The sequence below is a fragment of the Suncus etruscus genome, chromosome 5 (assembly GCF_024139225.1).
Source record: "Suncus etruscus isolate mSunEtr1 chromosome 5, mSunEtr1.pri.cur, whole genome shotgun sequence".
Classification (NCBI taxonomy): Eukaryota; Metazoa; Chordata; class Mammalia; order Eulipotyphla; family Soricidae; genus Suncus; species Suncus etruscus.
In genome coordinates this window covers 75423271-75495359 of record NC_064852.1, presented here as the reverse complement: position 1 = coordinate 75495359, position 72089 = coordinate 75423271, and the positions used below count along the sequence as shown (strand labels likewise).

Sequence of the window (72089 nt, the reverse complement as noted above, 5' to 3'; positions counted from 1 at the left end):
GCAAATTGCATGATTGCATCATTCCTTACAACTATGTAATATTCCATTGTATATATGTACCACCTCTTCATAATACACTTGTCTATTGTTGTCCATTTAGGTTGATTCAAAGTCTTGGCTATTGTACTGAGTGCTGAAATGAATAGCTCTGTGCATACATCCATTTGGACGAATGTTTTCCTGTCCTGGGGATAGATCCTCAAAAGAGGGATTGCTTGGTCATATGGTGAAGCCTCATCCCCCCACCCCCCAATTCTTCCTAGGTAACTTGATCTTACCTGCAAGACCCCGCCCACTTCCTGGGAGGGGTCTTGGAAAGGGTAGATAAGGCTTCGACCAGAGAGGATTAGGGCTTTTGCCCCTTTTGCCAGCATGAAGAAGTAGCAGGAGGAAAGATGGCTGAGAGACAGGTACACTGCAGGGCTGAATGCTTAAATAGGTTTATGATATAGGCCACACACGTGGGCCAGGGCAATAAAGATGTTATCTCTCTGGAAGCCTGCGTGTGAGTAAGACTTCTTCCCGCTGCTCTCATGAACCTTGGACCCGGCAGAAATGGGGTCATGGAGCCACGTGGCTGAGGCTGAAGGGCAAAGGAATCCACCAACATTCAAGCCCATCATAAGTAAGGGTTAATGCAACAATATGGCAGCTCAATTTTGATTTTACTGAGAACTGTGCATACTGTTCCCATAAGGGTTGGACTAGTCAGCATTCCCACCAGCAGTGGATTAGAATTCTTTCTCACCACATTCCCACCAACAGATATTGTTTCGAGTATTTTTGATATGTATCATACTCACTGGTATAAGATATCTCATTATCGTCTTGATTTGGATTTCTCTAATGATAAGTGATAATGAGCACTTTTCATGTGTATGTTGCTCTTCCTCAGAAAAGTGTCTATTGCCTTCCCCCATTTTTTGATGGGGTTTTTAGGTTTTGTGGAGTTAACCTTTGTGAGTACTTTGTTGATACCCTAGTTATCAACCTTTATCTGATGTGTTGAGTACAAAAATAATTCTCTCATCCAGTTAGCTGTTTTTTAATTTTGGCTCACGTTTCTTCTGCCATACAGAAACTTTTTAGTTTGATGTAGTCCCATGTGTCCAGATTTGATGATATAACACTTCTCTTTTCTATTTTCTATTTTCTCTTTTCTATTTTCATAGGCCTCTGATAATAATGTAGCACAATAGGTTAAATCTTGGACAAAGATGAAGCAGGAAGGGCAGAGATATAATAAAGGGGCTAAAGAACTTGCTTAGCATATAGCCAAACTGGGTTCAATCCCTGGTAGTGCATATGGTCTCTCAAATACCCCGAGAGTGATTTCTACACATAGATCCAGGAGCAAACCTTGGGCAGTGTTAGGTATGACCCCAGAAGAAATAAACAAACCAAAAAAGATGAGGAAGAAAGAAAAGTGATCATAACTCTTTTCCAACCTTACTGTATATCTCTGTACAGTTAGGAAAGTTACATTCCCAGATTTTTAACTAAAAGCACCATTTTTGAAACTTCTATCTAATGTAAAATAATTATTTAATTTTTTCCTAAAATTTCTCTGAGACTCTGAATTACCAATTGAATTCTCCACCTTATTATGTAGTTTTTCCTTAATTAAAAAGATTCTGTTTTTCTAATCTTAAAGGAAACTCATACGAAGGATATGGGAACAGTGGTGCAGGGTTACTGGCTTTCAGTATTGCTGAAGCAACATTGTAAAGCATAAAGTAGTATTGTGAGAAGTGTTGAAGTCATGCTATCTTAATATAAGTAGGAATAAAAGATTTCTACTGCTAGAATTTTTATTCTGGAGCTAAAATATATTTATTCTTTTCCATTAGTATACACAGACATTGATTTATAATAGTGAATACATGAAATGTACATAATGTTGTAATGAACTGTTTTCATAAAAATATTTTAAAATAAAAATATAGTATAGCAGTACTATCAATCCTAGTTGGGTTTGCAAAGACCTAAGTCAATTTGGGTCTAAGGACCTGTGGGATGTCCACTCATAAGCAGAGAGTTCATGGAAAATGTGTGTGGCCACTATTTAGTACAGTGTCTTCAACCTTTCATACCTTCACATCAGTACATATCCTGCATATGGGTCCTGGATGGGTAGCTATAGCCAAGGCAGGAAACTAGTGGTTTTGCTTGATTTGGAAAGCTCTTACAGAACATCTTTGCTATTACTTCACATTGGCTGGTAATGAGTGAGCTCAGCATTGCAGAGATCATCCTTGTTGAATGACAGCCCTGGATGGTGATGGGCTGGAAGGTGAGGCCTTTCTCTTCCAGCTCAAACCACATGTCTCCAACTCCCTTCAGCCGACAGGTCTGCCTGTTCAGGATAGTGGTGGGAAGAAAACCCACAGGCCATCAAGCTTCAGGAGACATCAGCTTTATTGAAGGCCCTAGCCACCATGTGTGACCTATCATAACCTTTTACGCTGGATCCTTATTCAGCCCTGACAATCAACCTCTTTCAGTCATCTCCTCTTTCTTCCTGAATCTCTCCCAATCTCTTCATCAATACCCCCTGCCCTCAGGTGATCTTCCTCATTTTTTTTAGCATGCTACAGTTTATTGAAGAAAGGGTGAAGAAGATTGAAACATATTTGCACATGCTTCCTTATATTGAACAACAACAACAAAGAATAAATCATGATGTTTTGGGTCCATGTGACTCAATGTATCTTGAATGCATAAGGCTGTAAGTTTGATTTCTAGTACTTATCTACGGTTTTCTCTCCTAAACTTGGCAACTCAGGCAGCTTGATGCTCATTGCTGGGCACATTTTCCATTTGCACCTTCCATTTTTCTTTCCAGGTTCTTATTTATACATTCTACTTCCTTTTATTTCTATCATTTTTCAAATTTCCACACTGTCTTTTGAACAAAAGTTGGCAAATCTGACTGAACCTGAATGGTTCTTTCCTGGGAAGGAATCTGATAAGCACCGAAGCAGTCCCTCCACAAATTTTTCTCCTCTAATTTGTCTCAGTTCCTTGCATCAAAATTACATTCATATCCTCCCCTTTTGGAGATTTTTGAGATTTAGCTTCAGCATGTATTTCTTTTGGGATAACAGAGATGCTCTTCGTTTTGGATTAAGAGATCCCCAGAGAAGTTGCTCCACTTCACAAGCTATAAAACCATGAGGAATCTTAAGATGTCTAAGCCTTATTTTTCTCAGAAAATGAGATAATGGTATCTACCATCTCTCATGATTCTTGTCATTTCATGAACTATTGTTTGCAAAATCACATTTAAAACTCTATCTGGGAGTGGTAAGTGGCCATTCAAGGGAACCCTGAGCTCCTGAAACAGGCCAGAGTGGGTGCAGGAGGTCGCCGACTAGGGTGGGTGAAAAGCGGCCATTCAAGGGAACAGAGACAGGCCAGAGAGTGAACCTGCACTGCCTGGCTTGAAGGGAGTGGTGATTGGTCAGGCTGGACTGAGGACGAGGGAAGGTCCAAAACTCAGCAACATCACCCAACATACTCACGTAGAGCCACATCCTGAGAAGAGACCCAGCCCCACACCACAGATGGTAAAAGCGGGCTAAAACCTGAAGGCACTGCACTCCAAGCCAAGCCAATAAATGCAAAGAAAGATAAGTAAACCAAGGAAAACATTAACAACAGGGGAGATGGAGAGAAATCAGAACAAGTTCCCAAGTCCACCAAAACGTGCAGACCCAAGAGAGGAAGACCTAAAAGCAGCCATGAGAATAGAATTCCAAGCCATGCTAGAAGAAATGAAAGACACACTGGCCAGAGATTACAATAAATCAATAGATGAACAAATGAACCAATTTAAACAAGAACTCCTACAAAAAATACGTAAAACCATAGAACGCCAGAAGAGCAGAATTGCACAGCTCAAGAATCACATAGAACAACTCAAAGATAAACTGCAATCAAAAGACAACAAAGAAGCCAACAAAGAAATAGAAGGAAAAGCACTGGAAGTAAAAGTCCAGTATTTAATGAACAAAGACAAAAGAAACAACCTAAGAATTGTAGGTATACCATAAGGGGAGAAAACAGGGAAAGGGGAAGAACAATTAGTCAGGGAGATAATAGCGGAAAAATTTCCCACCCTCTGGAAAGACACATCTGAGCAAATCCTGGAGGTTAAAAGAGTCCCCAACAAAATAGACCCTGACAAACCAACTCCAAGAAACATAGTAATTCAAATGATAAGAAACAAAGAGAAAGGCAATCTACTTAAAGCAATAAGGGAGAAAAAAACCCTCACATACAAAGGAAGGAACATTAGAATCAAACCAGATCTCCCATATGAAATACTTCAAGCAAGAAGACAGTGGAATGACATATTTAAACAACTGAATGAAAGAAATTTTTAACCTAGAGTCCACTATTCAGCAAAACTCTCATTCATATGGGAGGGAAGACTAAAATCATTCTTAAACAAAAATGAACTTGTACTATTTGTGCAAACAAAACTGACCCTAAATGACCTACTCAGAAATGAATTATACAATCCAAACCCCCGATTGTAACAACCATCCTAAATAACACAACTGCACAACAGTCCTCTCTGTCAATAATCTCATTAAATGTTAATGGACTAAACTCTCCCATTAAAAGACACATAATAGGGCCGGGCGGTGGCGCTGGAGGTAAGGTGCCTGCCTTACCTGCGCTAGCCTAGGAGACGGACCGCGGTTCGATCCCCCGGCGTCCCATATGGTCCCCCAAGCCAGGAGCGACTTCTGAGCGCATAGCCAGGAGTAACCCCTGAGCGTCATCGGGTGTGGCCCAAAAACCAAAAAAAAAAAAAAAAAAAAAAAAAAGACACATAATAAGGGCTGGCGAGGTGGCGCTAGAGGTAAGGTGTCTGCCTTGCAAGCGCTAGCCAAGGAAGGACCTCGGTTCGATAACCAGGCATCCCATATGGTCCTCCCAAGCCAGGGGCGATTTCTGAGCGCTTAGCCAGGAGTAACCTCTGAGCATCAAATGAGTGTGGCCTGAAAAACAAACAAAAGATACATAATAGAGAACTGGATTAGAAAACATAAACCAGATTTTTGCTGCCTACAAAAAACACACCTACAAGTACAAGATAGGCACAGGCTTAGTATAAAAGGATGGAAATCAATTATCCAGGCCTATAGAATTTAAAAAAAAGCAGGGACGGCCATTCTTATATCAGACCAAATTGCATTCAACCTCAAAAAAGTGATCAGAGACAAAGAGGGTCACTATTTACTGATCAGGGGAAGACTAGACCAAGAAGTGCTAATGCTGGTTAACATCTATGCACCTAATGCAGAGCCAGCAAAATATGTACAGCAACTGCTTGCAAAACTGGTGAAACACATGAAGGAAAATGTGATAGTAATAGGAGACCTTAATACTCCACTATCACCACTGGACAGATCCACCAGACAGAAAACTAACAAAGAAATAAGAACCCTAAATGAAAAATTAGAAGAACTAGGGCTCATAGACTTATATAGGGTCTTCCACCCCCAGAAAGCAGAATACACATTCTTCTCAAGTCCACATGGAACCTTCTCCAGAATAGACCATGCCTTAGAATACAAATCTAACCTGCATAAAATCACAAAGGTAAGGATCATTAGAAGCACCCTGTCAGATCACTATGCAATAGAAGTCAAAATTGACTGTAAGAAGAAACAATGGAGAAAATCCAACACCTGGAGATTAAACAACATGCTGCTCAAAAACAGCTGGATCAAAGAGATACTCAAGGAAGAAATAAAAAGATTCCTTGAGACAAACGACAATGAAGAAACAAATTGTCAAGACTTGTGGGACACAGCAAAAGCAGTAATCAGGGGGAAACTCATAGCAACACAATCCTATGTCAGGAAAGAGGAAAACGACAAAATTAGCAGCTTAAAGGACCATCTTAAGGAGCTGGAACAACAGCAACAAAGAAACCCAAACACAACCAGAAGACACGAAATAATAAAAACCAGAGCAGAAATAAACAACATAGAAACTAGAAAAACAATACAGAAAATCAATGAGACCAGGAGTTGGTTTTTTGAAAGAATAAACAAGATAGACAAACCACTGGCAAGACTCACCAAAAAAAAAAAAAAAAAAAAAAAAAAAAAAAAGAGGGAAAACACCCAAATAAGCAGGATCACAAATGAAAGGGGAGAGATTACAACAGAATCCCAAGAAATCCAACACATCATGAGGACATATTATGAACAACTATACTCAGTTAGGCTAGAGAACCCAGAAGAAAGTGATAGATTCTTGGAAAAATACCAGCTTCCAAGACTAGAAAAGGAGGATTTAGAAAGCCTAAACAGGCCAATCACGTCAGAGGAAATTGAAACAGTAATTAAAAAACTCCCCAAGAACAAAAGTCCAGGCCAGATGGTTTTACAGGTGAATTCTATCAAACATTCCAAGAATAATTACTTCCACTGATACACAGGCTCTTCCAAACTGTTGAAAAGACAGGAATCCTCCCCAATTCCTTTTATGAGGCCAATATCACTCTGATTTCCAAAGAGGGCAAAGATACCACCAAGAAAGAAAACTACACACCAATCTCACTAATGAACATAGACGCAAAAATACTCAACAAAATCTTAGGGAACCGAATCCAACACTACATCAGAAAGATTATACACCATGACCAAGTGGGTTTCATCCCAGGAATGCAAGGCTGGTTCAACATACGCAAATCAATCAACATCATACACCACATCAATAATAAAAAAGACAAAAACCACATGATCATATCAATCGATGTAGAGAAGGCATTTGACAAAATTCAACACCCATTCATGTTGAAAACACTAAGCAAAATAGGTCTGGAAGGAACCTTTCTCAAGATAGTTACAGATATCTATGAAAAGCCCACAGCTAACATTATCCTTAATGGTGAAAAACTGAAAGCATTCCCACTAAGGTCAGGAACTAGGGAAGGATGTCCATTTTCCTCACTGTTATTCATCATACTCTTAGAAGTCCTAGCAATAGCAATCAGACAAGAGAAGGGAGTCAAAGGAATTCAAATAGGAAAAGAGAAATTAAAACTATTTCTTTTTGCAGATGACATGATGATATACATCGAAAACCCTAAAGAATCCACAGTAAAACTCCTAGAAACAATAAACCAATACAGCAAAGTGGCTGGTTACAAAGTCAATACACAAAAGACAGTAGCATTTCTCTATACAAATAACGAACTAGTAGAGAGAGATTAAGAATACAACTCCGGGGGCCCGAGAGATAGTATAAAGGTAAGGCATTTGCCTTTCATGCAGAATGTCTGTGGTTCGAATCCCGGCATACCATATGGTCTCCTGAGCCTGCCAGAAGTGATTTCTAAGCATAGAGCCAGGAGTAACCCCTGAGCACGGCCGGGTGTGACCCAAAAACCAAACAAAAACAAAAACAAAACACAAAAGAATACAACTCCATTTAAAATAGACTAAAAAACCATCAAGTACCTAGGAGTCAACCTTACCAGGGAAGTGAAGGACTTATACCTGGCAAACTTCAAAACACTTCAGAAAAAAATTGAAGAGGATCTTGGGAAATGGAAGAACACCCCATACTCATGGGTAGGTAGAATCAACATAGTCAAAATGACCATCCTACCCAAACTCCTGTATAGATTTAATGCAATCTCCATTCAAAATCAGACATCATTCTTTAAAGACTTAGAACAATCAATTATAAAATTTATCTGGAACCACAAAAGACCCAGGATAGCCAAACACATACTAAAAAACAGGAAGCTGGGTGGCATCTCCTTACCTAACCTGAAGCTATACTATAAAGCCATAGTGATCAAAACAGCATGGTACTGGTACAAAGACAGAGCTTTAGACCAGTGGGTTAGAACAGAATTTGCAGGCATAAGCCCCCAGATATACAGTCAACTGATATTTGACAAAAGAGCCAAGAACTTGAAATGGGACAAAGAAAGTCTGTAACTGCCTTTGCTCCTGTCCTTTACTGGGAGAGAATTCCGGCCAGCAGCTTTCTCTCAACCAGGACAGAAGGCAGAAGACAACTACAAATAATTCGCGAGTGTTAAGCTCTTTTGTGAACACCTAAAAAATTAAGCTGCAGAAGTTAGTAAAATGCTCAGGGTGACGTATGCCAGTCAAGAGGTTTATTGAGGGGAGAACAGGGTTTTTATTCCCTGCTTCAGTGGGAGGAGTAGTAACATAGGATTGAAACATAAACCAATCAGATTTGTACAAGTACAACAATTTTAACCAATGGGAGCATAAACACATTTTGATGACGGGAAGGATAAGAAGGAACCTGGCAGGATGAGGGGAGGGGAAGCAAATTCTTAAACAAATAGCTAATTGATATTTACGCAAATACAGTTATTTGTTTAGCCTATTTTCCATTTAGATCTATCTTTTGTGCAAGCAATAAGGATCATAATTTAAACTTTACAAAAACATATCTATAACTATATGCTTGAGAGCAGATACAAAAACAGGTTCCATGGAAAGGTTAAGGAATCTGGTTAAGCCAGATTCTTTGTGCTGAGCTAAATTTATTTGCAGAGTTTTCTGTTGGTTCGGGGCTATGCAAACTTTATGGCTTGAATCAGGCAGGCGGTGGAAAATTCATTCAGAGTTCCTTTGATATGTGGGGTGCTCGGTCTCCCACAAAAGTCTTTTCAACATATGGTGTTGGTACAACTGAAAAACCACATGCAAGAAATTCAAAATTGACCCATACCTCACTCCTTATACAAAAATCAACTCAAAATGGATCAAAGACCTCGAAATTAGACCCGAATCTATAAAGTTTATAGAGAAGAAACTAGGTAGAACACTTGAAGACCTACATATCAAAAAGGTCTTCAAGGATGGAGCACCAATGGCAAGAACTTTAGCATCAAACATAAACAAATGGGACTACATCAAACTAAAAAGCTTCTGCATGGCAAAAGAAACCCTACTTAACACAAGAAGACAGTTAACTGACTGGGAAAAATCTTTTCACCCATCATATCAGATAAAGGGCTGATATCCAGAATATACAAAACACTCAGAAAGCTGAGTCCCCCCAAACCAAATAAAGCCATAAAAAATGGGAAGATGAAACGAATAGACACTTTTCTGAGGAAGACCGAAAGATGGCCAACAAACACACGAAAACATGCTCACCTTCACTCATCATTAGGGAAATCCAAATCAAGACAACAATGAGGTACCACCTTACACCAGTGAGGATGGCTCACATCAAAAATAATAGGAACAATCTATGTTGACGGGGATGCGGCATGAAAGGCACTCTCATCCACTACTGGTGGGAATGCCTCCTAGTCCAACACCTATGGAGAACAGTCTGGAGAGTGCTCAAAGAACTCAGACTCGAGCTACCATTTGACCCAGCAATTGCTCTCCTAGGTATCTACCCCCAAGTTGGAAGGACATTCATTCCAAAGTATGTGTGCACCCCACTATTTATCGCAGCACTCAGTATAATAGCCAAATCTTGGAACCAACCTCGATGTCCAACAACAGATGAATGGATCATTAAAATGTGGTATCTATACACAATGGAATACTATATGGCAGTCAGAAATGATACAGTCACAGACTTTGCAGCAACGTGGATGGACCTAGAACATATGTTAAATGAAGTAAGCCAGAAGATGAAAGATAAACAGAATGATGGCACTATTCTGAAGCACCTAGAACATACACCTTATATACAACTAATACTCAACAATCAAATAACAGGGTTTAACAGGGTAGAAACCCCAAACACTGTAACAGTCAACATATACCAGAGAGCAGTGCCCAAAACACATAAAAGAGGAACAACACAAACTCTTGACTACACACTATACCACAAAAAAAACAGGAACAGCAGAAACAGCAGCATAGAAAGACCAGGTAAAGTAATCAGCCTTCTATTACAAAGGCCCATAATCAGCCTTTAGGGATCTTATACAGGATTACAGGTAAAGGATACCATGGGAAACAAATGACTCCAACAGAAACATGCCATAAAAATATGTTTTAATGACTTAATCTTTCTTTTTTTTTTTTGCCTTAATCTTTCTATACTTAAAATAACCTCTCAGCTTTTCTGTCTACAGGCGTTCTTGGATACAAAGGGTGGACAAACTAAGATTGCATCTCGGGGCTCCATCACACGAGATACCATACCCAGCTTGCACTACGAGAATGTCCTGATAAAACTCTTTAACATTCCCTTTATCCCTTGGTAATACCTTCATTTAGGTATTAAATGAAGCATGTAACTACCCAAACCATTGAAGCACCAACTGTGACCTATACTACAGGCCCTACTCATCGAACACACTCAAACAAACTAGCATTTCCTCGCTCTTTTCTCTACTTTTCTCACTACTGTTTTTTTCTTTTTCTTTTTTTCTTTTTCTCTCCTTTTCTTTTTAATTTATTTTCTCTTTTCTTTCCTGCCCCTTCCATATACTTTTCCCTTTCACCCCTTTGAAAATTCGACTATCCCTTCACCCTGCAATTCCATCCAGATCCCCCACATTAAAACTCTTCACCCTCAGTTCCTATTCCATTAGGCATCAAGAATGACTTCCTATCCCAGCGAACCAGTACCCAGCAACCAAGTGAAGGGACAACCAGTCAAACCAACACCTCTCCCCCTATAAGAAAAGGCAACCAACTCCCCTGCTGACTCATGCTGCGTGGTCCTCCTTACCAACCCTTCCTAACGTGGACTGTTACTTGAAACCGGACTTAGCTCTACAAGTATCCCCCAATGCATGAACTCTTCCCAAGTCCTCCCTACCGCAAATCTTTTGCCAATCTCAAGAAGGTCAGGTTGGGAGATGAAAAGGCGCCCAGGAACCCACACACCACAAGAAAATCTCAAAAGACAATGGGGAAATCTATACTACCATCATAAGTATAAGACCTGTATTACACTACCTCTTTACCTGCTTTTCCCCAAATGCAAGATACTTTCTTGCATCACCTTGCTCCTTTAATTAATTTTTTACTTCATTTCTTAAAAATCTTTTTTCTTGTCATATTTATACGTGAGCACATATTTTTTTATTTCTATTTTTATCTTCTTTGGGTGTGTGACATGTTTTTGTTTTCTTCTCTCTCCACCCTCAAATGCACCGGCAATATAATGTAGCACCATCTCTCCCTGCAAAGGCACACTAAAAAAAGGGGAAATCTTACGTATAAAAATGAGCTCTTATTTATTAGGGATAAGAACTCATACTTGTTTACAATACAGGGGTATCTCCCACCTTGAAAATATGTCACGTGGACCCAACTTAGACCCCAGGTGATTAGACCTCAACCATCCAGCTTTGAACCCTGGACCACAGACATAGAAACGACACACTTCTTCACAACAGCCACAGGAAACAAATCCCAACCGGGACATCCTTAACAGTGCTTGGACACCAACAAGTGCCAGCCCTAATATGATACCCTGACAATGAGGAAAATGGGAACAACTTGACCTAAGAGCAAGTTATTCTACCTCACCAGCTAACAATAAGACAAAATCAGAAGACTTGTCTCCCTTTGGTCTGTCCAAATGCCAAGATTGCAATTTACAGATGACTGGCTGACAGAACCATGGCCAGACTGTATGTATCTTGGGACCAATAAAAAGCCCTAGTCTAGGGTGTGAGCTACGACCTGCATAACAACTATGATCCCTAGTTCCAGAGGTCTGTCTGAGACTATTGCAACGGAAGGAGACTTCTGGAAACATAATGGAAGACGCTATCCCAGGCCCATCCTAGGATCAGCTCAAAGACCACAGAAGACGGATTAAAATGACACTGAGGGAACAGAACTTCTAGACCCACAAAGAAAGACATAATCATAAGCTCAACTCTTTGACTTATGCAGATACCAATACCTCTAGATACAGAGGTCTGATGTTATCACCCAGGACGAAGCAGAAGTCTTCCATACACCACAAAAGCACCAAGAGGAGAGTAAATGAACCTGAAAGGAGTCTATAGTTAATCCCATGACAATATACTTCAAGGGTGGAGAAACCCTGTATCTCTTAGGCAAAGGAAATTCCTTTTCGAATGACCCCAATATTTACTGTGCATCTGCAGGAGGGAAAAAAAAAGCACAAAACAATTTTTTATTATTATTTACTTATCTTTTTTTTGTTGATTTCATTGGTGTGGTTTGGCTATTGAAGTGGATGTCTCCATTTATATTTATTTATTTATTTATTTTCTTCTTTTTTTATGTGCTCTGCCACATTTTTTTTATCTCAATACCATGGCTTTTATATGGTGCTTACCTTTTTGTTTTGTTTTGTTTTGTTTATTTGTTTGTTTTGGAATGTTCACTGGATATTTTATTTGACAGTTCTTTATGTACTGTTGTGGTGTTTCACCTTCTTTTTCCCTTTCATCTCTCAAACCAAGGATGAAAGCCTTTAGAAGGACTTCGCCCATTTCCGGAGTATCTGAGTCTTTTTTTCTTTTTTTTCTCCAGGTTATTACTTTTCTCTTCTTCAAACAAAACTTCATAACTTGAACTATCTAGTCCCGCCTCCCAATTGGGGGGGGGGAATAAGGGAGGTACCAATACCAAAAAGGTGTAAGACCACTAAGTAGTAACTAGGCACAGAGGGGACCACTTATTCTAGCAGCCCTGGGGGTAAGGGAAGAGGTTATGGGAAGAAGGACGGGAACGGAGGTGAAGGGAGGACAATTCGGTGATGAGAATTCCCCTGATTTTATGTTAATATGTACCTAAAATATTATTGTCAATGATATGTAAGCCACTATGATTAAAATAAAAATTATATTTAATAAAAAACTATCTGTATTATATATTTTAGTTGAAGCTCAGCTTCTCAACTTGCCCTGAATTTTCAGTCTTTGAACATTCCTTTTCTTTTCTTTTCTTTCTTTCTTTTTTTTTTTTGAGGGGGGACATATACTTGGAAGTACTCAGGGTTAATTCCTGGCTCTGCTTGGGGACTATATCAAGAACTGAACCTAGATTAGTCAGTCCTTTGTAAGGAAAGCACCCTGCCCACTACACTATCTCTTTGGACCCTCACCATTCCTTTTGGAAGTTCTGTTCTTTATCTTTTTGGATTTGGGGCCACACCTGGCAGTGCTCAAGAGTTACTCTTGACTTTGCACTCAAGTCTCACTCCTGATAGTGCTCAGGACATGACATAGGATGTGGATGATCGAACCTGAGGTGACTACATGCAAGGCAAGATCCAACCCATTGTGCTGTATTGCTTCAGCCCCAATCCTCTTCTTTTACTTTGGTGCCTCATTTTTCCTGGCTCAGATTCTCTACCACTTTAATTAATTAGGCAAGCATGGATCTCTTCCCCCTACTGAACAAGAAGGTTGATATCCTGAAAATTGATGTTTAACAGCCTTTGGAAGAGGGGTGATTATTTTGGGGCTAGGTAACTTCTAAGGGTATGGTTTTCCTGGAATAAAAAGAAAATAAATGATAATGCTGGCTTGAAACTAAACAAAAATTAGAAGAAGAAAGAAAAAGAAAAGTGTGAAAGAAGAAAGGAACAAGTATCCAGCAAGATTATGTGTGGATCAGGGTGATTGCTAGGAAGCCTAAGTAGTAAACAAAATCTTTAGTAGGGGAGTGGGAAGTGGTAAAGGAAGACCTAACAGTAAATCAAGGGATGTAATGTTTGATAAAGGTAATCATCTTGTAGAATAGATATTTTTTTCTTTTGGGTCACAATTGTTAGTACTTAGGAGATTATGAGTTGCTTGGGTCAAACCTAGATCACCTGCATGCAAAACATGTGAGCCATTTCCCCTACCCTGGAATGGGCTTTTGAGAAAATTAGAAAATGGCTAAATTTCAAGTCCAGCTCAGTGTGATGGGGCTCAGGCAGACTACTATAGATAAAGACATTATAAATGAAAGATAACTATGACAATGTCACTCTGTTGGAGATTCCCAGACATCCTGGTTGAGGATGTAAGCTCTGTGATGTATGTGAAGAGGATAGTGTCTCCAGATGACATAAAAGTACTTTTTAAAAGAATAATGTAAATTAAAGACCAGATTTCTTCTCCTTGGACCTGTTTTCCAGTGGAAAAAAATTCACAGAAATATTCGGATGATTATTTGTTGAATAAATCTATTTTCATTTGTTTTCTCCCATCAATTTATTTCCCTTAGTTTCTTTATAACCATATTTTGCCCTCTGAGTGACCTTAGAACTTGCTTTGTTTGCTGTGCTTGGGGGTTGTTCCCAGAGCTGAGGTGGTGTGTGTGTTTGTGTGTGTGTGTGGGGGGGGGGGCAATGTGGTGCCAAGTATTGAATCTGAGTCTTTCACATGAAAAGCTCTTCATTGAATAATTTATCCAGTCCAGAGTAGCTAATTTTAAATAATTTTCTCAGCAATAACCAATTTTCTCTAGTGTATTTTTGGTGCCTCTTGTTTTATCTCCAGTAACTTTATGTTTTCCTTTTGATTTATCTAAAAGCAACTTCATTTTCTTTTTTTTTATTTTTAATTACTTTATTTAAACACCATGGTAACAAGGTTGCTCATGTTACAATTTGGTTTTCCTTTCAATGTTACAAAGTTGTTACAAACTCATAATTTAGTTTCAGTCACCAGTGCACATTTCCCCAACAGTGCTCCCAGTTTCCTTCCTACCCTCCCTGCTGCTTTCTTCCCTGCCTGTCTCTGGGGCATTGTGAAGTACCTACTTTTTAAAAAGTACATTTTTGGGTGGGGGAGAGTAATAGCACAGTAGATAGGACATTTATCTTGCACATTGTCAACCCAGGTTTGATCCCCTGCATCTCATATGGTCCCGTGAGCCTACCAGGAGTAAGCTTTCTAGCTCAGAGCCAGGAGTAACCCCTGAGTGCCCCCACCCCAAAAAGAGAGAGATAATGGTCTTTTTAAGAATAGTGTTTGATTCTCTCAGGAAAAAAAGAGCAGAAAATGCAGAGCTTCCATGTGATCCCTGCACTTACATGTATACAGCTCTCCTATTATGCACATTACACAGACTGGAAACTTACATTGCAATTCATGAGTTCACACTGACATAGTTACTGCCCAAAGCCATTGGTCGACATTCAATTTAACTCTTGGCAGCCATACACTACATGGATTTTGATAAATTATTTTTTTTTAGGTTATGGGTCACACCCGACAGCACTCAGGGGTTACTCCTGGCTCTGCACTCATAAATCGCTCATGGCAATCATGGGGGACCATATGAGATACTGAGATTCGAACCGTCATACCTTTTGAATCTGTGACCTGCAAGGTAAACACCCTACCACAGTGATACCTCTCCAGACCAGATTTTTGACAGATTTTTTTGGGGGGGTCACATTCGGCAGTGCTCAGGAGTTACTCCTGGCTCTACACTCAGAAATCGATCCCAGCAGGCTCAGGGGACCACATCTTTAGTCAAGTTGACTCCAAGATATTTGAGTTTGTGTGGCACTAATGTGAATGGCATTGTTTTCTTAATGTCCATTTCTTCCCTATTATTATTAGTGTATAGAAAGGCCATTGATTTTTGTGTGTCAATTTTGTAGCCTGCCACCTTGCTATATGAGTCTATTGTTTCTAGAAGCTTTTTCGTAGAGACTTTAGGGTTTTCTAGGTAGAGTATCATGTCATCTACAAACAGTGAGAGCTTGACGTCTTTCTTTCCTATCTGAATTCCCTTGATATTTTTTTCTTGCCTAATCGCTATAGCGAGTACTTCCAGTGCTATGTTGAATAGGATTGGTGAGAGAGGACAGCCTTGTCTTGTGCCAGAATTTAGAGGAAAGGCTTTTATTTTTTCTCCATTGAGGACAATATTTGCCTCTGGCTTGTGGTAGATGGCCTTAAATATATTGAGAAAGGTTCCTTCCATTCCCATCTTGCTGAGAGTTTTGATCAAGAATGGGTGTTGGACCTTATCAAATGCTTTCTCTGCATCTATTGATATGATCATGTGATTTCTAATTTTTTTGTTGATGTTGTGTATTATGTTGATAGATTTATGGATATTAAACCATCCTTGCATTCCTGGGATGAAACCTACTTGATCATAGTGGATAATCTTCTTAATGAGGCACTGAATCCTATTTGCCAGGATTTTGTTGAGGATCTTGCATCTGCATTCATCAGCGATATTGGTCTGTAATTTTCTTTTTTCGTAGCATCTCTGTCTGGTTTAGGTATCAAGGTGATGTTGGCTTCATAAAAGCCATTTGGAAGTGTTTCTGTTTGTTCAATTTCATGAAAGAGTCTTGCCAGGATTGGTAGTAGTTCCTCTTGAAAGGTTTGAAAGAATTCATTAGTGAATCCATCTGGGCCTGGGCTTTTGTTTTTGGGCAGACATTTGATTACGGTTTTAGTTTCATCAATAGTGATGGGGGTGTTTAGATATGCTACATCCTCTTCCTACAACTGTGGAAGATTATGAGTCCAAGAATTTATCCATTTCTTCCAGGTTCTCATTTTTAGTGCCGTAGAATTTCTCAAAGTAGTTTCTGATTACCCTTTGAATCTCTGTCATATCAGTAGTGATCTCTCCTTTTTTATTCCTAATACGAGTTATCAAGTTTCTCTCTCTCTCTCTCTCTCTCTCTCTCTCTCTCTCTCTCTCTCTCTTTCTTTGTTAGGTTTGCCAGTGGTCTATCAATCTTGTTTATTTTTTCAAAGAACCAACTTCTGCTTTCGTTGATCTTTTGGATTGTTTTTTGGATTTCCACTTCATTGATTTCTGCTCTCAGCTTTATTATTTCTTTCTGTCTCCCTATTTTTGGGTCCTTTTGTTAAGCACTTTCTAGTTCTATGAGCTGCATCATTAAGCTACTCAGGTAAGCCCCTTCTTCCTTCCTGATGTGTGCTTGCAAAGCTATAAATTTTCCTCTCAGTACTGCTTTTGCTGTGTCCCATAAGTTCTGATAGTTTGTGTCTTTATTATCATTTGTTTCCAGGAACCTTTTGATTTCCTCCTTGATTTTATCTCAGACCCACTGGTTATTCAGCATGAGGCTGTTTTAACTTCCAGGTGTTAAAGTTTTTCTTCTGTGTCCCTTTGGAATTCACAAATAATTTCAGAGCCTTGTGGTCAGCAAAGGTAGCCTGCAAAATTTCTATCTTCTTGATATTATAGAGGTATGTTTTATGTGCCAGCATGTAGTCTATCCTGGAGAATGTCCCATGTACATTGGAGAAGAATGTGTATCTAGGTTTCTGGGGATGGAGTGTCCTATATATATCCATTAGGCTTCTTTCTTCCATTTCTCTCCTCAGGTCTAGTATATTCTTGTTGGGTTTCAGGCTGGTTGGCCTATTCAGTGTTGACAAAGCCATGTTGAGGTCCCCTGCAAGTATTGTGTTGTTATTGATATTATTTTTCAGATTTGTCAACAATTGTATTAAATATTTTGCTGGACCCTCATTCGCTGCATATATATGTTTAGGAGAGTGATTTCTTCCTGCTCTACATACCCCTTAATTAATATAAAATGTCCATCTTTGTCCCTTACAACCTTCCTGAGTATAGTTTGCATTATCTGATATTAGTATGGCCACTCCAGCTTTTTTATGAGTATTGTTTGCTTGGATAATTTTTCTCCAGCCTTTTATTTCGAGTCTATGTTTATTCTGACTATTCAGGTGCATTTCTTGTAGGCAGCAGAATGTTTGATTGAGTTTTTTGATCCATTTAGCCACTTTGTGTCTCTTAACTGGTGCATTTAGACCATTGACATTGAGAGAAAGAATTGTCCTGGGATTTAATGCCATCTTTATATTAAAATTTGGTGTGTCTTTTGGTTAAATTAGGTCTTTCAGTTTTTCTCTTAAGACTGGTTTTGAGTCTGTAAAGTTTCTGAGCTGTTTGTTTTTTTTTTTTTTTTTTTTTTGTCTGTGAAACCATGTATTCTTCCGTCAAACCGGAAAGTGAGTTTTGCTGGGTACAGTATTCTAGGTGAAGCATTCATTTCATTCAGTCTTGTCACAATATCCCACCACTGCTTTCTGGCCTTGAGTGTTTCTGGTGACAGGTCTGCTGTAAATCTCAAGGATGCTCCCTTGAATGTAATATCCATTTTTGATCTTGCTGTTTTCAGAATTCTGTCTCTATCTGTGGGATTTGTCATTGTGACTAGGATGTGTCTTGGGGTATTTTTTCTGGGGTCTCTTTTGGTTGGTACTCTTCGAGCATGCAGGATTTGATCACATATATTCTTTAGCTCTGGAAGTTTCTCTTTAATGATGTTCTTGACCATTGATTCTTCCTGGAGATTTTCTTCCTGGGTCTCTGGGACTCCAATGATTTTTAAGTTGTTTCTGTTGAGCTTATCATAGACTTCTATTTTCATCTGTTCCCATTCTTTGACTAATTTTTCCATTGTTCATTTGCTTTAACTTTTTTTCCAATCTCTCCCTCTGTATGAAATTATTTATCTCATCTTCCACAGCACCAATTCTATTCTCAGCTTGTGTTACCCTGTCCCAGAGCTTATCCATTTTGTCATTCACTTCATTTCCTGAGTTTTTCAGACATGTTATTTCAGGTTGGAGTTTTGTGGTTTCTGTCTTCATATTTTCTTGGTTCTTGTTAGTGTTCTGTTCAACTTGATCCATGGTTTCTTTGAGTTCTTTGAGCATCTTCCATATTGCTTGTCTAAAGTCCTTATCTGAGAGGTTGATTAGTTGGTTGGTCATTATCTGGTCATCAGAATTGTCATCTTCATTCTCTATGTCTGATGCTGGCCTGCGTTGTTTCCCCATTGTCACACTTGTATTGTGGGTTTTTCTACGTGTTGTGGTGGTATTCATTGGCTAAATGATGTACGCAGCCACACTCCTCTGGCTCCACCCTTTCTGGGTAGGTCGACTTGCCTCCAAGGGAGGGGAGTCCTCTGTGGATGAAGCCTCTCACAGGATCAAATCTTAGGCCTGAGCATGCAGCAGAGAAGACAGTCCGGAGAGAAATGCTGGGCTTCAATGATCCAGCACAGTTCTTAGTGTGATTTTTTTCTTCTTGTTGCGATGGTGTTCTTTCCTTAGAAAGAGCACATGGCTGCGTAGTGAAGCAGAGTGGTCGTTCTCTTCTGGAGCCTCTTTTCCACCCACTCCCAAGATTTTCCCGTGACAGGACAGGAGACAGACACACACAGGCAGCACTCACAATTTTTCGCAATCGGGCCCCACTGGGCATGTGTAGTTTCATAGATTTTCCCAGCCTGACATCACAAGCAGGGGACCTGGCTTCTGCAAAGTACCCTTATAACTGGTTTTCACGTTATGAAGCAGTTCCTTGGCATTCCCGACCTAGAATGAGCTTCTGGGAGAGCAAGATTTCTGGAGCCTCTTTTGGCCCACTCCCAAGAGTTTCACGCGACAGGACAGGAGACAGACACACACAGGCAGAACTCACAATTTTTCACAGTCGGGCCCCCAGCAACTTTATTTTCTCCTTGTTTCTAATATCTCCCTCAGTATTATTTTTCAAATTTCACAGCAGTGATTTATGTGGTTCTCTCTCTCTCTGTGTCTCTCTCTCTGTCTGTCTCTGTCTCTGTCTCTGTCTCTGTCTGTCTGTCTGTCTGTCTCTCTCTCTCTCTCTCTCTCTCTCTCTCTCTCTCTCTCTCTCTCTCTCTCTCTCTCTCTCCCGCTCTCCCCTTTCTGTCAGAGAGAAAGAGTAGTGTTTTTCTGGCTATGTGGCTAGTCTAGCAATGCTGGTTCTCCCTTTTCTTTTCTTTTTTTGTTTTTCGGGTCACACCCTTTTGATGCTCAGGGGTTACTCCTGGCTGAGAGCTCAGAAATTGCCCCTGGCTTGGGGGAACCATATGGGACACCGGGGTCTCAAACCACAGTCCTTCCTTGGTAGCGCTTGCAAGGCAGACACCTTACCTCTAGCGCTACCTCGCCGGCCCCTGGCTCTTCCTTTTATGGTAAAAGATTCTTCGATGGTTTACATAAATACACCATTTTGCTCCATAATATTCATAAAACTCATTCTACATAAAGGACCAGAGAGATACATACATAGAGAGGGAGAGAGAAATATCCGAAATAGTTCTAGGTCAGGGGTCTCAAACTCAATTTACCTGGGGGCCGCAGGAGGCAAAGTTGGGGTGAGGCAGGGCTGCATAAGGGATTTCACAAAAAAAAAGTCCTCAAACGTCATTAGCAACAGTTTTAATTATTTCTTCTGAACATGAATAAACATTGAGTGAAGATCATGAACAGTTCTTCTGAACATGGCATCTTTTGCCTATTTCTTGCTGCCAGAGACTTGACAGTGCTTCTCACAAATCTGAACCACATTTGGCTTTAGAGAGGAAGCAGTTGAGACCCTCAGTATGGCTTGAAGATGATCATCATTAAGTCTAGACCTGTACTTTGACTTATTGAAGTTCAATGTGGAGAATAACTTTTCACACAAATATGTGCTCCCAAAAAGGCACATGGTGCGCTTGAATATTTGGGAAAGCTCAGGGAAGCTGGGGGGGGCAATTCTCTCAAAAATTGCTTATGCATGTCTGCTTTTCCACTAATCTCCCTAAACATGGCTTTGAGATCAGAGTTGCATTGCAGATCAATGAGCTCCATTTGAAGCACAGGAGGGGCATCTTGCACATCAAAGGAAAAGGGGTTCACAAAAATTTGGAAAGAGGCTCTATGCTTTTTGAAGTCTGCAAATCTATGATAAAATTCCTTCTCTAGCTTAAAAATAGCATCAACATATTTCTCACCACTGAATGGTATGCCTGCATCCACAAGTTCCTTGCATGCTGGGAAATGGCAAAGGTTTGTCTGAGAGAGCTGGGATTTCCATAACATAAGTTTTGTGAACAATGCTCCCACATTGTCATAGGCAGCACTGATAAGCTGCCTGGGCCTTGTAACATCTTGTTTAGTACATTCAGCTTATGTGTGATGTCAACAAGAAAAGCTAAGTTCACGAGCCATTTCTGATCACTCAACTCAGAAATAGCATTTTTATCCTTCTCCATGAAGGCTTTCACTTCTTCTCTCAACTCAAAAACTCTTTTCAGGACATTTCCCCTGCTGAACCAATGTACCTCGGTGAAATAGAGCACATCTCCATATTCTGACTCCATTTCATCTAAAAAAAAGCATGGAACCTCCTGTGCTTTAAGCCCCTGGATCTGATTTGGTTGATGCATTTCACAACAGACATCACATTGTCACACGGCAGGCATTTACTGCAAAGTGCCTGCTGAGGGATAATGCAGTGAAGAGCATTGCCTTCTCTACACCCTCCTCTTCAAGTGTTTTTTGAACAAGTGCCACCAGTCAATTTTCCTCCCTGTCACCGATGGCACTCCATTGGTTATTATTCCAACAAACCTCTTCCATGGCAAACCTGCATTATCAATGGCATCACACAGATGCCAAAATATCTCATTAGCGGTGGTCTGGTCATGCATTGGAATTATTGTGAGCAGCTCCTCTGTCAATTCAAAATTGCAATCAACACCACGGACATAAATTGTGAGCTGCGCAGTGTCTGTTACATCTGTGCCTTCGTCAAGAGCAACTGAGTATGCATCATAACATTTGGCTTTCTCACACAGTTGATGATAAAAGTCACTTGACATGTCAGAAGTGTGCTCTGCCACAGTGTTGGCAGAAAGGCTGATTTTACTAAACTGACCTTTCTTTTCCGGACAGATAATACTTGCAGCCTATAACATGCATTTTTTTTGAACAAACTCTCCTGTGAATGGTTTCCCTGCCTTAGCAATCACCTCACTAACCATGTAACTAGCTTCGACTGATGCAACATTCTCTTTGGTTACTTTCTTGAGAAATCTTGTTGCCTCATGAGACATACTTTAAGACTGGCAACCCGCTTGGCTCTCTCATTTCCTTGATATTTTGCACATTCCTCAGCATGTTTAGTTGAATAATGGCATTTCAAGTTGTATTCCTTGTGCACTGCAACTTTCTCTGAGAAAATAAGACATGTGGGGATGCCCCTGTGCTCAACAAAGAAATACAGTGTCTCCCACTTTTCCTGAAATTGTCTGTGCTCGTCATCAATCTTTCTCTTCATTGCAGGCTTTGATGAAGTCATGGTGAAGGTATGACAAAATCTAATTTTGTAATAAACTTCTCTCCCTTAGGCCTCTGATAATGCAAGGGACAGTGGGCAGGAGCAGCAGAAACGACGTCTGTGCTAGGTGCAAAGTATTCGCGATTATTCGCTTACCGAATATTCGCAATAAAAAATCGCATTAGTAAGAAAAAATCGCAAAAACTCGCATTAAACATGTGCATACCCCAAATGGAACTGCTGGGGGTATGCACATGTTTAATGCGATTTTTCTTACTAATGCGATTTTTATTGTGATTATTCATTAAGTGAATAATCGTGAAAACTGTGATATGTGAAGGCTGGCCGCGGGCCACAAATGTTGTACGGAGGGCCTCAAATGGCCCGTGGGCCGCGAGTTTGACACCCTTGTTCTAGGTGAAGTCATATGACATTGGGAATTTGTGCTAAGATATTGGGGGTTGGCAGTTGTAGATGAAACCAACTTTTCTACACTGCTGGACCTCTGTGCTGGGGAGGTAGAAGTTCACTGTAAGACTCACAAGACCAGAGTAGATAGTATAGCAGGTAAGGCATGCAGGTAAAGACTTGCATACAGCTATCCCAGGATTATAACCCTGGTATCCATATGTTCCTCCAAAGATAGTAATGGATGATTTGTGAATGCAGAGAAAGAAATAACTTCTAAGCACAGCTGGGTTTGGCCCACTAAAAAGACTCACTTGACTTTTGTGTATATTTGAAACTATAAGAAAAAGTTTATTCAAAATCTATTTATTAAAGATTTGCATGTGGATAAGTTATCCCCACTGTAAGCGCATTCTTTCAGCGCTACCTCCACTGAAGCAAGTCATTTCTAAACTTTCTCTTGACACTCATTTGTTAGCAGGCCTGTTCCTTCCAGATCTGAGAGCAGGGAGGAGCCTTACTCATCTTTGTACTCCAGGGTTTCATGTAGTATTGACTAAACTGAGCTGCAGGAAATAAAAGCTATTCTTCAGTCTTAGCCACATACCTCAAACACACTTATTTTAGTTTTGAATAGCTTGTAAGTCCTTCTTAGAGGGCATCTAACTGAGGAAGCCATACAGAGCTAAGCAGGGCTTATACATTGAGAGCAAGACTAAATACCCCTTTGATTTTCTACCTATATAGCTCAAATTTCATAAACATCTCCTATTGGTCTGGCCCTGTCCCTCTGATAGGTTTTTTTTTTTTATTTTAATCATATTGGCTTACATATCTTTCACAGTAGTATTTTAGGTACATATTAACATTGAATCAGGGGAATACCCATCACCAAGGATCAAACCTTGGTCTGTCCTAGGCTAGCATGCACAAGGTGCCTTATGGCTTGTGCTATCATTCCGGCTCCCAACAATAAGATTTTTTTAACTTTCTCTCTCCTGCCTTATTTCTGGCATATTGTATAACAGTTGTCCAGCCTTGCTCTTATAATTTATCATTGATGTTTTGAGACCACACCCTCAAAGTTAAGTAAATTATATGCTTACTTCTGGCTCTGCACTCAGAGATCACTCCTGGTGGAGCTAGAGAGACCATATGGGGTACCAGGAATTGAACAATGTGCAAGGCAAATAGCCTCCTTGCTGTACCATCACTTTGGTCCACCTCTAAATTACCTAATGAATCTCAGTGTTCATATCACCTCTTTCTGGCATGCAGAGGAAAGAGTGGGTATTAGGTGGTATGGTGGCCATCTAACAAAAGATTAGAAAAGTTGACGGAGAAGCCAGATTGATAGCACAATGATAGAGCATTTGCCTTGAGTGCAACTGACCAAGGATAGAGTCTGGGTTCTATCCCTGGTGGCCCATATGGTCCCCTGATCCAGGAGCAATTTCTGAGCACATAGCCAGGAGTAACCTCCTGAGTGTCACCAGGTGTTGCCTCCCCCCCCCCCAAAAAAAAAAAAAAAGAAAAGTTGAATGATTTGACTACTGTTTAAGAAATAGTGGGCTGGGAATGTCTCAGTGGTAGAGTGCTTGTGTTGTATGTGTGAGGCCCTAGGTTTAATCCCCAGCCTGCAACAAAAACTATGAAGAATCCCAATCTCCTCATTTTGTTTATTATTCCAGATAGCACACAGCATCTGGATTACACTTTGTTATTGTCCTTTGGGGCAGGGGTGTCCAGCTGTGAATTCTACTTTTATTCATTTCACAACACTGGCCTTGGAATCTTTCTGACAAGAGTCTTAAAGGACTAAGCCAAAGTGGGGGTGATAAGAACTGACTTGCTGATTATGATGGCATTGACTGAAGGTTCAGCACTGTCTTCAGCAATTTTCTTACTCCTGAAAGAGCAAATCAATGCAGGGGAGAGGCAGGGTGCATCATGTCCACTGAATATGAACTATTTTTAGGTTTCCAGGAACGCAGAGATAGCAAGTCATGTTTACCTATAATGTGCTGAGACCTTCCTTGATGAGGAATTTTGATGGTTGGGCAGCACTACAAATCAGAGAAGTAGAATGGAAAAACAGCAAGAACTTACTTTTTGGTAAAAAGAAAAAACTGGTGGAAAAAGAAAATACTCATCATTTCCCATTATAGAATATGCCTTTGTCTATTCTTTTTTTAAAATAATTTTTATTATGACCAAAGTGAATTAAGGATCTTTAACAGTAATATTTAAGGTACATAGTGACATTGAATCAGGGGGTATTTCCACCACCAGTGTTGTCCTTCCTCCAACCCTGTTCCCAGCATCCCCCTCCTTTGCCCCTTGGACTGCTAGTGTAACTGGTTTTCTCTGCATATAGCTTGTTGTAGATTGAGTATCGATTCTGTTGTCATTGACTTTGGATTTGGTGTTTAAGTCTGATCATTTTTTATTTCTACTCAATGTTCATACAACTGTTTGGTCCTGATACCATCCATTCCCCTCCCCTCAATTTATGAGGCAGAACAATATGATTCAAGTTATGTGGTTCTGTTTGAAAAAAATAAAAGAAAAAAGAAATAAACCAAAACCAAAACCAAACAACAAAAAAACAAAATGGGAGGAGTCTGTCTGAGGTTATAAATATCATTTAAAAGAAGAAAGAGAAAAAAGAAGAGAAATATAACAAAACAAAAATAAACAACAAAAATACAAAATAAAAAGAAACAAAAATCAGACAAAAAGCCAAAACCAACAACTACAAAAAAAGCACCACAGCAACAAATACAACAACCAAACAATAACCATGAGAATGAAAAAAAAAAAAAAGAAAAAAGAAAGGAGGGCTGGTGTGGCAAGGTTTTGTGCTTCTTTTCTTCTTCTTCTTCTTCTTCTTCTTCTTCTTCTTCTTCTTCTTCTTCTTCTTCTTCTTCTTCTTCTTCTTCTTCTTCTTCTTCTTCTTCTCTTCTTCTCTTCTTCTTCTTCTTCCTTCCTCCTCTTCTTCTTCTTCTTCTTCTTCTTCTTCTTCTTCTCTTCTTCTTCCTTCCTCCTCCTCTTCTTCTTCTTCTTCTTCTTCTTCTTCTTCTTCTTCTTCTTCTTCTTCTTCTTCTTCTTCTTCTTCTTCTTCTTCTCTTCTTCTTCTTCCTTCCTCCTCCTCTTCTTCTTCTTCTTCTTCTTTCTTTTTCTTCTTCTTCTTCTTCTTCTTCTTCTTCTTCTTCTTCTTCTTTTCTTCTTCTTCTTTTTCTTCTTCTTTTTCTTCTTCTTCTTCTTCTTCTTCTTCTTCTTTTCTTCTTCTTCTTTTTCTTTTTCTTCTTCTTCTTCTTCTTCTTCTTCTTCTTCTTCTTCTTCTTCTTCTTCTTCTTCTTCTTCTTCTTCTTCTTCTTCTTCTTCTTCTTCTTTCTCCTCCTCCTCCTCCATAGGCACAGTAAATAGTGGGGAAATTAGAAAGGGAATTCCCTTGGTGTAAGAGATACAGGATTTCTCTGCCCTTGAAGCGTACTGTCATGGGAATAACTACAAACTCTGAACATGCTCATTTTCACTCCCCAAGGTCTTTTTATGATGCCAGGAAACTTTCCACTCAGTTTATAAAATTGGGTCTCTGTAACTAGAGATCTTGGTATTTGCACAGGTCAGAGGATGAAGCCTAGGATAGTACCTTTCTTTATGATTTTAGAAGTTCTGTTCCGGGGGCCGGGTGGTGGCGCCAAAGGTAAGGTGCCTGCCTTGCCTGTGCTAGCCTTGGATGGACCGCGGTTTGATCCCCCGGTGTCCCATATGGTCCCCCAAGCCAGGAGCAACTTCTGAGCACATAGCCAGGAGTAACCCCTGAGCGTTACTGGGTGTGGCCCAAAAACCAAAAAAAAAAAAAAAAAAAAAAAAAAAAGAAGTTCTGTTCCATTACTGTGGTAGTCTTGATTTTTTTGTACAGATCCTAAGATGAAGCCTAGGATAGAGTCTTTCATTATGTTTCCAGAAGTTCTGCTCAGTCGCAGTTGTCAAAGTCAGACCTCTGGAATTAGAGATATTAGTTATTGTACAAAAACTAGGCAAGCCTAGGCTAGGGTCTTTATTATTGGTTCCAGGATAAGTTCTGCCAAGTCCTGGTTGTCAAAGTCAGTCTTCTGTAGTTAGCGCTCTTGGTTTTTGCACAAAACAAAGGATGACGTGCCTTCTGATTTCATCTTACCATTAGGTGATTAGATAGGACAGCTGCTCTTAGATCAAGTTGTTGCCATTTCCTCATTGTCAGAATGTCATATCAAAACTGGCACAAGTTGGTGCTAGAGCATATTAAAAATTTACCAGGGGTAGTTTGATTCCTGGTGCTGTTGCAGAGAACTGTGTTGGTTCTATGTCTGGGCTCTAGGGCTTGGGACAGGAAAGTCACTATCTGATCACATGGAGTCTAAGTTGGGTCCACATGACACCTGTTCAGGGTGGGATGCACCCCTGTATTATAAAATGTATGGGTTCTTATCCCTAGTAGATAAGAGCTTGTTTCTATACATAAAATCTCCCCTTTTTTAGTATGCCTTTGCAAAAAGGAATAGTGCCATATTATATTGTTGTTGCATTTGGCAGTAAGAATGTCAGGCTATGCTGGTGGGAATGCTGTCTAGTTCAACCTTTATGGAAAGCGATATGGAGATTCCTCCAAAAACTGGAAATCAAGCTCCCATATGATCCAGCTATACCACTCCTAGGAATATACCCTAGGAACACAAAAATACAATACAAAAACCCCTTCCTTACACCTATATTCATTGCAGCACTATTTACCATAGCAAGACTCTGGAAACAACCAAGATGCCCTTCAACAGATGAATGGCTAAAGAAACTGTGGTACATATACACAAGGGAATATTATGCAGCTGTCAGGAGAGATGAAGTCATGAAATTTTCCTATACATGGATGTACACGGAATCTATTATGCTGAGTGAAATAAGTCAGAGAGAGAGAAAAAAACGCAGAATGGTCTCACTCATCTATGGGTTTTAAGAAAAATGAAAGACATTCTTGCAATAATAATTTTCAGACACAAAAGAGAAAAGAGCTGGAAGTTCCAGCTCACCTCAGGAAGCTCACCACAAAGAGTGATGAGTTTAGTTAGAGAAATAACTACATTTTGAGCTGTCCTAATAATGAGAATGTATGAAGAAAATGGAAAGCCTGTCTAGAGTACAGGCGGGGGTTGGGTGGGGAGGAGGGAGATTTGGGACATTGGTGATGTGAATGTTACGCTGGTGATGGGTGGTGTTCTTTACATGACTGAAACCCAAACACAATCATGTATGTGATCAAGGTGTTTAAATAAAATATTAAAAAAAAAAAGAATGTCAGGTTACACAAACCCTGTGCCCTGGTTTTGACATGAGCTTTTATTCCAGGCAAGACTTTTTCTTGTAAGATTTTGTATCAAGCAGAAGCCTGTGGCTATTCTTATATAAATATGTAAAGTGTGTGCATGCACGGGAAGTTGATAGGAGAGCTAACATTTAGCTGTGCTAAACATACCCTTTCCTTTCTACCTTCAATTAAAACAGATTTCCATACCCCAATCACAATGGCCTGTAACACCATGTCTGTCTTAATTCTACAATAGACTATGTCTGGGAAGTCCTGAACAAATCTCCCACCAACATTACAGAATTGATTGCTTTGCAGAATAAATGTGATCAAACTAGTTATTGTGTTATTTTTTTCTCACAAAATCTTCAAAACAAACTGTATGTTTATATGGAAAATTGTGAAAGACATTTTACCTAATTAAAACTTGAGCACCTTAAGACAAACATATATAGGAAAGAATCTCACATTTTGTATAGAATATTGGCATTTTAAAGCTTAATGTACTTTTCTGTAAATTTTGTCCTCAAGAACTTAGTGTGAGTTGAACCACTCAGAGCCCACATCAAGAAGAAGAGAGTTTTTGGAGCGCAGAGTAAGAGTCAAACATTCTAGATTCTTCATTTAGTCCTCCAAATTGTACATAAAAATATCAATGGGATCCAAAAGAAATCTGAGAACATATAAGATTTACAATTTTTTTTTTTTTTTTTTTTTTTTTTTTTGGTTTTTGGGCCACACCCGGTAACGCTCAGGGGTTACTCCTGGCTATGCGCTCAGAAGTCGCTCCTGGCTTGGGGGACCATATGGGACGCCGGGGGATCGAACCGCGGTCCGTCTCCTTAGGCTAGCGCAGGTAAGGCAGGCACCTTACCTCCAGCGCCACCGCCCGGCCCCAAGATTTACAATTTTTGATGCTTTTATTATCTAAAATTAAAAGAGAAGCTTCAAGGTCTGCTTTATTTACCAAGCAAAGACATTTGGCCTATGGAAAGTTTTGGTCTTTTTCTGTTAAGCTGTCAGATGTTAGAGGCAGTTGGCCAGGCAGCTGTATTTTACATCCTGGCTTAACATTTTCGAGGCTGCTGAATAATGTAGATCCTTTTCGGTGTAATGACCTTCTCCAGAGCAGGTCTGGGTTTTTGATGTGCCATGTGCACCATTGCTGGAAATTTATGACTGAGCTAAAAGGTAAGAAGGAGAGAAAAAAAATAAACACACAGGATTTGGAGTGTCACGAAGTATTAGAAAAGTAGAAAACAATATAAGTAATTTCAAATTTTGTTTTTTCTTTCAATATATCTTTTTCTCACAGTGTTTCCAGCTGTGGTTCCATGGGTATATATTAACCTGTATAATTCTCCAATTAATTTGGTTATTAATTTTTAAAATATAGAATATATTATGTACAATAATATAATACAATTGCATTAATATGTTTAAAAGGAAGCTTTTAAAATGTAGGAATGGTGACATTTACTCTATCATTATATTATTATAATATTATTATATTATTTCTCTAGAATTAACAAATATTCTCCCATTAATATATGTGTGTATGGATAGATATATTTATATATATGGACCACTCAGATGACTTGGAGAAAGTCCTAAGGTAGAATGAATTCTTTAATTGTTGAAAGATGAGAAATAAAGAATGTTGGAAAGAAATTAAAATGAGATGAAGTTATTTAACTGAAGCATGAAACTGCTATATATAAATCAAACATGGCCTACTATTGATCATCTCACATGGTTTGATCTAAGTGGTCAGGTGAAGAGAAGGCTGGGACTGACTTACTCTTTCAGATAATGAAAGTTCTCATTAACTATCTCCACAGGAGACATTGATGAGGAAACATACTTATATAGACAAAAATTAATAACACACACTGACTGTTGAGACTAAGAGGATTTTCATAAGACTCAACAGACTATATGGAGTTTATGTTAAGGACAGCTTAAAATAAAAAAGATACTCAACACTCCAAACACTTCAGTTGTAGTTTTTCTAGTAAGAGAATTTGGACCCAGTGTGTTTAAGATTCTGTTCTAGTTATTAGTCATCTTATATAAAATATAAAAATAGATTATAAATAAAGTACAAAGATACTAGAGGATATCTTTCTTACTATAAAGAAAGGAATACTTGAGGTCATGAGGAACATAACTTTTCACCACTGAACTTAGATACCCTTGTTTTGACACTGAAATTAAATAAAAGGGGAGACAAACTCTTCCTGACCCCAAGCATCACATTGTTTATAGTTTGTTTGGGCTCTTCGAAGCCCGGAAAAACTTATGTGCCATATATCTCTTCTCAAATGTTCCTGAGCTTAAGGCACACAACATTCCCTTTCATGTGAAACTTGACTCCAGAAACTCTTTCTTAGTTTTAAAAAATTAAACACCCTGAAATGTTAATACTGGTCATCTCTGAGTGCCAGGATTATAGGTAATTGCTAGTTCTATTCTTTATTCTGTTTATCAGTATTTTCTAATATTTTTCTTTTACAATGGGCAGGTACAAATTAACAATTAAACACAGAATTATTTCTGCTGGCATTTAGGAGAATGGAAGAGACATGATTGAGCTATTGTTCAGAAATACTATATTTAGAATTTTAAATTTGTAACTGGGAGTTTGTTGTTATGACAATTGCCATTGGGTCACATGGCATGGATTTTATAGTGTGGCCAGGGCAATGAGTTTTATTGTGTTTTTCTTTTAATGGTAGAACCAATAGGGAATTTACAAGGTTGATAATTTCTATAGCTTGCTTCCAAATTGGTGTCTTTGGTGTCAACTGAAACAGATGGATTATTTCAGGTTAGCGCTGAGTCATGCTCAGGAGATTATAAGTGGGAAGGAAAATTTCACAAGCTAATTAAAGTCAAGTATAAGGTAAAGGGGCATGAGAAATGAAATGAACAAGTAACTGTGATGCAATAGAAATCCAGGCAATTAGCCAACGTGAGATGGGGCAAGATGGAAAGCTGAGGACTGGAAGAGAGAGAAAACCAAAATACAGATTATGACTAGGGTATGAGAGAAATGATGTGTGAAGTTTGGAAAGGAAAGAGAAAAGGAAAACTGTTAGAAATTTTACCTGTTGCTTATTTTGATACAAACTCTTATTTGATAATCTCAAATATTGGTTTTACAATTTTTGGCACAAAAAAAAAACATGTAACACAGCATTAGCCTAATGTTGTTAATGTTCAAGTAGTAGTGTATATAAATTCATATTATCTTTCATGAACTGTGCATAAATATATTTTAAATAAATTATATGCATGGACTGTGCATAAATATATACTAATAGATAGCCTGAATTGCTTCCATCTAACTTGGAAACAAGTCTATGAACACCTATGGATACTGGTATACAAATTTCTGCTTGAGTTCCTGCTTTCAATTCTTGTAGGAACACAAAAGAAGAAATGCTGGGTCATATGGTAATTGTGCTTATTTTGTGAAATTGCCATATTGTTTTTCATAGGACTCTCCCTAATAATAAAAGAGTAATGATTACATATTTTGGGAGGGACACACCTCATAATACTCTGGGAATATTCCTCTGTCTGTGCTCAGGTATCACTCCTGGCAGTTCTTGGGGACCATATTTGTTACCAAAATTGAACCCTAGTCAGTCCATGCAAAGGAAATATCTTAACCCTTGTACTATTTCTCTAGCCTAGGGTTTACAATTTTTTGGGTTTTCACCATGCCCAAAAGTGCTCAGAACTTACTTCTGGCTCTTGGATCGTGCTTGGTGGTATCAGGGGACCAGATGAGGTGCCAAGGATTGAATTCTATGTGCAAGAAAAACACCTTAATTCCTATACTATCTCTCTGCTCCTGAGGATTACAGTTTGTAATAAGGCATTTAACTAATGTCCTAAAATCCCTTCTCAACTGCTTCATAAGAGACAAGCACAGGTTAAAATGAATGTAAGAACAATTCAGTTCCTTGGTTGTGTTAGCCATAGACTGGTCTGGAAAAGTTTAGGGGAGAAAAAGGAAATCAATAGAATTAATAAGTGGAACAATTCTAGCAAAAATAATACCATTGAAGAAATCGCCCTTACCAACTTATAGGTTGTGGGGACAAGCAGTAGTAGATTATTGTTTTGGTTTTTGTGCCATATCTGCTCATGGTTATTTTCAGAATGGGTGTGGGAGTGATGGTTCCTCCTATAGGGTTAGAGAGATTAAATATGGGCTCCCACATGCAAAACATGCACTCCGGCCTTTTGATCTATCTCCCTTACTCCATCAACCAGTTGGATCAGTGGTTTGATGCAAGGGCATGAGGAAACCATTTTGCTTGGGCCTTGTAGTGCCAAGGATATTTAGGATGCAGTGTTCTCTCTTTTTATCTTTTTTTTCTTAAGCCATACCCGATAGTTTTCAGTGATAAATTTTGGCTCTGCACTCAGGGACCACTCCTGTTGGTGCTCAGGGGACCATATGGGGTGCTAGGGATTGAACCTGGGCTAGCCACAAGCAAAGCAAGTGTCCTACCTCAGGTCTGTTGCTCTAGTCCCAATGCAGTGTGCTCTCTTGAGGAAGAGAATGTTTTTTTTCAAAATATTACTGAAAATACAGAAGAAGACTTTAAAAAGAACTCTTGAGTCTCTGAGAATAGGTAAGTAGTCAAAGAAATGGGGGTAAATCTACATAATGGAGCTGTTAGGAAAAATGATGTCATAAAATTTTCTTATACATGAATGGATATGGAGAGATACATGAGAGAAATGAGTTAGAGGGAGAGGGATAGACATAGAATAATCTCACTCATTTATGGAATATAAGAAAAAATAAAAGATAGTATGGAATAATATCCAGAGACAACAGAGATCAGGGCCAAGAGGACCAGTCCATGGTAGGAAGCTTGGTACAAATAGTGGAGCAAGCACATCAATTAGGGTAGAGAAGGGTCTACTATGACAATGATACTTGGAACTTATCACTCTGAGCAAGAACCAGATGATGAAAGGAGATAAAGTGATAAGCATGGTACCCCTTCATTAACACATTAACAATAGTGCAAACCACAGAGCAAGAGCGAGGGAGGGGGAGAGAGAGAAAGATAGAAAGAGAAATAGAATGTCTGTCTGGTAGGAAATGAACACTAGTGAAGGGTACCTTCACTGGTGAATGGTACATTGTATGACTGAAACTCAATCAGGAACAATTCATTTAAACCATGTTGTTTAAATAAAGTAATTTAAAAAAGGAGCTCTTGAAAATACTAGTGTCAGTCAATTTCTCTCTCATATTGTCTCTATCTCTGTCTGCCTCTCTCTCTAATTTCTAGACCCCATCTGGTTGTTCTCAGGACTTCCTCCTGGCTCTGTGCTTAGGGATCACTCCTAATTAGGCTTGAAGTACATATAGGATGCTGGGGGCTAGAATCCAGTTTGGTCATGTGTAAGGCAAGCTGTATCTCCAGTCCTAAGTCAATTTCTCTTTCTTCATATGCCCTGCTTCCTCCAAGAAAACAGCCTAATGTGGAAAAGGCTTGAGGGTTGTGGGTTAGAGTACCTATAGCCTTCTATCAGTATTGATGAGCCAGTAAGTAAAATGGTGAACCCCAAAATGTTCTTATTCTTCACTGTACAGTCTTTATCAAGAGAAAGCAAGATTTGATTTTGAAGTCAGAATTAGAAATACAACCTACAACCAAGTAACTGGCTTTAGTCTGACCACTTTAGGAGAATCTTTGGATTTTTCATCGTAAGTTTTTAAAATGACAGAGTTTGTAAAACAAAATGTTTCTTGTCTGATTCATGAAAATCTAGGCTCTCCCCCATAACAGAAAGAATCCAGGTTCAATATATGTGGAAAGATTCTGTCTCTATCATAGGTCTAACATGCTGAACTTGAAAAACAGATCAATAGGAACTCCACACTGCGAATTTACCTTCATTGCAGGAATTGTGACCTCAGAACCTGTATTTTTAATTTCAGGGGAAAAGGGACAAAGAACATAAGATAAAAGTCTTTATAATTGATGCTGAGAAAGAAATTCTAGACATAAGAAAATCGGCAGCAGGTTTGTTTTAGAGCCTGAAGTGAGACAGTATTAGCAGACTGACAGCCCTTTGGTTCATCTTTTCCAGGGTGTTAACTTCCAGCTTCAATGTTGGCTTTCACATTTCCACACCCCCTTAAGCAAAGTGCTTAAAACAAACATGCAGTTGGAGTCAGTGAAATTCAAGGATACTCCTACAGTGATGCTAATCTACAGCACAAGAGAGCCCTTTTTAGATCTGTAGATGCTTTTGATCATTTCCTCTACTCAGGATCCTGTTTCACAAACATCTCACTAAATTTGGCAGCGATGACATATCTAGCAACTTGCAGTGTGGCCCCAGCTCTAATAAGGCTTCCACAAGCTATTCCTCCTCCCCTTCTTCTCTCCTCCTGCACACACACATCTTAGCCTAACCCTGTGACTAATATTTTAACTGGATATGTCAATGTTTTGAGATGCTTCATAATTATTGCTAATTTAACTTCCATAGCTGTCCAGAGAATTAACGTAATATCATCCTCTCACTCCCTGCTTAAAAAAATAAATAAACAAGCACTCCTAAATCTCAGAGGAGGTACTCTATTGTTACACAACCTCTAAATAGTAGGGTGGGGACTAATTTTTAGATGAGGTCTCCCAGATTTGTATGTAGAGTGATTTTGAGGTTACATAACTCATTTTCTGCGAGAATAATATTACAATGTATCTATCACTAGGAAACATGAACCCTTTCCTTCCTAAGGACTGGATGAAGGAGAGGTCTGGCTTGAGAGGTAGAGAAGTCTCTACAGTAAGCAGAAAATATATGGAAGCTTCCCACTATATACTTCCAAACTACTTGGCATTGTTTTGTAATCTAACAGATCTTAAACTAGGTTGTTTTGAAGTAGGGTACTCAGAAGTGGAGAGCATATGAATAGTAATTTAGGCTCTAAATTCTTACATTGGCATATGAATTAGTCTGGGTTCCTGAAACTACATGTTGTTCTTGCAGAAGGCATGAACTAAAATAATAAATGCAAATGTTTTGATACTACGTTCTGTCATATTTCTTTGAATCAATTAGACAAATTATATAATTTTTAGGTTGTCAGGACAAGATATATTGTGAGGAAATCATTGTAAAGTAGGTTAAAATTTATCAGAAAATGTAGCTTTTTTTTTTTTTTTTTTTTTTTTTTTTTGGATTTTGGGCCACACCCGGTGACACTCAGGGATTACTCCTGACTATGCACTCAAAGATAGTTCCTGGCTTGAGGGAAGATATGGGACTCTCAGGTTCGTCCTGGGTTAGCCACTTGCAAGGCAAACACCCATTGATGCTCATCACTTTGGCCCCAGAATTGTAGCTATTTTATATTACATTCTTTAAATCATTTTACATGTTTTTACTTTAAAACACACTTTTGAGGGCAGCAAAAGTGGTAGGAAGAGCCCTTGAAATATTGGTGAAGGCATGTTGACATTATGGTGGGTTTAAAGTTGGAATACTGTATACCTGACATTCTATTATTGATACTATTGTAAATACTATGAATGCCTAAATAAAAATTGGAAAAGAAAAATATATTCTTTTGAGTTATCATATATTCTGGGATATATGTCAGTTTCATTCACTCCAATTACTACAGTGGGTATTGTTTTGCCATTGAGGAAGATATTTGTGAAGGAACAAGAGCAATATATGTGACATACAGTGATCACATGGTAGTGCCTGACAGGGCATCAAACATTTTTACTCTTCTAAAGATAAAAAAATCAAAATCACTTTATGCCTCACCTCAAATATACCTGAGTAGAGAACCAGTACCACCACCTCTCTCCCAAGAAATCTCTGTAGCTAGCGATGAAATGGAAGTTTTGGTCTAATACTATCTGCATTGTAACATATGGTGGCCTTCAAACATAACCTCATTTTACTGTCATAAAATCAAAGCTCTTAACCTGAATAGAGACTACAAATGGGTTACTTTGTGCCAGGCACTGTTCCAAGAGCTTCAAGTGTATAAAGTCATTTATTTCATACAACAATTATCTAAAGTAAATACTCTTCCTTATCTCCATTTTTATAAAGGAAGAATCAGGGACATAAGAAACATAGTTTTCTCAAGGTCACACAAACTATGTAGAGGAAGCACCACCAAATGGGAATTTTGAGGTCTAACTTCTTAACAGTTGCCCTAATATTTTTAGCTTCCTGAGCTCGACATTAACAGCAAATATTTTTTCTATACAGGAATACCAAGTTCTGTCCTTTCAATCATTGTGAGTGCAGCTGAAAAAGTGTTTCTTCATTTCTTGGATGTAATATCTCTGCCCTCTGGAAATAGAATAAATACTTCTCCTCAGCTTACCTATAAAATTGGAAAACATACTACTAAATCTAACATTAAATTACTGCCTGTTAGGTAAGAATCTTATTCTCTTGAGTTAGTAGAAATTCAAGATAAAGAAATAAAAATAGCAATGGTCAACTACCTTAGTACACAGACTTTTCTGGAAAAATGCAGCCAGTGTCCAGCCTTATTCCACACACTCAACCATGTCATCCCACCTCAAATCAAATATTTCCTATGGGAATGCGGTGGTGGGAAGGAGTTCAAATACTGCAAAATATCCAATATACAGGTTCCCTTTTAATAAACTATGTCAAGGTTTCTAAGAAATATTTGAGACAATAAAAGTTCTGCCAATTAGAGTCCTGATTCTTGTTTTAATTTTCTCTCTTGTTTTTGAAATCACTTATCATATATAATGAGGAGTTTTCTCATTCTCTTAGAATGAGAGTATATTCTCCTGCAAGGACATTAAACCTTTGAGATATAAAAAAACCTCAGTGGTTATGGGCTTGTTTGGGTGCACACAGATTTGTTGGGTAAATACCACCCCAGAGCATCACATGATGGGTCTTACACATGGCTTACCTTCTCCAGTGTGTCACTGAAGGATTCCATTGTCTGAATTTTGGCAACATTTCCAATGAGGCTGTGAAAATGAGAAAACAAACAAACAAACAAACAAACACATAGGGTATGAAAATTTCCCTACTAAAGTGGCTCAAGGATTCATAATGGACTAACTACTTGTTTAAATTTCGGCTCGGTGTGCCCATGCTATGCTTCGCAGGCAAAATTATTATTGTATTTAATTAAAGCATATTATTTATATAAAAATGTATACAAAATCAATGAATAGTGACTAGCTTCAAATACTAGTCAAGCTACCTGCTTCTTAAGGACAACCACAAAACCGATTTACCACCCCTTAGATCAATTTTATCTTGTACTTTATAAAATGAGAGACATGAAGTATATAGTCACACCTCCCCCAAATATGTACTTTTTGTATGTGCCTGAATACTTCTTATCAGGCCAATCTGTTTTATAAAAGAATTTCCATCAGAGATGAGCCTGCAGTGCGACTTCTTTTTGGTTTGTTTTTGGGCCACACCTGGCAGCACTCAGGGATTACTCCTGGCTCTGCATTCAGAAGACGTTCCTGGCAAGCTCAGGGACCATATGGGATGCCGGGGATTGAACTCGGGTTCGTTCCAGGTTGACTGCATGCAAAGCCAAATGCCTTACCACTGTGCCATTACTCCAGCCCCCAATTTCTTAAAGGAGATTCTCTATTCTATATAATGTATTTTTTCTAGATGCTTTGTATTGGTAAAGTGGAAATTAACAAATGAACTTAGACTGATGAGATGTATACATTTACTTTTTGTGATGTATTTTTCAAAAGCTGTTCTCCAAGAACCCTTTTTTTTTGAGGGGGAAATCACACCTGGAGGCACTCAGAGGTTACTCCTGGCTCTGCACTCAGAACTTGTCTCCAGCAGGCTCGGTAGACCATATGGGATGTCGAGAATCTAACCTGGATCTGTCTTGAGTCAGCTGTGTTCAAACAAATGCCCTACAACTGTGCTATCACTTCGGCCCCTCTCCAAGAACATTTAAGTAGAGGTGTTTGTCCAGTGAACAGGAAATTCCTATCTCTCACATTCTCACATAACACCTGGGAATACCACAGGGTGGACTTAAGGTGGAGCTAATGAAGCTTCAGAGGCATCTCCTGTACTGTTTCACTGATGTTAGAATGAACACTATGGCTTCATCTTCTGAGGAAGAGTAAGAGTGACTTGCTCTCTGGCTGTCATCAACAATGGGTGACTACCAGGTCATTCTGATCCAGGCCTGGGAACCAGCACTATAATGAAAAGGGCTGATTACCTGGTCCTTTTTTTTTTTTATTAAAGAACATACTTCATGCTTTAAAAATGCATCAGCTTACACTTTCTGACACTTTCATTATCATGCACTGAGCCTTTCTTCTACCCCTAACATCCCCCTGGGAATTTAGGTCTTCATGTTCATTAGACGATTACTATTTTCTGGTCAAAATAAAAACATGCTCTAAAGAGAATCTCTCCCTTTCACCTCTCTCTCTCACACACACACCTCCCTGATCTGATGACATTTTTTTTTATTTTTTGTCGGGGGCACACCTGGCAGTGCTCATGTGATGCTCTTGTCTCTACACTCAGAAATTACTCCTGGCAGGCTTGGGAAATATTTATTCTGTATAGAAGCTATAAATATAAATTAAATTAAAAAAAGAAAGACTGGGGCCAGGAAGGTGGCGCTAGAGGTAAGGTATCTGCCTTGCAAGCACTAGCGTAGGATGGACCACGGTTTGATCCCCTGGCATCCCATATGGTCCTCCCAAGCCAGGGGCGATTTCTGAGCGCATAGCCAGGAGTAACCCCTGAGCGTCAATGGGTGTGGCCCAAAAAAATAAAAACAAAAACAAAGAAAGAAAAAATAAAATTAATAAATGAGGGGAGCAGATGTGGCAAGGTGTTTTTTTTTTTTGTGTTTTTTTTTTGCATAGGCACAGTAAACATTGGGGAAGTTATAAAGGAACTCCCCTTGGCCTAAGAGATACAGGGTGTCTCCACCCTTGAAACATACTGTCATGAGACCGACTACAGGCTCTGGACATGTTAGTTGTTCTTTCTTTATGGTGCTAGGAAATGTTCTACTCAGGCTTGGTTGTCAAAGATACTCCTCTGTAATTAGAGATCTTGTTTTTTGCACAGATCCTAGGATGGAGGGTCTTCTGATTTCATCTCCCCATTAGGTGGTGAGGTGGGGCAACCTGCCCTTAGATCAATCAAAATTGTTGCTGTTTCCTCGTCATCAGGTTGTCATATGAATTTACCTTGGCTCAAGTTGGTGCCAGAGCAGTATTAGGACATTCTGGGGTGGAAGGAGTTTGATTTCTGGTGCTGCTGCAGGGAACTGTGCCAGTTTTAAGTTTGGGATCCAGGGTACAGGGTTAGATGGTCAATCTCTAATTACATGAGGTCTAAGGCAGGTTCCCATGACAAATATTCAGGGTGGAAGGAGTCCTTGTATTATAAAATTTATGGGTTCTTATCCCTATTAGACAAGAACTTCTTAATATACATAAGATTTCCCCTATTTTAATGTGCCTATGCAAAAAGGAACAATGCCATATTGTTTTATTAGTGCTTTTTGGGGTAAAAATGACAAGCTATACAATCTCTGTGTGCTGGTTTGGACCTCAGCTCTTATCTTAAGCAAAACTTTTCTACTAGAACTTCTTACTAAGCAGAAGCAAAACAAGCAAAAAAGGGGGGGGGGAGTAGAGGGACTACTTCTACATATGGAAATAAATAAACACACAAAGAGTTGTAACTATTAAGAAATTATATTTAAAGAAAGTATCGCTATCCCCATTAAGTCTTTTGAGATAGTCTAGGTAGCGGGGATAAGATCCCGGGCACATTTTAATCCCATACCATGGTCTTAGGGAATCTTAGAAATTGGTTTGCAGCAGTAAGGGATTAGGTAGTGTCCTCAAGCTGAAGAAACCTCTGAAGCTGAATCTGGTAGCAAGCAACAGTCTACATTTAGGGGAGGTGGAAGAAAAAGGCCACATAGAATGAGTTAGCAGGAGTGGTGGCTGCAGCTTCTTCCTGGCAACATGTTTTAAATGGGGAATGTATTCTTTACAAAATGTTCTTCCCAGAAATTGGGAAGAAAGTTTAAGCAGTGATCTGAGCAAATGCATAGGGAGACCTGATTTTTCTTAAAACACAGAGATACTTCTTATGGAGGCAAACTCACTATGAATTTCTCGAGGTAAAGAAGGAGAAGAAATGAAGCAATTCCTACCTTGTTTTCTCTAATCCTGGTTTTTTGGTTGGTTTCTCCAAGATGCCAATTTCTTGTTTTTTGGAAATTCTCATTCTTCCAGCTTTTACTATAAACAAATAAAGTACCAACACAGGCATCACTGATAAAATAGTACAGAGGAAACTTGCTTTGTTATTCAAAGCATGAATTTAGATTTTAAAAGAACTTTAGAACTTTATTTTCAAAATTAAAAAAAATAATGATTATAGCTTAGGTAAAATAGTTACAAAAACATTTATGGTTTCACATATAACCCACTACCTCCACTAACAAGCCCCAAACCCTTTACCAATATTTTTATTTCCAGATCATTTTTGCAATTCTAGGGCTTTCCACAACACACATTCTTACTTGACAACCTTGGTCATATTATCCAGGGCCGGATATTAGCTAAAATTTGATTTTGGCAAAGACCTAATATTTTTTCCAAGGGTGGGGCAGGCAGTGGTTTAGGCCATGCCCTGCCATGTTCAGGGCTTATTCCCGGCTCTGTGCTCAGGGATCACTCCTGGAGGGTTGAGGGGACCATATATGATGCTGGGTATCAGATCCAGAACAGTAATATGCAAGGTAAACACCCTATCTCTTTGGTACTATCTCTTTGGACCCAGAGACCCAAATCTTCATTTAACACCACAGCATAAAAATTACTTTGAGTGGTGGTATCAGAGAGATAGCATAGTGGGTATGGCACTTACTTTGGATGTGGAGGACCTTGCATGCATCCCAGATGGACATATTCATATGCATCCCACAAGTACTACCAGAAGTAAGTCCTGAGTGCAGAGCCAAGAGTAATCACTGAGCACTGGGTGTGGCCCAAAACAATAACAATGAAAAATTACTCTACAAAGAGATAAATTACTGGGTTAAATGTAATCATTGCAAGCAATAAGCTCTGATTTAATTCCCAGCACCACCACATTATCTCTGTGAAACTCTGTTGTGACACCTGAGCACTCAGCCAAGAGTAGCCCCTCAGAGCCTCCCAAAAAGTTACCATGAAAAAAAAATAGAAAAAAATATTGTTATGGGAAACTAAGGCTAGAGGGAGGAGAGGAAAAAATAAGGGCTGGAGATTGCTTGTTTATTTTCAAAAGAGTCAATGAGACTTAAACAGCAGAATGCTACACCTTCGATTTGCTAAGAATAGCATCATACTCCTGTAGGCATCTCACTAAATTTTTTTTCTTGTTATCAAGCCATTTACATTCTTCATGATAGCCACCAACAGTTACAGTGTGATCCTCCTGTTTTCCCACAAAATTAAATTTACACAAGGCTTGCATTTCCCCCACAACTTAAGCTTCCTAAAGCCAGATTGAAAGAGATGAGCCACTGTCAGAGTGGCAGAATTCAGAGTCACTGAATTCGACAGAGAAGCTTCTGTTCCACTCAACACCCACTCTATTCCGACCCCAAACCTCCAATGTTCTGATGAGCAATTTAACTGTATTAATAAGCTTGTCATTCAAGAGATCAATTAGTACTAATTAGGCTACAGATGACCTACTAGCAATTCAAGTGTTTAACAATGTCAGATGAAATCAACTTTTGGAAAGGAATAATTCATTTCAGATGGCAAGTCAAAGCAAATACTTTTTATTTCCTTTCCCAGAAAACTTGTACATCTACAATCTGACAAAATAAAATGAGATAAAAAACTAAATGAACATTGATTTGTGAGAACCTGTTTATGGAAAATTAGTAATTTTCTTTTTTTTTTTTTCACACCTGACCATGTGTTCAGGGGATATGCAGGGATTGAACTTGGGTCCCCACATTTCAGGCAAATGCCTTAACCATTGTACTACCTTTCCAGTTGTAAGGATAAGGTAGTTTTAACAGCTTTAATGAGGTATAACTCATATTACATAAAGTCCACTTATTCTAAACATGTAATTCAACGATTTTCAGTAAATTTACAGTTGCTCGGGTATCCCCATAATACAATTTCAGGACATTTCCTCATTCTCAATTCTTTATGCCATCAACACCATTTTTTGCTCATTCATAGGAAATACATAAATTTACTTCCTGTCTCTACAGAATGGCCTTCTCTAGACATAAAAACGGGACCCTGTGATTTGTCCTCTTTTGTGACCATTTGGTTCAGCATCATGGCTGAGGTGCATTTTCACTGGTGTGAGTGTCAGACCCATTTTCTTTCATTACGAGAGGTCCACATTTCATTCTCCATCTGCTTGGCTGAACCTTCAGACTCTGCCCGCTTTGTAAATAACAGTGCTGTGGATATTCACATACAAATTTCAGGAGACAAATGTCTTCATGTTTCTTGGGATTTCTGGGTCACACAGAAATTTATGATTCACTTTTTAAGAAATTGCCACTGGACTGGAGCGATAGCACAGTGGGTAGGGCTGTGCAAACTGGTAATTTTCTAAATTTGCAAACTGGTAAAATTTTCTAATTTGCAAACTGGTAATTTTCTAAAAATAGCAATAAAATGAAAAATAAGGAAGATCTAATTTGAGTTCTAAGTCCTTGTAAGTAACTTCATCATTGTTCTTTAAATTTTTTTATGTCATGCTGCATTTATCAACCTTTTATTTCTTTCTTTTTTTTTTTTTTGGTTCTTGGGCCACACCCGGTGACGCTCAGGGGTTACTCCTGGCTATGCGCTGAGAAGTCGCTCCTGGCTTGGGGGACCATATGGGAAACCGGGGATCGAACCGCGGTCCATCCAAGGCTAGCGCAGGCAAGGCAGGCACCTTACCTCAAGCGCCACCGCCCGGCCCCTTCTTTCTTTCTTTCATTTTAAAATAATATCTTTATTTAAGCACCATGATTACAAATACCATTGTAGTTGGGTTTCAGTCATAAAAAGAACACCTTTCTTCACCAGTTCAACATTCCCACCATCAATGCCCCCCATCTGATCTTGGAAGCTAAGAAGGGTCGGGCCTGGTTAGTACTTGGATGGGAGACCACCTGGGAATACCGGGTACTGTAGGCTTTAGCCTATGACCTGAGCTTGTCGTCAATCTTTTCATACATGCAAACCCTCACCTGTCCTCTTTTATATAAGTTCACAGACTAATAAATTCAAGGCACAGACCAGTGAATCTCAACCTTTCTACACCTGCAGAATAAAGCTACTATAATGCATGCATAAAGTTAATAATTCCAGAAGCATGGAAAAGTCTGCAATCTCTATAATTTTTTTCATATATAGTGTTGATGCTTTTCCATAGATATTGCTATGTTACAAGATTCTGAACTCTTCTATAATCATACATTCCATATATATATATATATATATGGAATATATATATTCCATAGATATTGCTAATGTTACAAGATTCTGAACTCTTCTATAATCATACATACATATTGATTTTAAAGGCAGTATAAAAATGCACATTGTTCTGTATCTCATTTATTTTATTTCAATCACATATTCTGGATTATGTTCTATTGAAATTTATAATAGGAACATTTTGTGTTACTTATCCCATACCATTTGTTGGCCATTTCTTTTTTTTTGTTTGTTTTTGTTTTTGTTTTTTTTTTTTGTTTTTTTTGGGCCACACCCGGTGATGCTCAGGGGTTACTCCTGGATATGCACTCAGAAGTCGCTCCTGGCTTGGGGGACCATATGGGACGCCGGGGGATCAAACCTCAGTCCGTCCTAGGCTAGCACTGGCAAGGCAGACACCTTACCTCTAGCGCCACCATGCCGGCCCCTTGTTGGCCATTTCTGATATTTATAATCCATTGAGGCAACAATAAATATCATCTCTATTCATAATTTTGCACAAGAGACAGTATACCTGCAGTATAAATTCCTAGAAATAATCTTGATAGTTTTCAAGACTATGCACATTTAGGTTTTTGTTAGATACCATCATATTGTCCCTCACAAAAATTGTGTCAGTTAATGATATGACAGGCTATAATATTAATCATTGCCTAATGCTCTGGTCCTAATGCAAAAAAGGTTGGAGAGCTTAGTACATGAAATAATTTTTTCTAACTGGGTAGAAAGGGAAAAAGGTCTATTGTTTAATTTACATTTATTGCATTTTATTAAAATTAATTATTTTAATTGTTTTAGAAGACACTTAACAGATTTTCTTTCTATGGACTTTTATTTGGTATAAACTTTTTTCTTTGTATGGACCTCAAATAGTCTATTTCTTTTTATTGGATTGCTTTTTTTTTATCCTTTCCTTTTCTTATTTATTTACAGAAACTATTTCTATGAAATACACAGTAGTATAAAATATTTTACCTGATACTGGCCGCCTGTTTTTGTTTGACGAATATTTTCTATTTTTGTTAATCTTTCGGGGTTTTGTATGTTCTCTATGATGCTTTATAAACTTATCCCATGTTTCTTTATTACAAAAATTTAGTGGTCTCACAATATATAGTCAACCATTGATCATTTACTTAAATCCTTGATTCCATTTAAATTAATTTTGTGTAAATCTTGTGGAACCATGTATATACTTTAAGGTGATTTGAATAATAATGAAAAAGTCATCTTCTCTATGAATTTTAAATACAGTCTTGGTTTTACTAGATGCTCTTAAACACAGATGCTACCTTTAGACTTCAATATCATTAATCACTGCCTACTCACAAGTCCCTACAACTCTAATTATTAAAGCATTATCATTAATAACTGACAGAATTAATTCTCCTCTGTTATAGTTCTTTTAGGTTTTTACTAGATTTTTAAATTCTTGTGTGAATTTTAGACTCAACATGTCAAGCCCAACTAAAATTTTTGTTAGGTTTTTTTTTTTTTGGGGGGGTGCACATTTAGCAGCGCTCAGGGGTTACTTCTGGTTCTGCACTCAGAAATCGCTCCTGTAAGGCTCCAGGGACCATATGGGATGTCAGGGATCAAACCTGGGTCCTTCCTGGGTCAGCCATGTGCAAGGTAAACACCCTACCGCTGTGCTATCTCTCTGACCCTCTGTTGATATATTTTAAAATTTTAGTTTAGGACACATGGTTACATAGTGGAATTTTGTGTATTATTTATTTTGTGGCACTGGAAATTGAACCCAGGTTTTCTTTTTCTTTCTTTTTTTTTTTTGGTTTTTGGGCTACACCCAGTGATGCTCAGGGGTTACTCTTGGCTATGCGCTCAGAAGTCGCTCATGGCTTGGGGGACCATATGGGACACGGGGGGATCGAACCGCGGTCCGTCCTAGGCTAGCGCTTGCCAGGCAGACACCTTACCTCTAGAGCCACCACGCCAGCCCCGAACCCAGGTTTTCTTATATGCATTTTCCTGCTGAGTCAACTCTGTGGTCTCCAGTTATAAAAGAGTTAACATTTATGATTTTCATGTACAAAATTACTGTATCTCCACCACTAAAGTGCTCAATATGCTCCACCATTGTCCTTATGTCACTTCTAATCCACCTTTTACCTTCCCCCAAACCACTTCCTCCACTGCTAGGTAATCTTGTTTTTATAGTCAAAGTTCAAGCGTTTGTCATTATTTGATACTCTCTAATACCCTGTTTTGTTTTTCTATGTTAGTGTTTCAAAAACATTTTAAGTTTTCTTCCTTTAAAGGTTTGGGTATTTTTAATAGGAAAAATTACTCTTGTTATTTATATCTTCTTTTAAGTTCCTCAGTAATTTGTTCATATATATCCTCACATATATTCTTAGACTTATTTTCTATGTATTTTATTTTCACTGAGGCTGTTGTGATTATCAGTGAATCTAAATTTTCCTTATAATTCTAACAGATTATTATCCTTGCATAACTAATGATTTTATACCCAGGTTTTACTGAATATCTTCTTGTCCACATGGTTGGTTAATACTCTTAGGTATTCCAAGTGAAAAAAACAAACAAACAACCAACAGGGCACTTGGAATATGGCTAGGTGGTAGACCACTTGCCCTGCATTTATGAGTCCAAGAGTTTGATTCTTGGCACTGTTCCATAATCATAAGTGTAATCCCTGGATCCACAGTGTTACCTTTGGCACTGGGACATCGTGTGACCCTCACCACTGTAAAGATGATAACAAAAATAGAAGAATTCAGGGTACTGTAGAGAGGTATCCAAAGGAAACTTTAAAGAATAAACTTTAAATAAATAAACTTTAAAGAATGAGTTCCTCATTATTCAACAAAGAAAAGACATTAAAGGAAGTTAAAAAGTTTTCCCAGAAATTAAGATGAAACTTGAATATTTCTAAGAGGAAAGAAAAAAAATTGCAGAAAATTTCTACTTCCATCCAGGAATCTGTGATTTTTCTCTGTTTCTGAACTGTGGATGCTGATAGATTTAGAAATCAGATTTAAACCGTACTTGGGGTTCTTACAGCATAATTCTTGCTTTGCACTTACTGTAGTAGGGAAGCAGACGATATTATCCTACTTTAAAAGCATGTTACAGATTATAGACCCTCATTAGTCCGAATGACTGAACTGGTTGGAACCAGTTGCTGTTGGTTTTTTTGTTGTTTGTTTGTTTGTTTTGGTTTTTGGGCCACACCCGGTGACGCTTGGGATTACTCCTGGCTTTGCGCTCAGAAATTGATGCTGGCTTGGGGGACCATATGGGATGCCAGGGGATTGAACCGCGGTTCTTCCTAGGTTAGCATGCATATGGCAGACGCCTTACTGCTTGCCCCACTGTTCTGGCCCCGTGGTTGGAACCAGTTTCCAGGAGGGTCATCATCAATAATTTGCAGGGAACTCTAGTCACACAGGTCTCTCTGGATTTAGACAAAACTTTGTAAATGAACATTTACAACACATTTACAACACAACAAGAATGAATGAAGATCCCTATTTCAATCCACCCACACCAAAACTTATTTTAAGTCTTTTTGGCACATAAGAAGTAAGAAGAATATTCTTCTTACTCCTCTTCGCCTTATTCTTACTCTTCTTTGCCTTATTTTTCTTACACTTCTTCGCCTTATTCTTCTTAAAATTTTTCTTCCTCCTCTTCCTCTGACTCTTCCTCCAACTCCTCTTATTATTCTTGTTCTGGGTTTCTGGGACTTCATTAATTCCTATATTTTCATCGGTTCACATTCTTTGAGTATTTAGACATTGTTTGATCATTTGCTTTAAAATTCTCTTCTAATCTCTTCTGTTGTATGGAGTTGTTCTGGATCTCATCCTCTGGCTCACTGACCCCGTTTGCAGCTGCCCTTACTCCAGTGGAGGGGGTTTCCATTGAGGTTTTCAATTCATAAGTCAAGTTTTTAAGACCTGTTATTTCAGTGTGAAAATTTCTAATTTCAGTCGTCAAATTCTCTTGATGCTTATTTGTGCTCTAGTCAAGTCTATCGATGGTTTTTTTTTTTTTTTTTTTTTTTTTTTGAGCGCCCTGAATATCTTCCATAGTTCTACTTTAAACATCTTATTTGAGAGGATACCTAACTGTTTGGTACTTTTTGGCTTTTCAGAGCAGCCATCTTGATTCTTTAAACATGGGGTTGTACTGCAAAATTTCCCCATTGTTAAGGTTGTAGATTGCTTTTTACAATGTGGAGAAGTGGGGTTCAGGGGTTAAAAGATAAGCACGGCCGCTCAGCTTTGCTCCACTGCCCCGCTCCTCAGGTATGGGTCCTGGAGAGATTATGATCCTTGGTGTCTCTGGGCTGGCTCCCACAGAAAGAAGGCAGAAGAAGACTTCTGTGATAATAATGAGGACACGAAGGGGGAACTGGTAGGTCTGTTAAAAAGGGGGAATATTTTTCCTTCATTAACCAGCCAAGAGTGTAAATGTAAAAGCTGATCAACATGAATATTTGTGTATATAATGTCCGTGTCTTAGAGGTTCATTTGAATTTTCTCATTAAAAGGATGGATGTTTGCAAACGTGCTTACTTTGAAAACATTGATATAATTGATTCTTCAGCTATTTTTCAGCTGTCAATCAAGGCCCCTCAAGACTCTCATGAGGAAAAGGTTGTGGAACAAGGACTGAGGGCTTTGGAGTGAAAGGACTGACTTGGCACAGTCCTGTTTTCTATTCAAATCTCTGCGTGCCAGTCATTAGTAGTGTGGCTATGGCAAAGTCCCTCACCCTTGCTGACTTCAGCTTGTTCCTCTGTGAAACAGGCATGGCTGGCCTTTGGCAGTCTGTTCTCACCTCAAAGATTGACTGCTATCATGCATGTATTGTGATGTATCTCGCAACCTCATTCTTGTACCTTTTAGATTGAGCTCTTCTTTCAAGTCTACACACTAACTGGAGTAAACTGGAGTTGAGAGAATGAAGTCTTTGGCATTTTTTATTTGTTTATTTTGTTTACTTTTTAACAAATAATTAATGTTCTTATGCAATTAAGATTTTTTTCATTTTCTGCCTTAATTTCACCACCACCACCACCACCACCCCCCACAACCTTCCTTTCTCCTTAATGAGAAGGAAAACTGATATTCTCTGAGAGGTTCAGTACTGACCTCTCTGATGACTGTGATTTCACTTGACTCCAACCAAATACAAAGAAAAAGAAAAAAATACAAACTCCTATTTTATTAGGTGCTTGCTTTCCTCAGATCACAGTCGACACATTTTCGGCCATCCCTGGAGACTGGGTGCTTTTAAAACTGAGAGTGAAGCCAGTGATAAAAAGCAGAACTCTAAAGCTAAGCTAACTAGAGTTCTGGCTGCCTCATGTTGAATGTAGTTTGGTTGCACAGCAAAGATTTATAACCAGGGCTAACTGCGGTGCAATTTATTATATTAATATACACAAAAGAAAACCCGCTAAGCACTCCTCATGTGGGTGGGCAAGTTACAGCTGGCTGCCTTCTGAGTGGTTTCATTTTTAACTGCAATGGGAGGCAGGAGTCTCTTCTCCACCGCAGCTTCCTCCTGTTCTGATTGCTGCAGTAAGGCTTCTGAGCAGCAATGCCCCAAATATCAGGATGCTTTGCAAGTGTAGAGGAGGATTTCATAGCTATTGAAAGCTGCATGTTTTATTAAGCTTACATTTTAGGGGGCTTCAGATTCATATAGCCATACCTTACACAGGTTATCTCCTATAATCAAAACAATAACCTTGTAAGATGCATGCTATTTTTTACCCCTTGTATTAGATATAAGAAATTGGAGACTCGGAGACATGAAATAAAATCAGCATTTAAAGCCAGGTTTTTCAGAGATAAAAGGCCACATCAGACCCTTTCCAACAGAATATGTTTGCTTTCTACCTTCAGGGGTCTGTATGTAGCTCATAAAATGCAGGAGAGCACAGAATGGAGTTCTGGCAACAGATTAGTTTTGTTCCATAAATAAAATTGTGCTCCCTTGTAAACTGGTTTTGACTTAAAATATGTAGACAAGCTGAAGGATAAGGCTTCTTTGTTCTTTGGCTCTCAGTGGGGAAGCAAAAGTCTGCCTTCATCTCCATCCTAATTATCCCAAACCTCTTATCTGTAGTGTCACAGTTCATAATAATTAATTGTCATGCCAGAGGCATCCTGACATGCTTGATGGAGTCATGGTGTGTAATGTACACAGAGTAATTAGCAATCATTAGTGGTGGGGACAGAAAGTTCTTGGTGGTTTCATTCAAACTTTTGTTTGGTTAAGTGTGTGTGTGTGTGTGTGTGTGTGTGCGTGTGTGTGCGTGTGTGTGTGTGTGTGTGTGCGTGTGTGTGTGTGTGTGTGCATAAATGTAAATGAGCAGCCCAAATATGTTTTTTTTTCTTTTTGGTTTTTGGGCCACACCCGGTGGTGCTCAGGGGTTACTCCTGGCTGTCTGCTCAGAAATAGCTCCTGGCAGGCACGGGGGACCATATGGGACACAGGGATTCGAACCAACCACCTTTGGTCCTGGATCAGCTGCTTGCAAGGCAAACACCACTGTGCTATCTCTCCGGGCCCCGCCAATATGTTTTTTAAGTTAGACCTAACTTGATATTTAATGAAGGACTGGGGTGGAAGTGGTGAGAAAAGAAAGGTGTTCCTTTTTGTTTGTCTATTTAATGATTATTTTCTTATAATCATCTGCATATATAGTTTCTGACAATTCATACTCATCATTAACTTTAAGTATAGATGTTGTTAAATATTACTTAGTCAAACTACAAATATAAAATGTCAGGCATTTTATACCATAGGAGACCAAGGCCTGGTACTAGAATTGCAATCAGAATAACTTGAAAAATATTTGATGCTCAGCTCACAAGAAAGTCACAGAGACATTGGGTCTGCTTTTTATGCTTTGCAAAGACTAAAGCTGCTAAGATCCTCTGTCACAAAGGCAGCTGAAACAAACTGGACTTAGAAATACTAAGAAATTATACTAATTAAAATTTTATATATTAAGGACAGAAAAATTCAGGAAGATAGATCAGATGTCTGGAACACATGATTTCCATGCTGAGGCCCCAGATTTGACCACCAGCACTGCACTGTTCTCTGAGCACTCTACTGAGAGTATTCCTGAGCACCAATAAGTTTACCAAACACACAAGAAACAAGAATAAAACAGTCAAGCTTTGAGATATGTGTGTGTGAGTGCACAATTATGCATTGCTCAAGATGAAACTCAGGATGTGAGTTGGTCCCAGCCTTACGGATTTTCTTGAGGGAAAGAAGAAGGCAAGCAATTCAAAGAACATAATTCTGGCTAAAAATACAAGACACCTTAGCCAATCTATAGGAATATATGGTTAAGTACAATTAAATTAAGTTTTCGTATTCTAGAGAGTTAATATAAATCGTCTTCATTAAAAAAAAAGAAAGCTGGAGTACTGTGTATGCTTTACAAAACTCCTTGAAAACCACCTTCTCCAATAAGCAACTTCCAGTATTTGAATTCTGATCCAAAGTACTTCCCACAGATCAAGCAGTAGAGTTTGGGGTTAGCATGTGTGTGCTCCTGAGTTTGATTCTCAGCACTGCTTGACTCTCACTCCAGCACTGCCAGGTGTGGCCTTGGTGGTCTCAGCATGGTAGGTTGTGTCCTTTTTTTTTTTTTTTTTTTTTAACAAAAGACGGCATCCCTGATAATACTTCTCAAGCCCAAAGTCTTGAGAGATTGAGAAATAGGCTGTAGCCATTTGTGAAAACTGGTTTGCTGGGAGAAAGTCAGATGATGAACAGACACGGGGGGTGCAACTGAGTCTGAGAACTGGAATCTCCAAAATGTAAGACTTTCATGACAATAAATTTCCTCTCTTCCAATAAATTAGTAGGCAGTTCACCTACAAATCAGGAAGGAAAATCTTACTTTCCTGCCAATCCCTTTCCACAAGCCCTGCATATCAGTACTGGCTGGTAAAATTAGTCTTTGAGTCAACTGGGGCCCCAACAAGCCCCAGGTGGTTTGCACACAAACAAGCCTGGAAGGATGAAAGAGTACCCTGAGGGGAAATCGAGTTGCAGGAAGTGAAAGAAATCACTGGTGGGTGAGAATCTGTGCTCAGGCGGGGGTGGGGTGCTCCAGTGGGTGGGAAGAAGGGCACAACAGGGCAGCAGCTGAGAGAGGCCTGAATCATTAAGACAGAGGGTGGGTGGGCAGCCTACCTGCAGGACGATGGCCCCCTTTCAGTGGGGAAAGTGGGGCTTGCATATCCTTTGCCATAGTGTCAGTACCGGTGTTCAGTTCAGTGTTCTGTGCTCTGGAGACAGTGCCAGCTGAGACAGCCCCACCACAACACCCACTTTATACAGGTGGGGCGGGGCCCCTTCAGGGCATTACTGAGCAGCAGCTGGGCCTGTCACCTCACTCTCTGGGAACCTGGGTCCTGACAAGCTTTCACATAGTACAAAGTATATTCTTTCATCTAAGAGGGCAAGGAGGAAGGGGAGAATGAAGTACTGGAATTCTTGTTCACTCTAACTATTTTACTTATCCATTATGTATATATGTGTTTATATATTTGTTTTTGTTTTAGAATTATTTGGGAGAGCCACACCCCATGGTGTTCAGGGCCTATTTCTGTCTCTGAGCTCAGAGATTATTCCTGCTGGATCTTGGGAGGCCTCATATGGTACCAGGGATTGAAAATAGGTCAGCTGTGCGCAAAGCAAGTTCCTTAACCTCTGTACCACTTTGGTCTGGATGCTTATACATTTTACCTACAGAGTGACAGACTCCTTGTCATATATTGGCATGACAAGAAGGACAAGGCACAATCTTTGTGTTAAGAAAGCTGTAGTCTCTTTCTAAAGAGACCTTTGCAGAATAAAGGACAAATTCTGTGTCCCATCTCTTCCACTGTAAGCACTTGGTATAAGAAAATGACTTGGGGATGTGTATAAACATTCCTGCACAAGAATGACAACAAGGGGACTGAGCTAAAGCATAGTAGGTAGGATGTTTGCCTTCCATATGACCTACCCAGATAGTACATTGAGCATCATTAATAGTAACTCCTGAGTACAGAGCCAAGACTAATCCCTGAGCATCAATAGGTGTAGCCCAAGAACAACCATAACAAAAATAAGATTGCCATCTTTTTTGGCAAGATGTCGATCTTTTTTTATCTGTTTATTTTGTTTCGGGATACATCCAGTAGTGCTGAAGAACTATTTCCGGTTCTGCACACAGAGATCACTCCTTGTGGGTTCAGGGACCATATGGGTGCCAGTGATTGAACTCATATCAGACATTTCAAGGCAAATGCCTTACCCACTGTATTATCACTCTGGCACCAACATTATTTTCTTTATTTATTTCATTTTCTATTTTTTCTTCTTTCTTCATTTATAGTATGGGGAATTGAACTCAATATACCATATATGAAAGACAAGTACTCTACTACTGAGCAACATCCCCAGTCCTCTTAGCAGATCAAAGGTTAGCATTTGGCAGGTACATAGAACGATCTCTTTGATTTTTCAATATAACAACAACAATAACAAAACACCCTTATGTTCTTCAAAAAACATTGCTAAAAAATTAAGAGCAATAAAAATTTAAGGCTAGGAAAAAAAGCGAGGACAAAAGGCATTTTTCCGGTAAGCACTTTTATAGGAAAACAGAAGGTAAAATGGAAATGGGAAAATATGCCAATAAAAAGATTCAAGAAAAAAACTCAACAGAGATTTTGATACCAAATATTCAAAATAAGTTGCTCAGAATCATAATCATTAGGGAAGTAAAAATGAAAACCACGGGGCCAGTGAGGTGGCGCTAGAGGTAAGGTGTCTGCCTTGCAAGCGCTAGCCAAGGAACGGACCGCGTTCGATCCCCCAGCGTCCCATATGGTCCCCCCAAGCCAGGGGCGATTTCTGAGCTCATAGCCAGGAGTAACCCCTGAGCGTCAAACGGGTGTGGCCCAAAAACCAAAAAAAAAAAAATGAAAACCACAATGCAGTGAAAAGGAAATGAACTATATTACTAGGAAGCTCAACTTAAAAAAAAATTTGTGATGGAAAATTTTATACAATATGTTGGTAAAGACTGGAGCTCTTATGTAAAGTGGTAAAACCACTTTGGAAGTCAGTTTGGTCAATTTTTTTAAATAAAATTCTACCTAAACTCACTATATGACTAACAGCAGAGTTTTTAGGAATTTTCTAAAGATAAATTAAAACTATGATGTATAGAAACCTATGTAATAATTTTCTAACAGCTCTATCCAAAATTAGGAACAATACAAAAAAGTCCTTCAACTCTAGAAAGGAACACAGTGTGTGTGTGTGTGTGTGTGTGTTTGTGTATCTATAAAATAGAATACTACTCAACCACAAAAAGGAACAGATACATGTAACAAGGATAAATCTCTTATGTTGCATGCAGCTAACTCTGGTTCAATCCCCAGTACTGTATATATTTATGTTTGCACTGCCAGGAGTCTCTCCTGAGTAAAGAGCCAGGTAAGCCAGGAACTCCAGGAGTAGTAGAACATGTGTGAGGCACAATTTTTTTTAAAAAAAGGATGAATATTAAAATTGGTATGCCAAGTAAATGACCAGAAAAGCTACTTATCATAGATTGCATTTTATAAGATTCATAAGAAGTAAATATTATAGGATTGGAAAATATGACTTGGGGATGTGTATAAACATTCCTGCACAAGGATGACAACAAGGGGACAGAGCTAAAGCATAGTAGGTAGGATGTTTGCCTTCCATATGACCTACTCAGATAGTACATTGAGCATCATTAATAGTAACTCCAGTTACTATTAATGATAGTGGAGATGGGAGAGGAACAGAGTGGTTTGGCCACAGAAAAGCAAGAAAGGATTTTGGAAAGACGGTAGAAATTTTCCAGGCTGTAGTGATTGCCTTGCAAGTAGCTGGCCTAAGTTCAATCCCCAACAACATAGATGGTCCCCTGAATACTTCCAGGAGTAATTCTTTGGAGCAGAGCCAGAAGTGATCCCTGAGCATCACTGAGTATGGCCCAAAAATCAAAAAGAAAGAAACTTTCTATATATTGCTTGTAGTAACAATTACATCCAGCCCATATCACATAAAAATGATATGCAAGTTATACCTACAGTGGGAATAATATCCATTTATTTCATTTATCTTTTCTGTATTTTTGTATTCCTTTTTAAATAAAAAGCACAACTTTTGGGGGTAAATTGTGCTTAAGTTATATGAATAAATAAGTATATACTATGAAAACAAGGAGAAGAGTTCACCCTCATGATCTCTGCTATATTTTGTAATGGCCTTTTTGCCGAATTGGAGGTCAGAGGGACATAATCTCATCCCTGTTTTCAGAAAAAAAAAACTGTTTTATGGTAGAAATAGATGATGTGATGAGGCTAAGAGAATTCTTTCTTCAGTTGACAAGAGTTGCAGTAACTCAGCTGAAAATTCTATGAAGCTGGAGATGCTCTTATATAATCTAAAGTATATGGTAGCCACAATTCATGTGTGACTTGACTTATTGAAATATGACTGGTACAACTGAGGAACTCAATTTTAATATGAAATAGCTACCTGTGACATGTGGCTACTGTATTAGATGAGCTCAGATCTGGAGCCTAAAGCCTAAATTTGTGATTATTGCTTGCAGCCCATTAGCTAAATCCTTATCTCTGAGCTGCAACAGGGCACCAAGGGCCAGAACTCTGTGGGATAGTCTACTGTAAAACAGACAATGGATCAGACTGGAACACAGAATATGTCCAAGCAAGGAAGGCTTGTTCTTTTTTTTTTTTTTTTTTTGGGTCACACTCGGCAGTGCTCAGGGGTTATTCCTGGGTCCAGGCTCAGAAATTGCTCCTGGCAGGCACGGGGGACCATATGGGATGCTGGGATTCAAACCGATGACCTCCTGCATGAAAGGCAAATGCCTTACCTCCATGCTATCTCTCTGGCCAGGAAGGCTTGTTCTTAAAAAAAAAAAATGCTTGCTTGTTTATTCATGAAGGCATTAGTTTTCCTTCCCATCTCATTCATATGCAAGACCTTCAACTTTGTTGGATGTATATTGTGACTCTACAGAAGGGCACATTTTCAGAGAAAGCAGCATATTCAGAGTTGTTTTCATCATGAAAACACTTGTTTTCATGGTACTGAATTAAAATGTTTAGAATCTGTAGTCATGAAATCTAGCTAGAAAAACTTTGATCTGAGGTAATGGGAGTAATAATACCAAGCAGGTGATAGTGAAAGAGAAGTAGCAAAGAAAATAAGAATCTAAATCCATAGGACTTTCTTTCCCTTGTTCACCATTCCCAGCTCTAAATGTTTTAGCATGAGTCCCAGAGATTTTTGGGTAGTACTGCAGGTTTCATGAATAATGATCAATGTCATTTTGTCATAACATGGATGAGAAAAAACAGTTGGTTTCTGGCTGGAGCCACAGTTTGTGTAGCATTTACATGTACCTTCTATGTCTGCATGGATTTCCTTGCTTTATTAAGGTTTCCAAAGAAATGCATATATGGGTCATCAATATATTTAAAATGTCTCAGTTGGCATGAACATATGTTTATGGAATAGCCTGTAATGGTAGGATGAGACCATTTACACTGGGAGGAATCCTGTGATGGCAGGATGAGTATCTATATTAGGGGACACCCAGTTCAGTGTTGTGTCCAATCTAAGCTGCCAAGATAGGCTTGGGCCACTTGAGATTCTTCACTGGAGCAAAGGGACTGACAAATAAATGATTGAATACAAGTTGTTATTTAACATTCAGGTGTCTTGGTTTTGGAAATTTAGTGATACTATAATTAAAATTTTGTCATGGGAATTTAACTCTTCCTAATATCAACTAGTCTATGAGAAACTAGTTTTATCAAAATCATTTTGCTTAAAGTCAGTTCTCAAAACCCATGGATAATAGGTTTTTGTTTGTTTGTTTCTTGACAACAAGCACAATGGTCCGCAATCACTTCTGATGAGGCTTTGGGGGGTGGGAACCACATATGGTGCTAATTACATTCAAGGCAATGCTCTACTCAGTGTCCTCTCTCCAGATTCCCTGTGTTCTCCAGGTCCCCCCCCCCCAATACACATGGTCTCATCCTGCCATCACAAGCTGTTCCACATACATAAGTTCTCTTTCAGGGAGGGAGTGACTGAATGCTTCATTCAGCTTTTCTATTCATCCCTGTGGGAAATATCTACAAGTTAATATCAGGACTTTAAAAAGAGTTTAAAAAGGAGAGTGGCAAAAATTACAAAGAGACACTGCACAGACATGAGTACAGAGAAATAAAAAAGGGAAAACAAAGTCAAAATGACTTTCCTTGGGATAGCTTCTTTTAGCAATGTTTTCTCAACTGTGTAAGGTGGTTTTGTTCGTTTGTTTGTTTGTTTGTTTTTGGCAGGAAGAACCATACTTAGTGGTAATCAGGAATCGCTCCTGGTTCTGTGATCAGGAATTACTCCTGACAGGATTCAGGGAACCATATAGGGGGCCAGAGATCGAGTACCAGTCAGCTGCTTGAAGGAAAGTGCCCTTCCTGCCATGCCATCTCTGGGATCCCTACTCTGCTCATCTCTATCTCCATACACTGAGACTCAGAGTCTCCATTCTGATTCCTTCCGTGCATATATGCCACCATAGCAGTCCCCCTCAGGTGACAAGTCTTCTCTTGACCCATCTTACCTTCGCTATTAAAAGCCCAATCCTGTTTTGCACGCTGTGAGAGAGAAGGTTATTTATTGGATTAATTTACTTTGGGGATTAATTTTCTTAGAACCTCCTTCAGGGTAAAAGTCTCATCCAAGGAAAGCAACATGTTATTACCCTTTAAATGGGCTTATAAACCTCATTTTAAGAGAGGCATTCGTCTCGTTAACTGCAGTGGGAGAGTAGTTCAGCCTAGGACCAAAGTATTTGCAATTGTGCTGAGCAATGCTAAAAACCTAGTAAAAGGGCTTCTCATGACATTGAGGTTGCCAGAGAGCTTTTTGTCTTTTAAAGGAAAGAACAATATAACATTAAAGACAGTCTTAATACTTCAAAATTATATAACACTTTCATCATAGTACTTTCTTCTTTTAATTTGTATGTGGAGCCATTATCACCCTCTTCACAAAATCCTAAAGCAAAGCTGCACTGTACCTCATTTTACATAATATCTTACTTTTTATCATCTTAATGTCATTCACTGCAGCTAATGTCTATTTCTGAATGTAAGAAAAACTTTTGTCAAGAGGCTGGGAAGGCAAATCCTTTGGAAACAGTACAAGGTCAGAGGCACAGATCTTGTATGTATCCATCTTGTACCCAAGATGGAGTCCCAGGTCTGTTCCCTACCTTTCCCTCAAATACTACAGGGCCTAAGCAGTGAACCATCCAGCGCAAATGGCTAAGTATCCCTGAGAATAGTTTCTGGGTCTCCTGTGATTTGCTTGGAAAGTTTAGGGAAAGAAATCTTGCTGAACCAGAGAACCGAACCAGGAAGGTAAAAGCAGCCATTGTGGTGCAAATTTGGAAGGAAGTCCTGGCATTGGCAGATGCCAGTTACTGGAGCCTACTATTCACATCCTGTTTATCTGTTTCTAAGATGAAGTGAACCTTCTTCTCTTATCTTTGTCCACAACATTGAGGTTCTTTTTTTTCCCTCCAGAGGTATTTTTTATTATTAGTGTTTTATATATATATATATATATATATATATATATATATATATATATATTTAAAAGCAAAATACTTTATTTAAGAAGTACAAGCGAAGGGGCTAGAGAGATAATATAGTAGGTAAGATGCTTTCCTTGCATGTGGCAGACCCAAGTTTGATTCCCCAGCATCCCTATATGGACCCCAAGCACTATCAAGAGTGATTGCTGGGCACAGTGCCATGAGCATCACTGGGTGTGGCCCAACATTTAAAAATAAATAAAAATAAGAAGTATGAGAGAGAGAGAGAGAGAGAGAGAGAGAGAGAGAGAGAGAGAGAGCAATGTGAGAAGAGGGAGCCCCTAAAAAGAGGAATTACACAGCTCAAATTGGAGCACGGGCAGTTCCCAATGTTCTCACTGTAGCCTCTTTCTATCTCCTGGCCCTAGAAGAAGGGATCTATAAAACCTCCAAATGTGGGCCTCTGCCCCCCACTCCCCAGCATCCAAATAACCCTGAATTCTGGGTGGAGGCTGGTATGCTGAGATTTGAAGTTAGCCAATTTTGATAATAAGGTGAAAGAGTAGACTTTCTTTTGCCTTTGGCCTTAAAATGTGAGTGGTGTTTTAAGAGGCAAATGGTCTTCATTAAAAGGTAATAGTCACTGGTTATAGAACACACTTGTGAAGAGTAGTGAAAGCAATAATTTCAAGAGCTCCCAAACTTCCCTGAGTCTTAAGTCCTATAAAGTAAAAATTTATTTACTCTATTACAGGTGGGAAAAGGCCATAAAATTAGTTGGGAAACATTTCAAACAGCAGAGAAATGATAGGAAATTTCTGTTGCTCCACTGCTGGCCTGCCTGAGAACATGACCTGTGCCTGAGATCAGAGACATTATTCTAGCATCCAGGTAACACACTGAGAAGGAACCTGCTTTCTCTCAGCGGCTATGATGAAGTTTTGTATCAGGGAGTAGATGCCCTTTCCAGGAATTAAGAGTGTTTCTGGGAATGTGGATTCTGAATGGAGATCAGCATAGCTGGCTTGTCCAACCTCAGGTACCTGGGACAACTGGCATGGACATTCAGGAGGCAGGAGCTGCACTGCCCATGGCTTTTTCCCTCAGTTTTCTGCCTCCTGCTGGTCCTGGTAGAGGAAAACCGGAGCTGGAGATGCATCACATTTTGTAGTTTCTTTTTTTTTTTTTTTTTTTTTAAAGTCTGTACCAGTCTCTTTGGGGGCTTTTTTTCCCCTCTCACTTTTGATTGCGTTCAGTATTTTCTCTGTGAGTACCATAGCCTGATGTGTGACCTCAGTGAACATAACAGATCAAAATATTGAAAGCATAGCCAAGCACGTGTATGACCCTCAGTCACTGCAACAATACTATCAAAGATGCAAGGAGGGGAGGGGCACTTAGGGGGAAAAAAAGATGACAGGTGAAAATAGTATAGGTTCTCAATCTATTTCTTTTAGTATCAATAAGGTTGAAAATTTTTTAATGTTTAATCATTTGCTCATAAATCATGTTGGTTTTTCTATTAGTTTGTTGCTAAATCAGCCATTTTGTTACTGTTTTTCCAAAGCTCTTTATATATCATCATCAGTATAATTCAGTAATTTACAATAATTAATACATGGTCAATGTTCTTTTATCTACTACCCAGAAATTTCCCCTTCTCCTTGGATGCAAAATCTCTTATTTCCTAGAAATTTATCATTGCTTTTATTTCTAAAATATTACTATTATATCTCATGAGCACATTAAATCAGTGATTAATGTTAGTACTAACAGGTTTGATCAGTATTCAATTTGATGAATTGTCTTATAAGTGTCTTGATGCAGATGGTTTGTTCATACCAGAATCCAAACCATTTAACATTACATTTGGCTGAGGGAATCTGCCACATCAATTTTAAACCTATAGACTCTTCCCTCATTTTAGTTTTTCCTTCTTGTATGTTTTATTGAAGAAGCTGTGTCTGCTTTTCTGTGGATTTTAGCACATACAGGATTTTGTTGGGTTTGTCATATTGTTGTTTAACATGATTTTCTGTTATTTGTATTTTTCTAAAAACTGTTGTTTAGATTTAAAGGTTTGAGTTTATTCACTTTTGATTTTCTGGGGTAGTATACTTCAGGGGTGTTATTATGCACTTCCACTTGAAAAGAGACAGCACCTTCCTAGTTTCTATGTTATGTAGAAGCTCTTGTCAATTTAAAGAAAACTGACATTTAAAGAAAACTGTTTAGAAAGAAAACAAAATGTGTCATTATGGAACACAAACCGCCAACAAGAAACCTACCATTTCACTTTGAGAAGAAGAAATACTTGATGTAAGGAAACTTTCAAGTTGAATAAGAGAAATGCCCAGATAAAACTGTGCTCTTCTGTTTCAAGCTCCTGTTTAGTTCCCAGCTCATGTATCTGGGCAGCCTATCTGCTGGCTCAGTGTGTGCACTTTTTTTTTGTGTGTGTGTGTGGAAGAATCCACATCCAGTGAAGCTCATGGAGTCACTCCTGGCTCTACACTCAGAGATCACTATTGGTGGTACTTAGGGGACATTATGGGGTGCTGGGGATCAACCCTCGGTCAACCATGTGCAAGGAAACCCCTTACCTGCTATATTTTTGTACCAGCCCAAGTTTTCTCTTTCTACCATCTTGTGTTTATCTGTTACCTTTCAATAAGTACCTCTTCTTGAGATGCTCTGTGATAACCGGCTTTGAATTTGAAAACCAAGATCACTATAGAAGCCTAACTACGACAACCTTGACTGAGTAGAACTTTTCCTAAGACCATAAAGAAAGACCCTGGGGTTGGAGAATTAACATGCATGAAACATGTCTTATGACAATATGCTTCGTGGGTAGAGACATCCTGTTCCTTTTTATCGGTCATGGGTAGTTCCTTTATAATTTTCCCCAACTTTTACTGTGCCTGTGCAAAACAAACAAACAAGCCTGCCCCACACACCTTTTTTCTTTTCTTTTTTTCAATTTTATTTATATCTTCTAAATAGGGCAGCTCACCTTTTTCATAGAACCTTGGAAAAAGAATCACTTTGTTTTACCTCATATGTCTAGTCTTTCTACAAATTGAGAAAAGAGAAAAAAAAAATATGGACGGGACCCAAGGGCCAAGTGGTCTCAGGAGCATTGAGCAGAAATAAAAATGGTCAGATGTAAATAGCCAGCCCAAAGTCAACAACAATAGAATTAAGAGGCCCAAATTATAACAAGCTAAACACAAAATGGACCCGTCACACTGGTAGATGCTCGGGCTAAGGGTGGAGGTATGGGATGCATGCTGGGAATTATGGTGGAGTAGGTCAACACTGGTAGTGGGAATGACCCTAATTCACTATCATGTTATGCCTGAAATACAACTATGAAGGACTTGTAATTCACAATGGTCTCAATAAAATATTAAAAAAGAACCTCTTCTTGATTGTCTCACTTAAAAAGATTATTTTAGTTCCTTAGGCCATACCTCATGGTACTTGTGGCTTATTTCTGGAGATGCTCTAAGGACCATATGGAGTGCTGAAACTGAACAGGGTTGGTTGCCTGCAGGAGCCTTACCTACTCTACTATCTCTTCAGCTCCTTACATTTCAATTCTTTTTTAACATTTTAAGTTTTTAAATGCTTCTGCCAGCTGTTTGTTAGTTGAGGTTTGGGGTCTCAATGATTGTGGTGTTTCTGTGCTCAGAAATCACTCCTGGCAGCCTCAGATGACTCTATCGTATGCCAGGAATCGAACCCAGGTCAGTTGGCTGCTACAAGGCAAACACCCTATTTGCTGTGCTATCACTCTGGCCCTTCTAAGTGACTATTGTTCAATCTATCTTCCCTGCCTCAGTGTTTTAACCTGCATCTTCTCTTTCCCTCTGTTTAACCCTCAAATCTTAATAACCATGGAAGTGAAAAACAGATGAAATTATAAGCAAACATTTTCTTTGAAAAATCTCTATATAGGCTCCTAGTTTGGGGTTTCCCTTTCCTGTGGGTGTGAAAGAAATGGAAATAATTTGTCTTGAGTGAAACATGGGGGAGGGTGGTGCTGGGAGCAGGCTGGTGTGGAAAGGCGGCACATTCCATATTCTCTTAGGCGGTGTGTTGTGGGTGGATATAGTAATGGATGTGCTTTAGAAATGGAAAAATTAATGAAAGTCTGAAGACACTGACAGGCCTTATTGAATTTGATTTCATCTGTTGCTGAATCTAATTTCTAAGGAAGAAACCTTTTCAAGATAGATAATGATAAAACAATGATTTCTTTCCTACAGATATGAACACTCCTAAAAAGGGATTTTAATTTAAAAAATAGTCTCTTACTTTATTCGCTTTGAAATGCTGAGTTAAAGGCACTTTGAAACCCCATGTCTGCATATCAGTGTGGGTAATAGAAAGTCATGGATTTTGAGATACAGAATAGATAGAACAAAACCTTGACTGAATTCTTACTCTCTTTCAGCTCTGGGTCCATGTGCGCAAACTAACTTGCAACAGAAGCATTCTTTCTCTCTGCATGCACTTGGTAGGGTGGGGCTTAGGGGAGTGGAAACTTGTTATTCAGGTCACATGGCATGTGGTTGGCACAAAATAAATTCCTGTTATTGATACTGAGAATGTTAGGAAGGACAGTGCTGATTTTTTTAAAATCTTAATTATGTTGTACAGCAACTTATAGGAAACTTGGTGGCTCCAACATCTAGGAATCTAGTTCAGAAAGGTGGGGGTGGGGAATCACCTATGCAAGTTACCAATGACTATATGATGGAAGATCAATACAAACTTGGAAGACAAAAATTACAAGAAATTGTGAATAAATTAGGGCCAAGTAATAGCACAATGGTAGGGTGGCGGCCGATCTGCTGCTGACCCAATATTGACCTGGGTTTGGTCTCCAGCACCCCATATAGTTTCCCAAGCCTGCCAGGAGTGATTTCTGAGTGCAGAGCCGGGAGTAATCTCTGAGCACTGCTGGTATGGCCCAACTCGCCCAACCCCCCCCAAAAGAAGTTGTGATAAATGGTTATTTTTTAAAAATAATTTTTATTGAGACCAATGTGAATTACAAGTCTTTCACAGTTGTATTTAAGATACATAGTGACAGTGAATTAGGGCCATTCCCATTACCAGTGTTGACCTCCCTCCACCATAATTCCCAGCATGCAACCCATACTCCACACATAGACCCTTGTTCTGCTAGTGTAATATGTTCCTTTTGGGTATAGTTTGTTGTAGTTTGGGTCTCTTGATTCTACCATCATTGTCTTTGAGCTGGGTAATTATGTCTTATCATTTTTTATTTCCACTTAATGCTCCTGAGATTACTTGGCCCATGGGTCCCATACACTTTTTTCTCCCTTTGTAGGATGACATAGAAATATGAGGCAGAATTAGATCATTCATATTCTATGGTTCTGTAAAAAAAAGAAAGTGAAGCAGATGGGAGACCCTGCTAGAAGCTATAAATTTAAATAAAATTAAAAGAAGAAAAAAGGAAAAAAGGGGTGTCAGATGTGGCAAGTTTTTTTATTTTTTTGTTTGCTTCCTTTTTTATTTTTTAGGCACAATAAACATTGGGGAAATTAGAAAGGAAATTCCCTTAGCTAAGAGATACAGGGGTAATAAATGATTATTTTAAGAATTATCTTCTGGGATAGACTGCAGAGGCCAGCCGCGCCAACGGGGAGTAGGGACCCCCGGCGTCCATGGTGAGTGCACTCTTTTAGGGCGCTCACACGTGGACGACCCGCAGCCGCCAGCCACCCTGCGTGCGACCCCCCCCCCATAGACTGCAGAGGCCAGCCGCGCCAACCGGGGAGTAGGGACCCCAGGTGTCCAGGGTGAGTGCACTCTCCTAGGGCGCTCACAGGTGGACGACCCGCAGCCACCAGCCACCCTGCGCGCGACCCCCCCCCCATAGACTGCAGAGGCCAGCTGGTTGGCACAGAGACCACACCACCCGTTGCCTCAACTTCCAGGCCCCAGAGTTCATCCCACCTGACCCGAGCGTAGACTGGGGAGGACATTCCCTAGTACCTAGTGGGCCGGAGTCACCTGCCCAGCTGGGACAGGTGGGACGAATAGACTAGGTGAGCTTGGGCCTGCCCCCTGGACCTTTAGGTAACCTAGAGCAACCTAGCCCCGAGCCCCAGAGTGGACCGGAGACCCCCCCTAGGGCTGAGAGCAGCTACCGGGAGGGCTTGACTGGGGGAATTTCTTCCGCGGTAACTCGGAGGAGCAGAGCTTCATTGACCCCCAGATAAGGGAGGGAACAGAGAGTCAGGCTCAACAGCGCCCGCAACCAGTGTGGCCAGAAGCGGAACTACACCTGCTGACAGAAATTAAGAGGAAGACTGACTTCCAAGTAGTAGAGGAGAGGAGAAAAAGGAGAGGAGAAACAGTGCCCCCCACCACTGTGGTCAGGAAAGGGCCAGTACTAGCTGCCAACAAAAGGGGAAAAAAACTAACCAGGCCACATAAAGAGTACAGGAGGATCAAAACCTCAGCGAGTTCACCCAAAAGTCCCTCTAGAACCACCCTCAGGGAGGGAACCAACTCCCACACCACAGGGGATCAAAACAGGTGAAAATTAGAAGCACAGCACTCTAAAACACACCATTAAATACAAAGAAGTATGTGTAAATCAAGGAGATCACTAATATCTGGAGATATGGTGACAAACTCTTGCAAGCTTCCAAGTCCACCAAAACGCACAGATACACGCGATGAAGACCTAAAAGCAGCCATGAGGAAGGAAATGCAAGAATTAATAAAAGGAATGAGAGAAACCCTAGCTATCGAGTATAAGAAATCTATGGATGAACAAATCAGCCAAATTAAAGAAGAAATGTTAAAGAACATGAGAGATTCCATACAAAAAAAAGTGAAGGAATTAACAGACAAAGTAACAAGCCTTACAAGCAGAAACACAGAATTGGAGAAACACATTGAAGAACTCGAAGGAAAACTGCAAACAAAAAATGATCAAGAAACCAACAAAGAAATAAAAGGCAAAGCACTGGAAGGAAAGGTCCAGTATCTAATGAACAAGGACAAAAGAAACAACCTAAGAATTGTGGGTATACCAGAAGGGGAGGAAGTAGGGAAAGGGGAAGAACAAGTAGTCAGAGAGATAATAGCGGAGAATTTCCCCACCCTCTGGAAGGATACTGCAATGCCAATACAGGAAATAAAAAGAGTTCCCAATAAGATAGACCCCAATAAACAAACACCAAGACACATGGTAATCCAATTGGCAAAAAACAAAGAGAAAGAAGAACTCCTTAAAGCAATAAGGAAGAAAAGAAACCTCAAGTACCAAGGTAGGGACATAAGAATCAAACCAGATCTCCCATTTGAAATAATTCAAGCAAGAAGACAATGGAATGACATAGTTAAACGACTGAATGAAAGAAATTTCCAACCTAGGGTCCAATACCCAGCAAAACTTACATTCATATGGGAGGATAGACTAAAAACATTCTCAAACAAGAACGAATTTGAACTATTTGTGCAAACAAAACCAATCCTAAACGACTTACTCAAAGACGAATTACACAATCCAAACCCCCGATTGTAACAAAAACCACCCTACACAACACAACTACACAACAATCCTCTCTCTCAATAATCTCCCTAAATGTTAACGGACTAAACTCTCCAATTAAAAGACACATAGTAGAGAACTGGATTAGGAAAAATAAACCGGACTTCTGCTGTCTGCAAGAAACACACCTACAGATGCAGGATAAGCACAGGCTTAGAATAAAAGGATGGAACGTAATTATTCAGGCCAATGGAAAACAAAAAAGAGCAGGGACAGCAATTCTTATATCAGACCAAATTGCATTCAACCTCAAGAAAGTGATCAGAGACAAAGAGGGTCACTACTTACTGATCAGGGGAACATTAGATCAAGAAACACTAACCCTGGTCAATATCTATGCACCTAATGTAGAGCCAGCAAAATATGTGAGGCAACTACTGGCAAACCTGGAGAAACACATGAAGGGAAATGTGATAATAGCAGGGGACCTCAATACTCCACTATCACCACTGGACAGATCCACCAAACAGAAAAATAGCAAAGAAATAAGAGCTCTGAATGAAAAATTAGAAGATTTAGGGCTAATAGACTTATATAGAGCCCTCCACCCCCAGAAAGCAGAATACACATTCTTCTCAAGCCCACATGGAACCTTCTCCAGAATAGACCATATATTAGGATACAAAGCCAACCTATATAAGACCACAAAGGTAAGGATCATTAGAAGTACCCTCTCAGATCACTATGCCACAGAGCTCAAAATTGAGGTCAAGAAGAAGCAATGGAGAAAAACTAATACCTGGAGATTAAACAACATGCTGCTCAACAACAGCTGGATCAAAGAACAACTCAAGGAAGAAATAAAAAGATTCCTTGAGACAAATGACAATGAAGAGACAACATGTCAAAATTTATGGGACACAGCAAAAGCAGTAATTAGGGGGAAACTCATAGCAATACAGGCCTATGTCAAGAATCAGGAAAATAACAAAACCAACAGTTTAAAAGATCACCTCAAAGAATTGGAACATCAGCAACAGAGAAGTCCAACCACATCCAGAAGGCAAGAAATAATAAAAACCAGAGCAGAAATAAACAACATAGAAACCAAGAAAACAATACAAAAAATCAATGAGACCAGGAGTTGGTTTTTCGAAAAAATAAACAAGATAGACAAACCACTGGCAAAACTCACCAAAAAAAAGAGAGAAAACACCCAAATCAGTAGGATCACAAATGAAAGGGAAGAGATTACAACAGAACCCCAAGAAATACAACATATCATGAGATCATATTATGAACAACTATACTCAACTAGGCTAGAGAACCCAGTAGAAATCGATAGATTCTTGGAAAAACACCCTCTTCCAAGACTGGAAAAGGAAGATCTAGAAATCCTAAACAGACCAATCACCTCAGAGGAAATTGAAGATGTAATTAAAAAACTCCCTAAGAACAAAAGCCCAGGCCCAGATGGATTTACAGGTGAATTCTATCAAACATTTCAAGAAGACTTACTACCACTTTTCCATAGGCTCTTCCAAACCATAGAAAAAACAGGAATCCTCCCCAACTCCTTTTATGAGGCTAATATCACACTCATTCCCAAAGAAGGCAAAGACACTACCAAAAAAGAAAACTACAGACCAATCTCACTAATGAACATAGATGCAAAGATACTCAATAAAATATTAGCAAACCGAATCCAGCACTTCATCAAAAAGATCATACATCACGATCAAGTGGGATTCATCCCAGGAATGCAAGGTTGGTTCAACATACGCAAATCAATCAACATTATACACCACATCAACAACATGAAAGACAAAAACCACATGATCATATCAATCGATGCAGAGAAGGCATTTGACAAAATCCAACATCCTTTCATGTTAAAGACACTCAGCAAAATAGGGTTAGAAGGAACCTTCCTCAAGATAGTTACAGCTATCTATGAAAAGCCTACAGCCAACATTATACTCAATGGTGAGAAACTAGAAGCATTCCCACTAAGATCAGGAACTAGGCAAGGCTGTCCACTCTCTCCACTCTTATTCAATATAACCTTAGAAGTCCTAGCAATAGCAATCCGACAAGAGAAGGAAATCAAAGGAATTCAAATTGGGAAAGAGGAACACAAGCTATCTCTCTTTGCCGACGATATGATGATATACATCGAAAACCCTAAAGAGTCCACAGTAAAACTCCTAGAAACAATTAACCAATACAGCAAAGTGGCTGGTTACAAAGTCAATACACAAAAGACAGTAGCGTTTCTATATACAAACAATGAAGTTGAGGAGAGAGAGATTAAAAATACAATTCCATTTAAGATAGTATCAAAAAATATCAAGTATCTAGGAATCAACCTTACAAGAGAAGTGAAAGACCTATACCAGGGAAACTTCAAAACACTCCAGAAAGAAATTGAAGATGATCTAAATAAATGGAAGAACATCCCATGCTCATGGATAGGTAGAATTAACATAATCAAAATGACTATCCTACCCAAACTCCTATATAGATTTAATGCAATCCCTATCCAAATCCAGACACAATTCTTTAAAGAATTAGAACAAGCATTCACAAAATTCATCTGGAACCACAAAAGACCCAGGATAGCCAAACAAATACTGAAAAACAAGAAGCTGGGAGGCATCTCCTTACCTAACTTGAAACTATACTATAAAGCCATAGTAATCAAAACAGCATGGTACTGGAACAGAGACAGGACATCAGACCAGTGGGTCAGAACAGAATTCCCAGACATAAACCCCCAGGTATATAGCCAACTAATATTTGATAAAAGAGGCAAGAATCTGAAATGGAACAAAGAAAGCCTATTCAACAAATGGTGTTGGTACAACTGGAAAACCACATGTACGAAAGTGAAAATCAACCCATACCTTACTCCTTATACAAAAATCAACTCAAAGTGGATCAAAGACCTTGAAATCAGACCCGAATCCATAAAGTTTATTGAGAATAAAATAGGCAGAACACTCAAAGACCTATATATCAAAAAGGTCTTTGAGAATGGAGCACCAATGGCAAGAACGTTAGCATCAAATATAAACAAATGGGACTACATCAAACTAAAAAGCTTCTGCATGGCAAAAGAAACCCTGCTTAACGCAAGAAGACAGCTAACAGAATGGGAAAAAATCTTTTCACTCGACATATCAGATAAAGGGCTGATATCTAGAACATACAAAGCACTCAGAAAGCTGAGCCCCCCAAAACCAAACAAAGCTATAGAAAATGGGGAGACGAAATGAATAGACACTTCTCTGAGGAAGACAGAAGGATGGCCAACAAACACATGAAAACATGCTCACCTTCACTCATCATCAGGGAGATCCAAATCAAGACAACAATGAGATACCACCTTACACCAGTGAGGATGGCCCACATCAAAAATAATGGAAACAACCTTTGTTGGCGGGGATGCGGTATGAAAGGAACTCTCATCCACTGCTGGTGGGAATGTCCCCTAGTCCAACACCTATGGAGGAAAGTCTGGAGAGTGCTCAAAGAACTCAGAATTGAGCTGCCATTTGACCCAGCAATTGCCCTCCTAGGCATATACCCACAAGATGGAAGGACATTCATTCCAAAATACGTATGCACCCCACTATTTATCGCAGCACTCAGTATAATAGCCAAATCTTGGAACCAACCTAGGTGTCCAACAACGGATGAATGGATCATTAAGATGTGGTACATATACACAATGGAATATTACATGGCAGTTAGAAATGATACAATCACAGACTTTGCAGCAACGTGGATGGACCTAGATCATGTTATGTTAAACGAAGTAAGCCAGAAGACAAAAGATAAACACAGAATGGTAGCACTATTCTGAAACACCTAGAACATATATTTTATACACAACTAATACCTAACAATCATATAACAGGGTTTAACAGGGTAGAAACTCCGATCACTGTAATAGTCAACATATACGTGGGAGCAGTGTCCAAAATACATGAAAAAGGAACAATGCAAACTCTTGACTGCACATTATACCACAAGGAAAACAGCAACAACAGAAACAGCAACATGGAGAGAACAGGTATGTAACCAGACTTCTACAACAAAGGCCCACAATAATCCCTTAGAGATCGTAAACAGGAACACAAGTATAGAACACCGCGGGAAATCACGTAATGCAATGGCAACATACCATAACACTACGTTTTAATCCCTTTACCTTACTATATTTTAAAAATAACCTCTCAGCTTTTCTTTCCACAGGCGCCCTTAGATACAAAGGGTGGACAAACTAAGATGGCAATTCGGGATACCACACGAGATACCATACCTTGCTTGCACTATGAGACGGCCACGAGAAAACTCTTTAACATACACTTTATCTCTAGGTTAAACCTTCTTTTAGGAATCGAAGCACGTGACCAGTCAGACCACCAAAGCAGTACCTGCGATGTACAGACCTAAACTACAGGCTCTAGTCATCGAACACATTCAACCAAACCAGCATTCCCTTGCTATTCTCTCCTTTCTTCTCTCTATTTTTTTTCTCTTCTCTTTTCTTTTTCTCTTCTACTCTTCTCTTTACTTTTTTCCCTTTCTCTTCTCCCTTTCTACGGTATTTTCTCTTTTCTCTTCCTTCATACCCCTCCCATATACCTTCCCCTTTCTCCCCCCCGGAAATCCAACTATCCCTTCACCCCTCAATCCCATCCAGATCTCCCACCATATTAAAACTCTCCACCCTCAGTCCTTAATCTTTTAGGCATCAAGATCGACCTCCTACCCAATGAACCAGTACCCAGCACCCAGGCGAGGGGACACCCAACCGAACCCACACATCGTCTCCTGCAAGAAAAGACAGCCAACTCCCCTGTGGACACATGCTGCGAGACCCTCCCTACCAACTCCCCCTAACATGGACTGTTTCTTGAAACCGGACTTAGGTCCAATAGTATCCCCAATGCAAGAACTCTTCCAAGACCTCCCAGCTGCAAACTTTTACCAATCTGAAGGGGGGCAGGGGGTGTGATTGGAAGATGCCTGGGAACCCACACACCACAAGAAAAATCCAAAAGACAATGGGAAAACTGTACTTCCAACATAGGCATAAGACCTGTAATACACCAACTCTTTACCTGTTCTCTCCCAAATGCAAAGTAGTCTTTTGCACCACATTGGTCCTTTAAAAATTTCGCTAACTCATTTTATTTTTTTTATTTTTTTTAATTAACTTATTTATTTAAATGTTTGCCTTACATATACATTTGTGGGCACATACACTTTTATTTCCTTTTTTTTTTTTTTTTTTTTAATCGTCTTTGGGTATGTGACCTATCTCTGTTACCCACTCTGTCCACCCCAAATACTCCGACATATAATGGAGCACCACTTCCCCCTGCAAAGGCACACTAAATAAAGGGGAAATCTTACATATTTAAAAAAAAAAAGAGCTCTTATCTACTAGAGATAGGAACTCATAGTTGTTTACAATACAGGGTTATCTCCTACCTTGAAAATATGTCAAGTGGAATCAACTTAGACCTCAGGTGATTAGATACCATTCAACCAGCCTTGAACCCTGGATCCCAGACATAGAAACGGCACAGCTCCTCACAACAGCTGTAAGAAACAATCTCCATACTGCAGGGTCAACAACAAGGGCCAGCTCTAACATGATATCTCGACAATGAGGAAAATGTGAACAACTTGACCTTAGAGCAGTTTAGCCTACCTCACCAGCTAACGACAAGACAAAACCAGAAGACGCGGCACCCTTTGGTAGGTCCAAAAGCCAAGATCGTGATTTATAGATGACTGGATACTAGAACCACGACCAGACTGTATACATCTTGGGACCAATAAAAAAGCCCTAGTCTAGGGTTTGAACTAAGACCTGCACAATAAGCATGATCCCCAGTCCCAAAGGTCCGGCAGAGACAATTGTAACGGAAAGGGGCTTCTGGAAGAACAAAGAAAGACGCTATCCTAGATGCCTTCCTAGGTTCAGCGCAAAGACCAAGATCACCAACCACAGAAGATGGATTAAAATGGCACTGAGGTAACAGAACCTCTAGATTCACAAAGACTGACTTCACCATAAGTCCCACCTCAGGATATGTACAGATACTGGGACTGCTAAACACAGAGCTCTGACGGTATCACACTGGACAGAGCAGAAGCCTTCCACACACCAAAAAAAAAAAAAAAAAACAAAAAAAAACCCCACAACCTGGAGAGTAATGATCCTGAGCAAAGACTAGAGCTGATTCCATGACAGTATACTCCAAGGACGGAGAAACCCCATATCTTATAGGGCAAGTGAATTCCTTTTCGAATGACCCCAATATTTACTGTGCCAGGGCAGGAGGGAAAAAAAAATACAAAAAACACAAAACCTTGGTTATGTATATATATATATATATATATATATATATATATATATATATATATATATATATATATATAT

The 72089-nt window shown here is 39.2% G+C and overlaps 1 protein-coding gene across 1 annotated transcript; it reads right to left on the bottom strand.

Moving 5' to 3' along the window:
• Window positions 1–28731: 28731 nt before the first annotated feature.
• Window positions 28732–51687, bottom strand: DAPL1 (death associated protein like 1). The gene is made up of 4 exons (XM_049773132.1): window positions 51603–51687; window positions 40082–40169; window positions 36803–36863; window positions 28732–29018 (listed from the first exon to the last, which is right to left on the bottom strand). The coding sequence occupies exons 1-4, from the start codon at window positions 51658–51660 to the stop codon at window positions 28902–28904; spliced, it is 324 nt and encodes a 107-aa protein (XP_049629089.1). The 5' UTR covers window positions 51661–51687; the 3' UTR covers window positions 28732–28901.
• Between the last annotated feature and the right edge of the window lie 20402 nt (window positions 51688–72089).

Excerpts from the sequence above, each read along its gene's own strand:
- DAPL1 (XM_049773132.1), bottom strand. The coding sequence starts at position 51,660 with ATGGCAAAGGATATGCAAGCCCCACTTTCCCCACTGAAAGGGGGCCAT. Across the intron at positions 40,170-51,602 it reads AGGGGGCCATCGTCCTGCAG|TAAAAGCTGGAAGAATGAGA; the intron begins GTAGGCTGCCCA and ends ATTTGTTTATAG. Across the intron at positions 29,019-36,802 it reads TCAGTGACACACTGGAGAAG|CTCAGTCATAAATTTCCAGC; the intron begins GTAAGCCATGTG and ends CTTACCTTTTAG.